At 43.3% G+C, this 72,089-nt stretch overlaps 1 protein-coding gene and 1 non-coding gene across 2 annotated transcripts; one reads left to right on the plus strand and one right to left on the minus strand.

The window, feature by feature from the left end:
• Positions 1 to 5,706: 5,706 nt before the first annotated feature.
• LOC124784243 (phospholipid hydroperoxide glutathione peroxidase-like) lies at positions 5,707 to 50,610 on the minus strand. The gene is made up of 4 exons (XM_047254086.1): positions 50,486 to 50,610; positions 40,497 to 40,680; positions 23,542 to 23,700; positions 5,707 to 7,887 (listed from the first exon to the last, which is right to left on the minus strand). The coding sequence occupies exons 2-4, from the start codon at positions 40,653 to 40,655 to the stop codon at positions 7,696 to 7,698; spliced, it is 510 nt and encodes a 169-aa protein (XP_047110042.1). The 5' UTR covers positions 40,656 to 40,680; positions 50,486 to 50,610; the 3' UTR covers positions 5,707 to 7,695.
• Positions 50,611 to 70,861: 20,251 nt separating this feature from the next.
• Trnap-cgg lies at positions 70,862 to 70,936 on the plus strand. The gene has a single exon. It is a non-coding gene; the product is annotated as a tRNA-Pro (tRNA).
• The last annotated feature ends 1,153 nt before the right edge of the window (positions 70,937 to 72,089 follow it).

Here is a 72,089-nt window from a genome sequence, read left to right on the forward strand (position 1 = left end):
ACAAGTTCGTTATTTTTATTGTTTTCTTTGGTTTTTAATTAATTTTTTTCCTTATGTAGTTTTAAAGTGGTGCTCAGCTTATGAACCAAGAAGACTCATTTTAGAGTGAGAATTTGTTGCGCTCTCTCACTCAGATTTTCCTCTTACAGGATCAACTAGCACATTCTGTGCAACTGAACAAGTGAGCCTCTTCAGTAAAGCCTGCTCCCTGTGGGAAACTTTGTAACTGCATTTGTATCCCGCCACCTGGGGAATCAAGCCTCCCTTTTTTGGGGAGCGAGCTGGTAACCTGGAGATAAAGATGGACTAATATATGACTTTCCGATAACAGTGATTTCTGTTAATGTTATTTTTCGGTGACTGGTATTTTTAGTTGTGGTTTGTCATAGTTTTAAATCACATTTTACGAATTCAAAATCTGTACTCTTCCGCAGTCCACCAACATTAAAATTTTAGTTGTTTTTTATCGCCGTAGCTATTATCACAAATAACAAATGACAGGCACTTGTAAGCTGATCTGCCAACTGGAATATCTGTCAACGCAACGGAAGTTATATGCTCTTTACTGTAAAGGCGATTACTTGTCAGGATCACCTTCCTGTATAGGTTGTATATCGATAGCGTGGAACACAAGTTACGTAAAACCAAGCACAAAGATGATTAACAGATGGCATACGGTGTTGAATATTATGATGCTACTTCTAGATGTTACTTGTGACTTACAGTGCTCTTGAGACCAGTCGAAATAACAATGAATTCCATCCTAGAATAGACGCCGTAAAATAGAAAGCGCACAGTCTAATTATGGCTAAAATCACACTCAGATACTAATAACTTGTTATTGTGAAAAAGTCTCAGTCTCTTGTGATATGTGACGGTTTCGTGATTCATCGCGCACTCCTACTTGGATAAGCCGCAGCGAGCAGCGCAACCAAGTTCTGCAATTATTGAAACTTATTCATTGTCTACGTTGGATACAAATAAGAGGAGGAGAATGAGTCTTCACATCCGTGTACGAAAACAGTAATTAGAGTCCTGTAAAATGAACAGTTTACGTAGAAAATATGCGATGTCGAGTTAAAATGAAGAAACGCCCCAAACTGCGTGACAAGAATGTCCTTAATGAGGCTTTTCTGTGTTTATTTACTTATGACGTCTTAGCGTTAGGTTCCGTTATAATCCGGCCTTCCCGTCGCGCCATGGTGTACCAGATGGGAAGCCGTACGGAATGGGCCTGTTACATCAATAGACAGTGTGCGATCAACCGGTGACCAGTAGCAATGCGTACCTAAAGCCGTATGGACGGATGCGCTCCACCGCAGGGCATATGGCAGTTAGCGCTGCGCATTCCAGGGAATTCAGTCCGTTTGTGCAATTACTATTGTCTGTCACGGATTACTCAAGCTAGCCGCTCGCCAGCCTGGCCGGTATTTCGCGCTACAGGCGACAGAGAGCCCGAGGCGACACGACTGAATTCGCTCGCATTCCTACCCCTCCCTCCTCCTCCTCACCCCACCCCCCAGCCCCGCCACAATATCTCCTGCAACAGGCTTCGCCTGTGGCTGCCAGATAGTCTAAAAAGATGACTACAGACAATTTCAGCCTTAAATCTGGTCCAGTGACGATGCCAGCTGTCGACGTCTAGTATGCCGGAGCTGATTCCCTGTCCAATACAATAAATTGATCATTTTCTCCACTTGATGTGTAATGACCAAGGTAGAAGAATAAAAACTTTTTTTTTTTTTTTTTTTTTTTTTTTTTTTTTTTTTTTTTTTTTTTTACACAGGGACAATCGTTTTTCCAGAACATGTAAGTAGGCTGTTTAGGTTTTTATGTTGGTAACGTCACGTAGCGCTCTGTATGAAAATCGCTGACTGTGCTGTGTGCAGTCTGTGGCTGGTTGGCATTGTTGGAATAGTCGCTATTGTAGTGTTGGGCAGCTGGATGTGAATTGGAGGTGAGCCGCGAGCAGTGGTGGATGTGGGGCGAGAGATGGCGGAATTTTGAGAGAGGGTGATCTGGACGTGTGTCCATCAGAAAGAGTAAATTTATAAGACTGGATGTCATGAACTGATATATATATATATACACTCCTGGAAATTGAAATAAGAACACCGTGAATTCATTGTCCCAGGAAGGGGAAACTTTATTGACACATTCCTGGGGTCAGATACATCACATGATCACACTGACAGAACCACAGGCACATAGACACAGGCAACAGAGCATGCACAATGTCGGCACTAGTACAGTGTATATCCACCTTTCGCAGCAATGCAGGCTGCTATTCTCCCATGGAGACGATCGTAGAGATGCTGGATGTAGTCCTGTGGAACGGCTTGCCATGCCATTTCCACCTGGCGCCTCAGTTGGACCAGCGTTCGTGCTGGACGTGCAGACCGCGTGAGACGACGCTTCATCCAGTCCCAAACATGCTCAATGGGGGACAGATCCGGAGATCTTGCTGGCCAGGGTAGTTGACTTACACCTTCTAGAGCACGTTGGGTGGCACGGGATACATGCGGACGTGCATTGTCCTGTTGGAACAGCAAGTTCCCTTGCCGGTCTAGGAATGGTAGAACGATGGGTTCGATGACGGTTTGGATGTACCGTGCACTATTCAGTGTCCCCTCGACGATCACCAGTGGTGTACGGCCAGTGTAGGAGATCGCTCCCCACACCATGATGCCGGGTGTTGGCCCTGTGTGCCTCGGTCGTATGCAGTCCTGACTGTGGCGCTCACCTGCACGGCGCCAAACACGCATACGACCATCATTGGCACCAAGGCAGAAGCAACTCTCATCGCTGAAGACGACACGTCTCCATTCGTCCCTCCATTCACGCCTGTCGCGACACCACTGGAGGCGGGCTGCACGATGTTGGGGCGTGAGCGGAAGACGGCCTAACGGTGTGCGGGACCGTAGCCCAGCTTCATGGAGACGGTTGCGAATGGTCCTCGCCGATACCCCAGGAGCAACAGTGTCCCTAATTTGCTGGGAAGTGGCGGTGCGGTCCCCTACGGCACTGCGTAGGATCCTACGGTCTTGGCGTGCATCCGTGCGTCGCTGCGGTCCGGTCCCAGGTCGACGGGCACGTGCACCTTCCGCCGACCACTGGCGACAACATCGATGTACTGTGGAGACCTCACGCCCCACGTGTTGAGCAATTCGGCGGTACGTCCACCCGGCCTCCCGCATGCCCACTATACGCCCTCGCTCAAAGTCCGTCAACTGCACATACGGTTCACGTCCACGCTGTCGCGGCATGCTACCAGTGTTAAAGACTGCGATGGAGCTCCGTATGCCACGGCAAACTGGCTGACACTGACGGCGGCTGTGCACAAATGCTGCGCAGCTAGCGCCATTCGACGGCCAACACGGCGGTTCCTGGTGTGTCCGCTGTGCCGTGCGTGTGATCATTGTTTGTACAGCCCTCTCGCAGTGTCCGGAGCAAGTATGGTGGGTCTGACACACCGGTGTCAATGTGTTCTTTTTTCCATTTCCAGGAGTGTATATATATATATATATATATATATATATATATATATATATATATACATATATATAATGATTTTTGAACACCATTAAGGTAAATACATTGTTTGTTCTCTATCAAAATCTTTCATTTGCTAAGTATGCCTGTCAGTAGTTAGTGCCTTCAGTAGTTAGAATCTTTTATTTAGCTGGCAGTATTGGCCCTCGCTATATTGCAGTAGTTCGAGTAACGAAGATTTTTGTGAGATAAGTGATTCATGAAAGGTATAGGTTATCGTTAGTCAGGGCCATTCTTTTGTAGGGATTATTGAAAGTCAGATTGTGTTGCGTTAAAAATATTGTCTGTCAGTTTAGTGATGGTCAGAATAAGTAAAGAGAGAAATGTGCGAGTACGTTCAGTTTTGCTCAGCTGTTTGAAAAATCAAATAACGTAAGGGGTTTACCAGCTGAGTAATTCATTCATTTTTCTAAGGGGAGTTTGTTTCAAACATAATTTCAATAGAGTTACCATGTACCATTTGCTTTTATGAATGTACTCCACTTTTTTCTATATCAACAATGTTTGTTTATAATAGTGGCTACTTTAGATGAATTATTCATGCTCAGAGCTCTATATTTTCAAAAGTATTACAAGTACTAATGTGACTGATGCGTGAATAGAACCGGAAACTCACCAAGTTTGCAATGTGCACACTAAAAATTTTCTTTAAGTCCGTACTGTACCCTCTCCACCGGCCACCCACAAAGTGTTGGGTTAGGTGACCTGCGGGGCCAAGGAAACATAGCCACATCATCTTCACCGTTGCATCCAATCCAGCACTGCGGAAGTTCGTAGTTTAGGTAGCGTCGAACATCGGTGCTCCATCGAGGAGGTGGCCCGTCTTGTTGCAAGATGAAATACTCGGAATGAGCAGTTATTTGTGGAAACAATCACAACATATCAATGTACGAGTTACCCGTCGCAGTATTCTCGCAGGAGTGAAACAACCTATACAGCTTCGTCTGTGACAAAGCAGAGAAAACATTTACCTTCGGCGAATCTCATTCTTGCGCCGCAGTTTTTTGATGATATTCTACTCCACACTCTCACATCGCGGCGATTAATCTTTTCAGATAAATGGAAGGTTGCTTCGTCGCCGAATATCAGCTTGGAGGCGAAAATGCTCATCCTCAAGTGCTTCCTAAATTATCTTGCAAAACTGAAGGCGCTGGCCATAATCTTCTAACTATAATGTCCGCAGCTCGTGGTCTAGTGGCTAGCGCTGCTGCCTCTGGATCACGGGGTCCTGGGTTCCATTCCCGGCCGGCATGGGGATTTTCTCTGCCCGGGGAATGGGTGTTTGTGTTGTCCTCATCATTTCATCATCATCATCGTTCGTGACAGGGAATAGATTGGACTGTGTACAAAAACTGGACTGTGAAAAAATTGGGACTTTGTACGGGAGCCGATAATCGCGCAGTTGAGCGCCCTACAAACCAAACATCATCATCATCATCATCATCCGACATCCGACTATAATTGTGGCACGAGCTGCAGACGGTGCGGCTTAAGTGTAAGCTCCCTCGCAATATCCTTTACACAGTTTTCTGCGGTATTCAAAGTTCGTGGCTTCTTCGAACGCCTGACGGAACTTCCCTCACCGTCTCCACTTTTGCATCTAGCACAACTGGTCGAGAGGCATTTTTCTGTTTTTTTTCTGTTTACAGGACAACCACCGTCCCTGTTAATACCAACGTACTATTCACAGTTCTCTAGTTACATGGCGGCTATTTTCCATAATTCCTTCTGAACACAACCGATAAACACCTCGTGTATTACAACACACAAAAGTCTTCACTTGCTTTGTCGCCATCTTGTCGGGGCACTACACTCGTAACGCCAATTAATGGGCACATTGCAAAGACGGTGACTTTACGTTTCTGTTCATGCATTGATCATATTTCCACATTTATCACTTTGGAAAGGCATCAATCATTTATAGCAGTTCTGTAAAATAAATGATCATTGTTTGGATTACATTGTGAGTGTATTTGCAGTCACCGTAGATATCGCTGACGATGTTACAGCATTACAGGCGGCTGAAGTCCAGCGGCGCCACTGCCCAGAATACTTTCAAAATAGAAAACTTCTGGACTTGTTGACGTAAATCTAATTAATACATGAGGGCTGTTCGGGAAGTAAAGTCCGATTGGTGTGAAATGGAAAACACAGTGAAAATCAGATATGTTTTATTTGTGACAATTAGCTACACCGTGCGGCTAGTTCTCTACATAGTCGCCGCACCGACTTGACATTTGTCGTTGGGTTGTACCATCTTTCCAATACCCTGGTCATAGTGGCAAAATGTTGTCTTCATAGCCAGCGGTTCATGAGAGCAAAGATGAAATTGTGGGGAAGCCAATTACGGACTGTATTGTGGCTGATCAAACACTTCCCATTGAAAACGCTGCAGCATCATCTTCATTACCCCTGCAGAGTGCAGCTGACAACTGCCGTGAATAAGGAAACTCATGACAGTTATGTGGGTTGCACTACATCGGGTGACATCTCTCACTGCGCTCTGAAATGAGTGACGCGACGCGATCGACGGCCGAACTGTGCAAAGCTTCATCGAATTTTCACTGCAATTTCCATTTTGCGCCGATTGGACCTACCATCCGAGTAGCTCTCGTAGCAATCAAGTTCTATGATAAAAGATTTTATTCTGAAATATTTTTCACTGTCTTTAACTTACATACATGGCAGGTAATATTGAAGTAGTCATGTTACATAATTAATGTTATAAGTCTTCACATTTAAAAGTAACAGTTGTATGTAGGAAATACTTTAAGCAAGCTTTGTCACGATAAAAAGTCATATACTCAAGCCACACATATGTTTGTGTAGACGAATTCATTAAAGTATTTCTACGTCTCAGAATCTCGTATAGTGATTTTCTTTCTTAATAAATTTCTTTTGTACTTGGTTGGAGGCTTGGAGAATTTGGTTAAAATAGATTTCACACGAAGATACATTAGCAATGCAGCATTTTCGGAAACTAACACACTCATTCAGTCTTTCTTTGCCAGAGACTATTTCAGTCTCGTAACACTACAGTTCTCCTGCACATATTATGTCCATTGCTCAAAATGTCCTGTATCTTCTATAGATAAACTGATCACGTATATAGGTAAATAGCCATACATTAATGTGTGCCACGAAGAATATTAACACAAGCGAATATCTTTCGATTCATTAACTCTCTCAACTATGCTAGTATCATGTGGTTACCAGTAGCGTTTACTCATCGCAGATATGAAGTGGTTTGTTACATCGGAGCTAACTTGTAACAGGCATTGCGACAAAGGAATTCTCATGCAGCCACCGGCATAGCTAGCCGTATGCAACAGAGAATTGCTTACAAGACGGACAACGAAGAAATTTTCGAGACCTTATCACGTCATTAGAAGTTTCACGTCATGCTTAAGGTGCCAAATCCCGCATCAGCCAATGGGTGCAAAGGATCTACCCTGAATTTAAAAAAAAAAGAATGAAAATAGACTGAGTATTGATTACAGGGATTATTAGTGGACAGCAGTATGATACCAGACACTCGAGCAGAGTTACATCAGGAAGCATATCCTAGCTTATGGACTTACGCAAATTACGGAGCGTGCACAGACATCTGGCTTTGCGTTTATGTGCTATGAATAGCGAATCCTGTATTTTTTCTGATGGTACCCGGAGAAAACTGTACCTCAAAGATTTTGGCTCCAATGAGTAGAACAGATGGTAAAAACTGAAAGCCTCCCCCGTTCTCTATGATTTTCTACTAAATGTTAAGCATTATACATACATACATGACTAATACCCGCTAAACTGATCCCATAATTCCGAGAAAGAGCTCTTCCTTCTACCTTCGGACTTTCTACCAATACCCCTGTCATGATAAGACGGAATCTCTCCCTCTCACCTTCCCCTAACATACGACTGCGAGGTACAAACTCCTTCCCTTCCACTACACGAAGGGCCAAGAGAGGTAAAACATTGCTTATTCGGGTGAGTACAGGCATAACGCCTCTGGGGTACGAACCAGTACGAAACTGAATACGATGAAGTTAGTAAATGAAATGCAACACGTTTACTTAAATACTATAACAATACTGGTTCTGAATAATGAAAAAGAAGTTTCTTTTCAGCAGTGCAGGAGGGATTCCCGCCTTAGAAGTATTTTTTCAGTGTGGATTCCATCTTCTTGGGCTCAGTGGTAGGAGCGAATCTTTCCACGGGTATCCCGTTCCGATCCACGACGAACTTGGTGTAATTCCATTTTATAGCGTTGCCCAGTGTTCCAGGTTGTTTCTTCTTCAGGAACTTCCACAGGGGGTGCGCATCATCGCCATTGACGTCAACCTTTATAACAGAAAACACAAGTGAGCACCAATATTATTCCCCAGCAGACACTACCTACCACTAATCCCCCTCCAAGTTATTGCTCTAAACTCATTCCTTTCCAGCTGACGTAGCCGCAGAGGTAAATACGAGTGTTTGTAATATGAACTCGAAAACTATTTGATGCGGTTTATTAGACGGGTCAGCACAATAATACAGCTATAAAAGCAGCGAATGCAAAATTTACGACTGTTAAACACTCTTGCAAATAACGCGGTTTTCAGTTGTTCGATAATGTACAAGAGCTAGAGAACATTTCGTTTCCAAGTTGTACAGCTCACCAAATAATTGTGAAAGTAACGTCTGCGTAATGCAAACTTCGTTTAAAACCACTGACGAAGCCTAAACAAAATGTGGCAAATCATACTTAGTTTTATCATACTTAGTTTTACAACGAACTGAATAATTACAGTCGTTGCTCATAACGAATGTTCTCTTTAGGCTGACCAGAAAAGTATACTGACATCTCTTTAATACCTGATTCAGATAAATTGACTAGTAATGTAATTTAACTAACCGGCAAAGTGAATGTCTTTCATCGACTGTTATGGACATAAGAATTCTTCTCGAGGAAATGTAAACAGTAATTTATTTTATGCAGAAATGCAGAAACGTTTTAATTTCTAATTTTTTAATTTTCAACGTGACGATGCATATTTACACAAATAATAAGAATCACTCATGAGAAAGCTGGAAGCAAAACATACGGAAACGTAACTTCCGAAGGAAAAACAAAATTATTGCTTGACGTCCCGTTGACGAATAGCTTATTAGAGGCAGAGCACAAGTTCGTACAGGCGATGGTTATCGACAACGTCCTTTACAAGGGAATGTTGTAGTCATTCATCTTCATCGCTTTAAGAACACCACGCAAAATTTAAATCTCAGTAGCTGTACAGGGATTTGAACTCCGCAGCTTTCTATTAATAGTTCAGTGTGTTGCTGAATTCATCATCTGTCAAAGGCCATGCCGAGGGGATACACCGGTTCTGTCAGAGAGTAAACGCTATTGCATTATTTGTGTTAGCTTCGGTTCTCCCTGGAACGTTTTTTCAAAAACTAAACTCCGCCAGAACAGGCGATGAAGGCCCAAAGGTACCGACTGGCCGCCGTGTCATCCTCATATCACAGGCGTCACCGGATACGGATATGGAGGGGCGTGTGGGCAGCACACCGTCCTCCCGGCCGTGTGTCAGTTTACGAGACCACAGCCGCTACTTCTTAGTCAAACAGCTCCGCAGTTTGCCTCACAAGGGGTTGAGGCCAGTTGGGTTTTTTTACGGGAGTAAAATATCGCATTTGAGCGACTAAATGTTTTTGAAGAAAATTTTGTTATATTTTTCTACTTGCATCTTCTTTTTTAGTAGCAAATCTCGCGGCTGGCAAAATAGGTGGGCTCCATGGATTGTGAGATGGCTGTTCCAGTACGTCTGGTTTCTAAAATTACACAACTGATCACGAAGGGCACTGCAGGCGACGGCCAAGCATCGGCGGAACAAAATCTGATCAGCTATTCCTTATCTGACAACTCGATTTATTTTGTTTATTTAATGATTTGGCGTACCAGTAAATGACAGACCTTCATACTTGTAGTAAGAATGGTGTAGTCAATGTGAATTGCTTTAGAGATATTCTTTTGAAAGGTTGTTGGATTATTATATACTTTCATCTGAGAAAATAATACCATATCCACGTGGAATCATAAATCCGTTTAATTAAAGTTGCTGCAAAAGAACCAGAGACATAAATATTGTAGACGATATCATTAATTCTTCAAGTAACTAATGCAATCTTTTTAAACCAAAATTCAAGTGGATTCTTATGACAAAATCAATTGAGTTTAAGTTTTGCGTTTGACAAAAAAAAAAGGCAGGAGCAGTGTTCAAGTTAGCATTCAAAACTTGATCTCAATATGCAGTCGGGCATCTCGAAATGCAACTACTCACAAGCCGTGATTCAGCACAAGTGCTCTTGGAAACTGAGAGTAAATAGCTGCTGCCAGAGATGTATTATGAAAGTATTTCAAGTTTGCACGTTAACTGCCGCTACTTCCTTGAAGTACTAATTTCACTAATTATGCCATTAACCTTAGGATGCCTTGCAGCATTGAAACGAATAAAAGCAAAGATGTCCAGGCTCAAGAGGCAAGGGGAAAGGCATCCATATCTTAAATACATAGCCAACTTCGTACATACAGTTCAATGCCGCATTATAATGTGAAAAATGACATCAGCTTGCGTACATTAACACAGTTCTGTAAATTCTAAAAGTCTTCGAAAGAGGTAAGTTATTTTCGAACCTCTTCTACAGTGTCACTCGCTGACTTATCAGTATTCTACAGTAATAATGGTCATCTGATACGCCTTTCTTTCACGTGCCGATGCTTGGAGGAGGGTTTCTGTAGGACTTTTTTATTCTCTGTAGCCATTTGTGATGAGCAGCCGCCTGCCGCATCCCGTACTAAATCCTGGATTGGTAGCTTGCATTAAATGGGAACATGACAGTGGACTAGGTAGCCAGTAGACGTTTCCTTTCTTCTCCGTGAGAGACCAGGGAGATATCGTTCGGCTTTCCTTACTTGGCTGGGCCACATCTTAAACCCGATCCACACGAGCAGAAGTACGTGTGCATTTCGTGCCTGCTTGTAAATCAGCAACCGACCACGACGCGAGTGTTTCTATGGCGTCCACGGTCTTAAGACTGTGTTGAGTCTGGAGTTCTAAACTTCCGAGCAAGCTGCACCCTGGGCATATGCAGAAACAGGGGTCCGTGGCAGCGCCAGCTGACATCAGAAGCGAACCAGTTCTGGCCCAGTTAACTCCTACTACTGAAATGGATTTTGTGCATTCGTGTCTTCGTAATCTTTATTGTATTCTGTCCTTTGTTTTCGTGCAACATTGAAAAGATGCACAATGTCCTGGTATTTTTTCCTACTGGTGTTCGCCTACAAGGGAGACGTAATACCTAGAAGCAAGAAGGTATTTACGTTATACAAAGAAAAGATATACACTATGCATAAATAAAAATGTAAACAGATAACCATGTTTTAATGAAAATTATTTAACAATGAAAAAATCGGAACTATTTGACGAGAAAAATAATTTTCGATGCTACTTGGCATTTAGGAAGAAAACAGTACACAAAGGATAAAGCAAAAATGCGCCGTTTATTGCGTTCCAGAAGTTGTTCGACGAGTTTGCAAGTATATGTTTTCTCTGCCAAATAAATATATATGTCTTGAAATACTTGGATAACACCTGTCCTCTTCTTTCAGTTTCCATGAGTGTAAATAGTTTACCACAGGACCTTCGACAAGAATTTCCAGTATGAATTCTGCTCTGATCATTAACAAACTATATTATGATTACTTGTTACTAAGTTTTGTTCCCCCCCCCCCCCCCCCCCCCATGAACCATGGACCTTACCGTTGGTGGGGAGGCTTCCGTGCCTCAGCGATACAGATAGCCGTACCGTAGGTGCAACCACAACGGAGGGGTATCTGTTGAGAGGCCAGACAAACGTGTGGTTCCTGAAGAGGGGCAGCAGCCTTTTCAGTAGTTGCATGGGCAACAGTCTGGATGATTGACTGATCTGGCCTTGTAACAATAACCAAAACGGCCTTGCTGTGCTGGTACTGCGAACGGCTGAAAGCAAGGGGAAACTACAGCCGTAATTTTTCCCGAGGGCATGCAGCTTTACTGTATGATTACATGATGATGGCGTCCTCTTGGGTAAAATATTCCGGAGGTAAAATAGTCCCCCATTCGGATCTCCGGGCGGGGACTACTCAAGACGATGTCGTTATCAGGAGAAAGAAAACTGGCGTTCTACGGATCGGAGCGTGGAATGTCAGATCCCTTAATCGGGCAGGTAGGTTAGAAAATTTAAAAAGGGAAATGGATAGGTTGAAGTTAGATATAGTGGGAATTAGTGAAGTTCGGTGGCAGGAGGAACAAGACTTCTGGTCAGGTGACTACAGGGTTATAAACACAAAATCAAATAGGTGTAATGCAGGAGTAGGTTTAATAATGAATAGGAAAATAGGAATGCGGGTAAGCTACTACAAACAGCATAGTGAACGCATTATTGCGGCCAAGATAGATACGAATCCCACACCTACTACAGTAGTACAAGTTTATATGCCAACTAGCTCTGCAGATGACGAAGAAATTGAAGAAATGTATGATGAAATAAAAGAAATTATTCAGATTGTGAAGGTTGACGAAAATTTAATAGTCATGGGTGACTGGAATTCGAGTGTAGGAAAAGGGAGAGAAGGAAACATAGTAGGTAAATATGGATTGGGGGACAGAAATGAAAGAGGAAGCCGCCTGGTAGAATTTTGCACAGAGCACAACATAATCATAACTAACATTTGGTTTAAGAATCATGAAAGAAGGTTGTATACATGGAAGAACCCTGGAGACACTAAAAGGTATCAGATAGATTATATAATGGTAAGACAGAGATTTAGGAACCAGGTTTTAAATTGTAAGACATTTCCAGGGGCAGATGTGGACTCTGACCACAATCTATTGGTTATGAACTGTAGATTAAAACTGAAGACACTGCAAAAAGGTGGGAATTTAAGGAGATGGGACCTGGATAAACTAAAAGAACCAGAGGTTGTACAGAGATTCAGGGAGAGCGTAAGGGAGCAATTGACAGGAATGGGGGAAATAAATACAGTAGAAGAAGACTGGGTAGCTTTGAGGGATGAAGTAGTGAAGGCAGCAGAGGATCAAGTAGGTAAAAAGACGAGGGCTAGTAGAAATCCTTGGGTAACAGAAGAAATATTGAATTTAATTGATGAATGAGAAAATATAAAAATGCAGTAAGTGAAACAGGCAAAAAGGAATACAAACGTCTCAAAAATGAGATCGACAGGAAGTGCAAAATGGCTAAGCAGGGATGGCTAGAGGACAAATGTAAGGATGTAGAGGCTATCTCACTAGGGGTAAGATAGATACCGCCTACAGGAAAATTAAAGAGACCTTTGGAGATAAGAGAACGACTTGTATGAATATCAAGAGCTCAGATGGAAACCCAGTTCTAAGCAAAGAAGGGAAAGCAGAAAGGTGGAAGGAGTATATAGAGGGTCTATACAAGGGCGATGTACTTGAGGACAATATTATGGAAATGGAAGAGGATGTAAATGAAGATGAAATGGGAGATAAGATACTGCGTGAAGAGTTTGACAGAACACTGAAAGACCTAAGTCGAAACAAGGCCCCCGGAGTAGACAATATTCCATTGGAACTACTGACGGCGGTGGGAGAGCCAGTCCTGACAAAACTCTACCGTCTGGTGAGGAAGATGTATGAAACAGGCGAAATAGCCTCAGACTTCAAGAAGAATATAATAATTCCAATCCCAAAGAAAGCAGGTGTTGACAGATGTGAAAATTACCGAACTATCAGCTTAATAAGTCACAGCTGCAAAATACTAACACGAATTCTTTACAGACGAATGGAAAAACTAGTAGAAGCCAACCAAGGGGAAGATCAGTTTGGATTCCGTAGAAACACTGGAACACGTGAGGCAATACTGACCTTACGACTTATCTTAGAAGAAAGATTAAGGAAAGGCAAACCTACGTTTCTAGCATTTGTAGACTTAGAGAAAGCTTTTGACAATGTTGACTGGAATACTCTCTTTCAAATTCTGAAGATGGCAGGGGTAAAATACAGGGAGCGAAAGGCTATTTACAATTTGTACAGAAACCAGATGGCAGTTATAAGAGTCGAGGGACATGAAAGGGAAGCAGTGGTTGGGAAGTGGGTAAGACAGGGTTGTAGCCTCTCCCCGATGTTGTTCAATCTGTATATTGAGCAAGCAGTAAAGGAAACAAAAGAAAAATTCGGAGTAGGTATTAAAATTCATGGAGAAGGAATAAAAACTTTGAGGTTCAGAGACAGCAAAGGGCTTGGAAGAGCAGTTGAATGGAATGGACAGTGTCTTGAAAGGAGGATATAAGATGAACATCAACAAAAGCAAAACAAGGATAATGGAATGTAGTCTAATTAAGTCGGGTGATGCTGAGGGAATTAGATTAGGAAATGAGGCACTTAAAGTAGTAAAGGAGTTTTGCTATTTGGGGAGCAAAATAACTGATGATGGTCGAAGTAGACTGGATATAAAATGTAGGCTGGCAATGGCAAGGAAAGCGTTTCTGAAGACGAGAAATTTGTTAACATCCAGTATTGATTTAAGTGTCAGGAAGTCATTTCTGAAAGTATTCGTATTGAGTGTAGCCATGTATGGAAGTGAAACATGGACGATAAATAGTTTGGACAAGAAGAGAATAGAAGCTTTCGAAATGTGGTGCTACAGAAGAATGCTGAAGATTAGATGGGTAGATCACATAACTAATGAGGAAGTATTGAATAGGATTGGGGAGAAGAGAAGTTTGTGGCACAACTTGACCAGAAGAAGGGATCGGTTGGTAGGACATGTTCTGAGGCATCAAGGGATCACCAATTTAGTATTGGAGGGCAGCGTGGAGGGAAAAAATCGTAGGGGGAGACCAAGAGATGAATACACTAAGCAGATTCAGAAGGATGTAGGTTGCAGTAGGTACTGGGAGATGAAAAAGCTTGCACAGGATAGAGTAACATGGAGAGCTGCATCAAACCAGTCTCAGGACTGAAGACCACAACAACAACAAGTTTTGTTCCTTACATTTCGATCTTTTCATAAAAACGTATGACTCCTCATTACCTTACTTTCACCACTTAACATGCCACAGCTCTCAGAACACACTCAGTTATGGCGTTCACGTGTAAACGAAAATAATCACTCAAATCAGATTATTTTCAGTACAAGAATGAAAGGACAACTGCTCTGCAGTAGACTCACTTCTCTTGAGTAGTTAATTGAGACAGGAAAGTCGATCGTATAAAAGGGTTTTAACGACAGTAACGAATTTTTCCACAGTTCTTAATATCGTGCCTTTTGACTGATACGGTGGACTGCCTGGTATTCGACAAAGAATCTGCTCTTAGTGCATCACGTTTTTTTGGTGGATGTAGGACAGGGGCGGCCGGGTGTGACGATCGCGTGCAGGCAGTGGCTCGGCCTCCCTCAGCTCTGCACGGACCTTCTCGGAAGTACCCTTTACAGCGCCACATTTCATTTAATATTGCGGAGTGGCGTTTTTCGGCCGGCACAACTCTCTTCTGCTCGGCAGAATCGTAGTGCCAGGGCTGTTTAGCCTTTGCTATTAGTCAGTGGCATGAAGGACGTTCAAACGTCAAGTGGCTGTCTGTACAAGCCTTTAAAACTGAGTGGGAATTACAGAAGAGAGGAATAAGAATTCTCAATATCTATCACGCAGTTACATATTCGATGGGTACTGCAAATTTGCTATAAAGGCAGAAGAATTTAAACGCTTATTTGACAATGAAAAAAAAACAAAATATTACAACGATCAACAGACAGGATTCTTTGTTTTTACTTCAAGCAGCAGTTTGCTATGAATTTGCACGCATGGAGCCCGTGAAGAAATTGGCGGTAAGAACAGCACTGTCAGTTGCAAGTGTTGAAGACTTTATATATTACTGAAAAGTTCACTGATTAGGTCAAGGAGCATGCTGCAACTATTTTTCGACCTAAAACCTCCTATTGTTGAATTTATTAAGGAAACAAGAGTGCAGGGACGAACATTAGAACATCCGGAATGGATTGCAGATCTCTCATTTTAAGTGGACTTGAGTGTATACTGCACAAAGTAAGATATGGTGAGGTAACAAACAACTTATTTCTTAATTGATAGGGATGCATTTAAGAAAAACGACTCTACTATAGAAGGGACAAATTCTGACAAACACCGACCAGTTGCGTAAGCTCACTGGCATCAAAGAAAACGTGAGGTCTGAAGAATTTATTCTGCCTTCAAAGAATTAAAAGAATAGTTTTGTAACGCATTGAGGACACTGCCAGTCTTATACCATCGTGCTCTTTGCGCGACCGTTTGCCGTTTCAGTTAAAAGCGCCCCAGTTCAGGTGTAACTGACTGATCTGCACTGTAATTCCAGTTTTAAAGACAAATCATATTACTTTAAACTGTTCAAGACGTCTACACTGCTTTCGTCATGTAGATTTCCCATGTCTCGTAATGAGGCTGCAGAAGTGCTACAATATTTCGACCAACACATGTGAGTGAAATACTTTTTCCCACTATGAAATTAAGTAAGACGATTACGTGACAACCTGAGCCCGAAAATCTGCGACACTGCCTGCGCCTGTCTGTATGGCGACAGTTTGTACCAGATTAAAATTATATTGCGTCTTCAGTGCGCCAAAAATATTGAAATAATACTGGAAACTACTTTTGTTTGTGATCTGTGTCCTTGAGAAATGTGAACTATAAAACGAAGTCATATGGAGTGCGGCTGCATTGCCCTTCAGATACGACGCTTTCGCAGCTTCCCCCTCTTCCGCCTCCTCGCGTTCAAACAGCGTGCCGTATCGGTGGGTGGAATGTGCAGCCATGCTAGAGGCTACTGATATTTCCCAACATAGAAATGTGAATTTATTAAGTGCACTGTAATCACCGAGTTCAAAAACTCTACACATACACATAGACGACGAAGAAGAATGCAATAAGCAACAACAACAAAACCTGACCACTGAAGATGCTTTTAAATAACGCAAAACGCGTCTGCTCTTCATAAGACTTTTATCACAGTTGCGAAAGACAGAAATTAACCTATACAACTTGTAACAATTTACAGTCTAATGGCGGAAATTTCTTTCAAAACGGTTACCTATGTAGCGGGAATGCTGTGAGTCTCCAGTTATATTTGCGAACTCTTGTGCTACCTTTCCTTTCTGAGCGAGTCCCCTGCAACACATTCAGGTGGCGAGTGCGCTGCGGTGGAGACTCACGAGTGGAATCTATGCGCCCACGAGACGGGGAGTTCGCGTACTACGCCACAGGACTCGCTGGCGGTGCCAACGAGATATACGACACTGTAACGAACTTGTGACGTCACACTAGTAGGTTCCGGGCCCACCAGAAAGACAGGACATGGAACGTACGTCACAGCACGCGACACTGCAGGTTTTACGAGCGCCTGCAGCAGTCTCCAGCAGATATTTCAGACGAATTTAAAATTCTTGATTGCGCATTTAAATGCATGCACACACGTTTTCCATAGCACACGACAAAATAAAGACCACTTGTCGGTACCTCTTCAGTTATGTATGGCTTTCTTGTGGGCCCTCCACAGAGCCGAATGTTACCGAAGTGCGGCAGACAAGCCTACTATTGTGACGTCACAAGTTCGTTTCAGGGCCCGTACATCTCGTCGACGTCAAGTAGGCTTGCCCGCCACACTTCGCAAACTTTCGGCTCCTTACAGAGCACATGGGAAATCAACATTTAGTTGAAAATCTTCCAATTTTGTCGTGTGCTGTCGAGAACTTACATCCATTTAAAAGCACAGTTATTAAACCCCTCTGAAATAGGAGGCAGGTGCTGGCACTTGTAAGACCTGCAGTGTCACGTACTGGGACGCATGCTCCACAGCCTTTCTCGCAGGCCTCGACTCGAGGGCAAGTTTTAAGTGAATATGCGGAGCTACTAGTCTGCGCTCCGTTGACGTCACCGCCTAACCTCGAGCTCCTATGTAGGCTGAGTTGTCCGCCATGTTTTCCCCAGCTCTGAGCAGTGAGCAATGTTTACCTAGTGGGTGGTTAACCTATTCACCCAACTTTTTAGAATATTTCTTACAAAATATTTGATATTTCATGCATGAGGAGTACCGAACAGTTGTGAACTGCACTAAAATGGTTTTTGCGTGTTTAAATTTTCAAGTGACCCCGAACGAAGAAAAAGATGGGACATAAATTGCCGCAGAGACAACTGGCAACCAGGATCTGGCGCTCGATTGTGTACTGAAAGTACACTGAAGTGACGAAAGACATGGGGTACTTCGGAGTATCGTGTCGGACCTTCTTTTGCTGAGCATAGTGCAGCACCTCGACATGGTGCGCTTTGGGCCACGGCCTAATGTTGTAATGCATATGTGCATTCCCTTCACGTGTTTAAGCCAAGTATTAGGCATATTTGTGCGATCGGGAATGCTCAGTAGCAGTCAGGCTACATGTACATTTAACAATTAAGAGCCAGCAAGGAGCATTAGAGATGAAATCATAGGAGGCAATGTTGTGCAACCTTACTAGGGACAAGATCCGACTATTCGGAAGTAATGATCTTACAATCTGAGACAGTGTTCCGAGACAAACTACCGTCACAATGTCCGCAAACGTGATGTCAGGTCCGCCTAGCAACAGCGATCTGAACGCCCATTGGCTGAAAGTTTGGATATGAGAAGTGTCCTTATTGGCTGAGAGAGAAAGGTGGGGTGGTCTCTCTTGTCCTTCGGGAAGACAGGGCGAGTTAGTCGCGAGGGGCCACTCAAAACGCACGGTCGAGTAACCGAGGCGGCTCTAAAAGAACGGTCACGAGTACGTATTTCAGCTGTTAAACAAGATATAAAGCGAAGTTGTTAGTTATCAGAACGCCACGGGTCGTGGGCAGTGTCTATCAATATGTAAAGTCAGAAAACGGTGGTAATGTGTGTAAAGGGTCGAATATAACGGCGTAGTCCGGAGCCGCCATATTGCAAATGCTGATTCTGGGACGTGTGTGACAAAACAATTTCTGTATTAAAACAGGTATAGTACAAACGTTGTTGACAATTAAAACTGGCATCCCTAAACACTCCAATTCAGCAGGATCACCACCTACATGGAACCTGGAGATTGAGCGCTACTGCTGTGCTACGAGGGACTCACCGAAGCAGCAAGACACCAGGTTAGTGATACCGCCCAGAGAAGTACTTCCTTCTCGCTACTATGCCATTCAGGGCGTTCTAATGTCAATAAAACAAAATTCACCAATAACGAAACTACTGTGTCTCGAGTCTAATTTTGAACCGTACTGCCATACTTCACTTAGAAGTTTACGAAAAGCTGGTGTTCAGACAAGCCCGAAAATGACCTATTCGTAGCTAAAACCACATGGATGAGGAAGATGCGTTGAAAATGTTATTTGAAAATGGAACTGGACATTACATAGTTAAAATGATTTCATTCAATAATAAAAACGGTTCAAATGGCTCTGAGCACTATGAGACTTAACATCTGTGATCATCAGTCCCCTAGAACTTAGAACTACTTAAACCTAACTAACCTAAGGACATCACGCACATCCATGCCCGAGGCAGGATTCGAACCTGCGACCGTAGCAGTCGAGCGGTTCCGGACTGCGCGCCTAGAACCGCTAGACCACCGCGGCCGGCTCATTCAATAATACAACTCTCAGTCTTCCTAAACGCTTTCAGCACCGTGAACTAAAAAAAAAAAAAAAAAAAAAGTCTGACGCTACGTCTGTTATTGACGACGCCGCATTCTCTTTCTTAACTCATGTCGATATGAGAGTAGTACTCGGATGTCTCAGCTGGTGAGAAAGTTGCCCGAGGAAAGCAAAGACACTGGTGTCAGAATTTTCACAAATCTGTTACTACTACCTCACATCGATATCAGCTGTAGCGTGCGTCTTGCTAGTCGCTCGGACACAAAAACTGGTCAAAGTTAATGCCAATAAAACAATTACACACTTTATAATATAAAATGTGTCTTTTCACTTTAGGTGGATCGAGAAGCCTCTGCTGCCCCAGACTTAGGGAGATAGCTTAGATCCCACCTTTTACAATATAATATTCCACGAGTCCCAAAAACTTATCCAAACCCATGATGTGAGACGTGTCTGTAAAGGCCGCTGCTGACATTCAGTAAGTAGCTTTCGCCCTGCCGGAGGAGCGTCTGACTTCAGCACATCACGGTCAACTCTCCTCCCTCCCTTCACGTATATGGCAGACAGAACACGAATCTCAATGAAACGCCACACCCTGCTACTATTTAAATTGTTTGTGGTCCTCTACGAAGTATTCTGTGTTAAATGTATGCTATTGTATTAAGAGGTATGCGCATAAAGCATAATTATTACATCCAATGGCTAAAGTTTTGGTCCACTTACACTGGCTCAAGAGCTAATGATCATGTCCTTTTGAATGTCAGAGAAATAGCTCCTTTTCCGTATTACGACAATGACTGCACTATTTATCGCGTCCTCCCTCTTGGCCCCTTCCTCCACCCCACCCCACCCACCCACCACCACCGCCCAATCACGACACGTTTTATACAGGGTGGTCCATTTATTGTTACCGGGCCAATTATCTCACGAAATAAGCGTCAAACGAAAAAACTACAAAGAACGAAACTTGTGTAGCTTGAAGGCGGAAACCAGATGGCGCTATGGTTGACCCGCTAGATGGCGCTGTCATAGGTCAAACGGATATCAACTGCGTTTTTATAAATAGGAACCACCATTTTTTATTACATATTCGTGTAGTACGAAAAGAAATATGAATGTTTTAGTTCTACCACTTTTTTCGCTTTGTGATGGATGGCGCTGTAACAGTCACAAACGTATAAGTACGTGGTATCACGTAAAATTCCGCCAGAGCGGACGGTATTTGCTTCGTGATGCATTACTAATGTTAAAATGTACCGTTTAACAATTGCGGAAAAGGTCGATATCGTGTTGATGTATGGCTATTGTGATCAAAATGCCCAACGGACGTGTGCTATGTATGCTGCTCGGTTTCCTGGACGACATCATCCAAGTCTCCGGACCGTTCGCCGGATAGGTAAGTTATTTAAGGAAACACGAAGTGTTCAGCCACATGTGAAACGTCAACCACGACCTGCAACAAATGATGCTGCCCAAGTAGGTGTTTTAGCTGCTGTCGCGGCTAATCCGCACACCAATAGCAGACAAATTGCGGGAGAATCTGGAATCTCGAAAACGTCGGTGTTGAGAATGCTACATCAACGTCGATTGCACCCGTACCATATTTATATGCACCAGGCATTGCATGGCGACGACTTTGAACGTCGTGTACAGTTCTGCCACTGGGCACGAGAGAAATTACGGGACGATGACAGAGATTTTGCACGCGTTCTATTTAGCGACGAAGCTTCATTCACCAACAGAGGTAACGTAAACCGGCATAATATGCAGTATTGGGCAACGGAAAATCCACGATGGCTGCTACAAGTGGAACATCAGCGACCTTGGCGAGTTAATGTATGGTGCGGCATTATGGGAGGAAGGATAATTGGCCCCGATTTTATCGATAGCAATCTAAATGGTGCAATGTATGGTGATTTCCTATGTAATGTTCTACCGATGTTACTACAAGATGTTTCACTACATGGCAGAATGGTGATATTCTTCCAACATGATGGATGTCCGGCACATAGCTCACGTGCGGTTGAAGTGGTATTGAATAAAATTTTCATGAAAGGTGGATTGGTCATCGAAGCACCATACCACGGCACGCACGTTCACCGGAGCTGACGTCCCCGGATTTCTTTCTGTGGAGAAAGTTGAAGGATATTTGCTATCGTGATCCACCGAAAACGCCTGACCACATGCGTCAGAGCATTGTTAATGCATGTGCGAACATTATGGAAGGTGAACTACTCGCTGTTGAGAGGAATGTCGGTACACGTATTGCCAAATGCATTGAGGTTGACGGACATCATTTTGGGCATTTATTGCATTAATGTGGTATTTACGGGTAATCACGCTGTATCAGCATGCATTCTCAGAAATGATAAGGTCACAAAGGTACATGTATCACATTGGAACAACCGAAATAAAATGTTCAAACGTACCTACGTTCTGTATTTTAATTTAAAAAACCCACCTGTTACCAACTGTTCGTCTAAAATTGTAAGCCATATTTTTGTGACTATTACAGCGCCATCTATCACAAAGCGAAAAAAGTGGTCCAACTAAAACATTCATATTTCTTTGCGTACTACACGAATATGTAATAAAAAATGGGGGTTCCTATTTTTAAAAATAACGCAGTTGATATCCGTTTGACCTATGGCAGCGCCATCTAGCGGTCCAACCATAGCGCCATCTGGTTTCCCCCTTCAAGCTAGACGAGTTCCGTTCTTTGTAGTTTTTTTTCGTTTGATTCGTATTTCGTGAGATATTTGGCCCGATCACTATCAATGGACCACCCTGTATACTACCCTCATTACCAGTGCTGCGGCCTGCCATCTGTGTGTGGTTACTGCACGTTGACGTCAAACATAGGCAGTGGTCACATCAATGTGACTCTATCTTGCGTGTTCTTGTGTAAAATTTTGCGTGAATACTCACTTTTCAGAACTATCTGAAACATTTGTCTTGATATTTTGAGTGTTAATATTAGCCGTCAGCATTCAGTTATCGTCTTTTCTGTATCGTTGTGTTTTGATATTACGTGTATCCTGAGACTGTTTTTTAGTGTCTTAACATAATGTGCATTAAAGATTACAGCCCCACGTTTCGATATCAGTTATAAGGTTAAAGATTAACTGTCTTGCAGCCAAATTTAATAAATATATTTCGAGATCTAAATGTTGGGATCAACCAGCGTCAGTCCGCTGTTCAATGATGTGTAATGTTCAGTTTTTGTTTTTATTAATAAATGATAAAGTTGAATTTTCCAATAAAACCACCAGCACCATCCACTCCCCCAGTCCCACGCTACCTGCCGTTTCAACGCTAACGCTAAGCATGGTGGCGACCTGGGGAGAGGTCTTATTCTTCAAAGGTTTTGGAGAGGCAGCGGTGTTACTCTTTGGTTGTGACTGAGGAAACTCTGACGGCTCAACAGTATGTCGGGGCATCCTGCCTCTCATATGGCAGTATAGTGGTGCCATTTTTCAATGGCGAAATGCTCGTTCACATATGACACTGACCTCTACGACCTGTCTGCTTGAAGTTGAGTTACTCCCGTGACCAGCAAAATCCCCTAACCAGTCGCTGACAGAACATGTGTGGGATCAGTGTACCAGTGTACCAGTACCAGTATCCAGGATGTCAAGAACCAGTTAAAACAGTCGCGGGCCAACTTATTTGAGGACAGGATATAACGGCCTTATGTCTACCTTCCCAACCGCATCAGTGAATGCATCGGGGTCAAAAGATCTACAACATCATTGTGATAAGTGGCTTCATAATAGCAAGCTCTTTGCTAATAACTTCGGCGTTGAGCGTCCGTAAGCACCAATAACCTACCAACAAGCTCTTCATAAATTTGACTTAATTCCCCTAAAGCAACACGACCTAACTTTTTTTTGTCAGGCATATATACATTAAGTGATTATGTCGATACCACGGTCCGTTAATTGGCGCGATTTTTCGTTATCTGTGTTGGTAATGCGTTATGACTTTCTGCGTTGGTATCAGAATTTTCAGCTGAGTGTGTTCTTCGCACCAACCACTGTATCGTATTTCTGTGGTTGTTGCGATGATTTTGTGGTTATTATTTTAAATTTCAGTTTTTCCCCGCTCAGAACCCCAATTTCCTGTGTCATGGTCATCATCTTGAAATCATGTATTTGTTGCATTTCGGGGTTTGTTTAAACGTCATTTGTGAAAGTTGATGGCCGTTCTCAATGGCTCTGGTTTAGATGACTACTGTCGTTGCATAGCTGTAGTTATTACTGTTGAATAAACTACCTTGACACAGAACATACCTTCTCGAAGAGGTCAAAAGTGGCACCCATGGTCCTGAGGGCGAAGCAGGCTATTTGCTCGCTGTCTCCCGGCTCCTGGCCGTTGAACTGGTTGCACGGGAACGCCAGGATGCGCAGGCCCTGACTCTCCCCATAGGCCTTCTTCAGATCCTCCAATTCCTGCACAGAAAGGTGATTAAATCATTAGGAGCCACTCGGTTAAATCATTTAGCCTGGGATACACAAAGATAATTTCAGACAGTCTGTACTTCGTATCTTATAAAACGATGGCTATTTCTTTTCAACCTCCAGTCGGTCGCGAAATTGAAACCACAGAGAAAATCCGGTGAAGCTTTGCACAGATCTATGTCACAGTGTTTATGGTATGCCCGTCTATTGCGTTACGTCACCCTTTTCAATTCTGAGCGCACAGTGAGGCCATAAAGATGCTTAGAACAATTGTGTCTCCCGTCAAGAGCGCCGTGCGTGCTTTTATACAGCCCACATAAAGTGACTGTCATATGTTTCCTTCTTCATGACGAACCTCGGCCGCACACTGCAGGTGCAATGGGACACTTCTGCAGCGTTTGCAATGGGAAATGTTTGATCACCCACAATACTCTGATTTTCATCTCTTCTATCACATGAACCGCTGGATATAACGATAGAATTTTAGCACAGATAACGAGCTGCAGACCGGCTTAGGGAACTTCTGGAAGTCACAGACGGCTGCCTTCTGTGACTATGGTACTGGACAGTTGGTACCACACTACGACAAAAACCTAGGAGCGCCGACTATGTACAGAAGTGTTGCAAATAATTCATTTCTGATTTTCACTGTGGTTTCCATTTCGCGAACGATCAGAGGTTGGAAAAAAGATAGCACTTTTAGGAATATATTCACCCCGTCGAAATAAATTGAACTGTTAGTGCGGATTTCAATCATCGGCTTTACATGATGTGGTTTGCTGAGCGAAGTGTCTGTGAGAACGAACGCAAGGCTCTTAATCTGATGGGATACGGGTCTTCTTCCGGTGAGCTTTCATTCTCCGTTTTGTTCAATGCTCCATTTATTTGAATTAAAATATAATACGGGGTGTTATGTAGATTGTAGTATAACGAGTCGGCTTTGATCACTTCATGCTACGAATTCGGTGCAGTTGGTATTAAGTCAGTGAAAGTAATGCGCTATAGGACATTTCATCAACTAACGTCAAAATATAATTTTGTTTACAAAACGTAGCTCACGTGATGCACTGTTAACGAAAGAAAACTGAAATATTAAGAATATTGAAACAGTGCTAAAGTAATTGATAGTTTAGTAAATACATCATCTGAAGTCCTCATACATCGAAAAAGTATTTGTAAGTAATTTATTGTCAGTGTTGTCTTGGAAGTTTGTTAGTGTTCGTGGAATTGTTTTATTCCTGTTTTGGCGATTTATATCGCAGTTTTTGTTATCTTCTTTCTTGTTACGTTTTCATGGCCAACCTTGATGTGCCTTATGAGACGTTTCATGGACATCATTAAGAATCTGTGGATTTTTTTTAGTGGCATTTGGAGTTGTTTCTGTCAGTTTTGTTTATTTTTGTTTCTGTAGTATAATTTTTGTAAAGTACGCTTATTACATACAACTGTTATTCTTATAGCTACAGAGACGCTGAGGTATATATTCCGTCTTTGGTAAGAGCTGGTGTGAGGTGAACCATGAAGTATTTTTAGTTACATAGCTGTGCTTTACTTGATAATACTCGCTTTGATTTATTAAATGAATATAAGCAAGGTTTCTTTCTGATATACGAATTTTTGCGTAATCAAAAATGTCTGTCGTTTTTTCTCATTTTGTATTAATCTGTAATTTATTGTTGAATTTTAAAACTCTCAATGAAGGTCATTTTAATTTAATAATAGCGGCTAAAGCAGCTCAGTTTTAACGAACTATTATTGAGTGTGGTGCCGATCTTCAGTGGTACGGTATGAATAAAAAACTCTTATTGCTTGAGAATCATTACCCATACGTCTTATATTGCATAAAAAAAATTTGCTGAATGTGCTCAGTCACAAAGATAGTCAAGACCGGGTAAGGAAACTCATAATACAAAAACTTTATTGAACATGTTACTGAGCACCTGATGCGAGGAAAGGAACACAGGACATTAGAAGGTTGACTTGAATGAGGATAGCCATGAGCCGTAGAGACACTGGCCACAATGTTTAATCTCAAGACTTGCAGAACGGATCCGAAACACAGGAAATGTTCGTCGTGGGCCAGTGCATAGTCGACAAGAAGTAAACTCTCCTTACCTGGACTGGATCTAACCTTAACTACGTGACGAAACACAATGATATCTACAAGTCGGCTATCAACAGTGCGTAGAGGTACTGAACACTCAGCAGTTTGTGACATTGACAATATGTGTGTCCCTTTCACGGTAATGGCGTAGCGCCCACTATTTCTTATTTCGTTGTTGTGGAAAGGATCTTCCGATTTCAGGAGTTCTTTGTAAGACATATCTTCATACCGTTTCTAAATACACATCCTGGAAACCGCAATAAATTAAACGAAGTGTGATTAAGCTTTAGCTTGTTTTGTAGCTCTCCCATCTTCATGCAGCGGAAACGTAGGAAGATGGTTCAGCTCCACGTCCGCCCGTTCTGATTCAGGTTTCCCGAAAAAGCATAAGGCAAATGTCTGAATGGTTATTTCGAAATGGCACCCCCGATTTCCTTCCCTAGCGCGAATTTTCTCTAATAACGTCGTTGTTAATGGGACGTTAAAACCTAATCTTCTACCTTTTCATGTAGCGAAAATATGCTCTCCTTTCTTGAATGTGCTTAACTGTAGGACAGTATCGTAAGAGAGAGACAGATTATTTTCCTGCAGTAAGAACGAATAAAACCGATTGAAGATTACATATCTACATACGGGAGTGGGATTTTGACAGTGTACAATTATTCCCCTAACCTAACCTCCTCATGCGTTCCCTAATCGTAGAGACTTCAAACTTAACTGCATGCTTACGCCTCTGAACGCAATAAGACAGCAGGAACAGTTCAGTCTCTACAATAACCAATACTACAAGACGATCATCAGATACGAATGAAACTTCCTCCATATACGTTCTACGTTGATAAGAAAAGGGAAAACTGCACGTAGCTATAATATTACATCCACGAAATGAGTATTCTGTGAAGACATCAGTCGCTACGTTGATTAACGTTCAATTGCTGTTAAAGGTTTAGTGCATGAGAACATTCTACTTGCAGCAATAGCTGTGCGAAACTGAAAATTTTGCCACACAGCCTGCAACCGCACTTGCCTCACTGTGGTGGACACACTGCAATATCAACATAAACATCATTTGTGTGCAAGATTGCTACCATAATTCATTACTTATCAGCCATCCTTCTAATAGAACACTGTACACAGTTAATAAATCTTCAGTAACTAATAACTTGTCTTAGTCCCTCCCTCCCCCCCCCCCCCCTCTCCCGGCCTTGCCCGTTGTATGTGAGTAATTATCTCCACTGCAAAGCACACAGATATTGGTTCCATTTCTCAGGAGGGACGTACACACCTGCGATCAGAGTGGCTACTGAGGTGTTCGGTGCGGGTCACTGCAGTTGGTTTTCCCAGCCAACGTCAGGGGAATCGGCACTGCTGCGTCCTTGTACTTTTCTACGCTCTTGCGACCAATGTGTCTCACAAAAAGATCGGCGTTTGTGAGAACTAACTTTATCATGTGATTAGAAACAATCAAGTTTCGGTTCCGAGTAGTAGTTCCTGACACTGCGAGGACGGAAAGTGACCGCTAGTAATGTGTTCGTGCGTAGCCACTTTAAAAGACGTTGAGAGGGCGAAAGGAGTGACAGAACTAATGGAAAAGGCGACGGAACGTGCAGGCGGACGAAACTTTGTACGTTGATTGTATGAAGGACACCATGCCGAGAGGCGTAGGATTCAAGTATGTACTCCAAAGCAGAAGAACAAAAAAAGAAGCATAAGGAATAAAGCATCCGCTTGAGTTATGGATAAAAGTGTTTTTCTTTTTCCTGGTCTTATCCCATGAAATCTGCATCTGCCTCTGTTAGAGACACAGGGAAGCCGGATCCCCTTCCAGTTGCCACGGCGTACCTCCAAGCACGAAATTTGTGCACCCCATCTGTCTGCGTCTAGTGTTATCTACATCGACATACATTACTCCGCAAGCCACTGTATGGAGGATGGCGGAGGGTACGTTACACCGCTACTAGTCATTTCCCTACCTCTTTCACTCGCAAATAGAGTTAGGGAAAAACGACCATGTGCCTCAATATGAACCCTAATTTCTCTTATCTTACGCGAAATGCACGTTGGCGCGCGGCGGTAGAATCTTTCTGCAGTCGGCTTCAGATGCCGATTCTCTAAATTTTCTCTGTAGTGTTTCGCGAAAAGAAAGTCGTCTTCCCTCCAGGAATTCCCGCTTGAGTTCAGGAAGCATGTCCGCAATACTCACGTGTTTATCGAATCTACCGGCAACAGAATGAGCAGTCCGTCTCTAAATTGCATCATCGTCTTTCTTTAATCCACGTGCCGAGGATTCCAAACACTTGAGCAGTACTCAAGACTTGGTCGTACCACACAGCGATGTTATCCTCAAAGCCTTTCTCAGGAGAGCTGTAGATGCGTATGAATGCCTCTGTTCCTTATATCTGAGGTGTTCGACTCTTTGATCATATACACAGCTATCCTGGCTGCGTGCAGACAGGTGTAGAGATTTTCATATCCTCTGTCTTCCCTACTGTCTTATCAACGTACACTGTCCCTCACATGTCTCCTCGACCTTTCTGTACAACTCCATCGTTCTGTCATATTCCTGAAGCCCTTCTTAGTAACAGGAACAGAGTCTGGAATACCTCCCGCATTAAGTTACATAACTGAATGTCCAGCTTCAGAAGACAGTTAATGACATACGTACTAAAGTAACAATAATGATTACCATTGTCCCTGTACGTACTCATTACCCTTGCACATTCTTCTTTGCAGCCAGAGCTTCCTCATTTCCCAGTATTCTTAGGTGCTGTAGTCTCCTTAATTTCTCTTCCCCAGCACTCGCCACAGCAGAAAACATCTGTCTTGTATACCAATAAAATTCTTTATAAATCAGCCATTATTATTATTATTATTATTATTATTCTTGTCATCTTTGTTATTATTATTACTATTATTGTCACTGATAGTGGCATCAGCTGTAGTATTATAAGTACTTTATTCGTACACAGTATTATTTACTCACGTTGTCACTTCAGAACTTCATATCAGTTTGATACTATTCCTCATATTGAAACTGACGTCTAGATTAGCAAGGAAATTTCACAGTTCGTATTGCATAGAACAGGAGGTCAAGTTTAATGACGAATACTAATATTTAGTGGTGTCGTGTTACGTCGATATAATCGTCCTCACTGGGGTCTTCCGTACTAATTTTAATAAGTCTACAGATGCACTCGATCTGGGAGCGAAATTCTGAGTGTAGCTGCTTAAGGATCAGCTCCTCGAAGTGTGTCCGCCTTTTGTGCCTGCCTGTGAATTACCCTGCAGCAGAGTCACTTTCTGAGAAGTCGACTTAGACCAGAAAGTCGATCGTGTAAAAGGGGCTTTAAAAGACGAGCCTTCCAGTCAGAGTCGCAAGCAGCGGCGTCATATGAATCTGGCGTCATCTGATGGCGAGCATACGAGGCGCCAACCAAAGGAGAACAGCGAGCGATGAAAGAGCGGCGTACTCATGGGAGATGTAAAGTGCCGTCTCTCACGCAGCTGTGAGCGGTTTGTGACGCACCAGGGCGGTCGAAGGAGATGCCATCGATACTGCAGTTACCAAGAAAGCTGAGAAAAATTGTTCTGTCTTCAGAATTTGGTTTTAAGAGGTGTCAGAAATAGCGAGTCAACATTCAGCTTTCGTGAAAAAATGAATCAACAAAAATAAGCGGCCGGTGGTTTGTTCAGTCGAAACGTGAATTCGCGGACGTTATCCTGTGAACAAATATTTTCGGAATGAAATTGTATGAGGGATACTGTCCAAAAAATGTGATGACCCCTGTTTAATTGGTGCCTATACAGGTCACTGGTATATGAACGTGTAGCGTGTAGCAGTGTTCCACTTGTGAGAGTGAGCGTATGCTGTTGCTGCTTCCCTTCCCTGTTTCTTAGGTGCAAACATGCCGGTGCTGCCGCTCAGTTCAGGTCTTCAGTTTGCTTTGCTGGTTAATACTGCAAACACAAAATGTGTGAGGTATACCTTACACCTTCCGCTTCGCTCCTTGTGATAAAGTGGAATTTGCTCGCTTTGCGTCGACTGATATGGACTAGACATGGGCACATGGGCACCTCCGGCGCATGGGCATCCATTTGGCAAGAAAAACTAAAACCTTCAGTGCTCCTGTTCGGTCCATTGTATATACATCTAACACGAATATGCTGAAAGATCAGTTCCACCCATGTTCGTACTTTGGCTCTATAATCCCCTTTTTGACAGTCCATGGTCTCCTCGATGGCTGACACCGTTTGTGGGTTTTCTTCAAACCGTTGCCATTTCCACAAACGGTGACGTGCCTGTGAATGGACGCTACATCTAGTCAAAGAACCGTTTGACAAATAAATTGGTCTTGTTGTTTTAAATATACTAACAGATTTTGTGTATCGTAGTATGGTAACATACACCGTGCATTGCAGAATGGCATACAAAAGAGAGAGAGAGAGAGAGAGAGAGAGAGAGAAAGAGCACTACAGAAGAAGCTATACGACGCTACTCAGACTATATATGGTGAGCAGTGATCGTAGTGCTGCACTTTTGTTCTGGAGGCCAGTGATTCAAATCTTCAACTCCTTCTGGCAGTCCAGCAATAGGAGTTTGTATTAGAATGTCACTACTTCGGTTAAGAACAGTATGACAGTACTGACAAAAAAGACAGCTATACTTAATGCAATTTTTGCTCTTCGATCCCACCCGAGATAATCGAAAGCTTTGTTTTAACTTCCTCCTTTCAGGATTTTATTAAATTCAAACTGCAACTTGTAACGACTCACTTACCTTCTTCATAATATCCCAAATTTATTTTTCGTTCTTTACATGCATAATCAGCGAGTTAGTTTATCACAAGACAGAAACTACTAAGTGTCAGTTTCAGAGTCGAGAATGTTCACAGCATCTAGGGACAGACTAACTAAGCCGGGAAGCACCCGAGGCGGAGCCCTTCTGAGCCGTTGCCATCTGAAGGCGATTACTGTAATTACTTAATTGCAATTTCTATTCTGTGTGTAAATGATGAAATTAATTTTATTTCATACTGACCATTATACTTAAAATCATGTTTATTAACTGCGGGAGGATTTGGTACTTAATTAGTAGTATGTGTCGTAGAAACAAACAAATGTTGCTAGAGGTACAACTTAATGTTCACTGAAGCGCCAAAGAAACTGGTATATGCATGCGTATTCAAATACAGAGAAATGTAAATAGAAAGAATACGGCGCTGCGGTCGCCAACGCTTATATAAGACAACAAATGTGTGTCGCAGTTGTTAGAATGGTTACTGCCGCATGGTGTTGTAGTCGGCGCATGAACAATGGGATACAGCATCTCCTAGGTAGCGACGAAGGGGAGATTTTCCCGTACGACCATTTCACGAGAGTACCGTGATTATCAGGAATTCGGTAACACATCAAATCTCCGACATCGCTGCGACCGGAAAAAGATCCTACAAGAACGGAACTAACGATAACTGGAGAGAACCTTTCGACGTGACAGAAATGCAACCCTTCCGCAAATTGCTGCAGATGTCAATGCTGGGCCATCAATAAGTGTCAGCATGCGACCCGTTCAACGAAACATCATCGATATGAGCTTTTGGAGCCGAAGGCTCACTCGTATACCCAATCATGACTGCACGACACTGAGTTTATGCCTCGCCTGGGCCAGTCGACACCGACAACGGACTGTTGGCGACTGGAAACGTGTTGCCTGGTCGGAAGAGTCTCGTTTCAAATTGTATATAGTGGCTTCACGAGTAGGGGTATGGAGACAACCTCATGAATCCGTGGACCCTGCATGTCAGCAGCTGGTGGAGGCTTTGTAATGGTGTGGGGCGAGTGCAGCTGGAGCGATATGGGACCCCTGATACGTCTAGATACGACTCAGACAGGTCACACGTACGTAAGCATGCTGTCTGATCACTTGTTTTCATTTATGCCCATTGTGTGTTTCGACAATTCCACCAGCACAATGCGACATACCACACGTCCAGAATTTCTACAGAGTAGCTTCAGGAACATACTTCTGAGTTTAAACATTTCCGCTGCTCACCAAACTCCCCAGACATGAACATTAGTTAGCATATCTGGGATGCCTTGCAACGTGCTGTTCAGAAGACATCTCCACCCCATCGTACTCTTACGGATTTATGGACAGTGCTGCAGGATTCTTGGTGTCAATTCCCTCCAACATTACGTCAGACATTAGTCGAGTCCATGCCACGTTGTGTTGCGTCACCTCTGCGCGCTCGCTGGGGCCTACACAATGTTAGGCAGGTGAACCAATTTCTTTGCCTCTTCAGTGTATATTAGATAGAGAGAGAGCAACACTGATACCTGGTTGGGGACAGTATGTAGACCATAGATGTGCAACAGTTACAAGGGTCCCTAAAGACAAGACGTGTCTCGCTAGCTCGTCTTTGAGAGTCGGTGGTGAGCAGTCACGGACATAGCTTGTGGAGGGAAGCTCTAATAAACAGTCACCGGAAAACGCTAGTTTGGTACAGGCAAAAGTGCTGCAGAATTATTCCATCGCTACGTGTAACGGTAGCCAAGTTGTCCTACACTTATTTGATAGCCAGCTTTCACAATGCTGTAATGGGTATCATAGGTTGGCTTTGTATGGTGAATGTTTAACAGCGCCACGAAATCAATGACTTGTCTGGAATCACACCTATTGGACAGTAATACGTGTTTAAGCTGTTGCAACAGTCGGATGATTTAAGTAGCAATGACTGTAAAGGCGTGAGACTACATGATAGCGAGATAATTGGACTCGAGTGTTTTTGTAACTAGTGTAGTTCTGGTCGGTGGAAGCGTTCACTCGATGGTACTACGCACAATTAAGTACTTTTGATTCGTAAAGCCAAACTCTCCCTCACACGTGGACTGCTGATACCAATAATCATTTACATAAAAAGTGGAACTGCCGTTCCATGTTCTTATTCTCCAACCTGTGAATGAAACCCGCTCCTCTATCTGTTCTATTTTCTAGAATCTGTTCGCATTTCACAGACCAGCATGCTAACGCCGGCAGAAGGTAAATTGTAATATTCAATGTCAGATAACAGGTGTTGATCAAATACGTCCAAAATCAGCTGGCTGTCAATGCGTGTACAACGTGCAGTTGAATAATATAGTAACTCCTATTATTACAGGTCACTGTGCACATTAGTAAATACTCAAAGTATACACAGTAAGGAAGCTAATTACAGCCAAGATATACATGTTAGGTACATGAGTTGAAGTTGAACCATCTAGTGCTCAGATCTTACATTTCAGTTAATCATATTATTTCACTTCTGCTTTCTACAATATATACAGGGTGGAGAAAATTATGTCACGATATTTTAACCCTGGATACCTGATGCCAGTAGAAACCAAAAGTACCAATGTTGTATAGGTCGACAACGCACAATTTTTAAATTATGGAAACTTGGCGCCACGAGCTCCGATTGGCCGTGGGATTGCCCTGTTGCCGGATGCTCTGGACAGTGCATGACCCCGCATGCTTTGCCTGCCGGAGATCGCGACGTATCCAAGGCGGCTCGCACGCTTCAGCCTTCCAGTCTGGGGGGCCTGGGGGCGGCGAATCCGTCAGGGTCCCGACACATCCATTGTAGTTTCATGATAAGACGAACTACGAAGAAATCCGTCAACAGCTGTTAGTTCGCGTACAGAAAGTGTTTTACAAATTGTGTCGGCCCTAAAAAAGGGCTTTTTTTTGCAGCTGGGACATTGTTTACTTAAAGCAGGTACTCGAACTGGCCAACCTCTCACGTGACGCAAGCTTGGTAACGTCGAACGGTGTTTTGCCGAACTCTTAATGCGGTTCATTAATTCATCTTCGTTTCTAGGTGGATCGCGTCCTAGTGGGTGAATTAGAACCGTGAAGAATCCCCACGGGAAAAATTCCAGTGGCGTGAGGTCTGGTGATCGCGGGGGCCATATTCTACGAGCACCACTGCCAGTTACCTGGCCGTCGAAAGGTTCATTTAAATATCCGCGTACAGTACGACTGTTATGTGCGGGCGCCCCATCATGCTGCAACCACATGCGTGGCTGTATGTCCAGGATAATATCTTCCAGCAGGTCCGGTAGAGTTTTTTGCAGAAAGTGAAGGTAATTTGCCCCAGTAAGGCGAGGAGATAGACGGACCGGCGCAATCAGATGGTCACCCACAATACATGACAAAATGTTGAGCGAAAGTCGTTCCTGGTGTCCGTGGACGTACGTGACGTGAGGATCTCCCCTTGCCCATTAATGAACGTTTCGAATGTTGTAAAGGCCATCCCGGTGGTAAGTGCACTCATCGGTAAACAACACTGTGGCGGGGAAGTCGGGATCTCCTGCAACACGTCGCAGAAATCACCGGCAAAAACCTAGCTTGTGTTCATAGTCCGCCACAGGATTTAGGTCTTGGACAGGGTGGAAACTAAATGGACGTTGGCAGTCATCCCTCAAAACCTTCCACACTAACCGATGAGTGACCACCATGTCGTTTCCAACCGCTCCAGTACTTGTCGTAGGTGCTGTAAGTAGGCTGTTTAGGTTGTTATGTTGGTAACGCCACGTAGCGCTCTATATGAAAATCACTGACTGTGCTGTGTGAAGGCCGTCATTGGTTTGCATTGTTGGAGTATATGCTATTGTACTGTTGGGCAGTTGGCTGTTAACAGCGCGTAGCGTTGCGCAGTTGATGGTGAGCCGCCAGCAGTGGTGGATGTGGCGAGAGAAATGGCGGAGTTTTGAGAGCGGATCATATGGACGTGTGTCCATCAGAGACAGTAAATTAGTAAGACTGGATGTCATGAACTGCTATATATATTATGACTTTTGAACACTATTAATGTAAATACATTGTTTGTTCTCTATCAAAATCTTTCATTTGCTAACTATGCCTATCAGTAGTTAGTGCCTTCAGTAGTTTGAATCTTTTATTTAGCTGGCAATAGTGGCGCTCGCTGTATTGCAGTAGTTCGAGTAATTAAGATTTTTGTGAGGTAAGTGATTTGTGAAGGGTATAGGTTAATGATAGTCAGGGCCATTCTTTTGTATGGATTATTGAAAGTCAGATTGCGTTGCGCTAAAAATATTATCTGTCAGTTTAGTGATGGTCAGAATAAGTAACGAGAGAAATGCCTGAGTACGTTCAGTTTTGCTCAGCTGTTTGAAAATCAAATAACGTAAGGGGTTTACCAGCACAGTAATTCATTAGTATTTCTAAGGGGACGTTTCAGTGCTTCCCCGAATCGCTCGAGAACAGTCTGTTCAAATGCAGCATCCCGTCGTGTTCGAGGTCTTCCAGCATCACCATGATATCCCGCTAACGAGCCTGTTTCGCCAACTCGCCGGTGAATTTTCTGTAAACGTTTGTGGGTGTGTGTGGCATCTTGCTGGGTACTGTTCCTCATACAACAGCCGAGCGTCATGCGCATTACCGTCGACTGGTCCGTAAACGAAAACCATATCTCGTCATTCTTCAAACGAATACCGTGCCGCCACGCTTATTGTATGGCTAAATCGCAGGTGACGTGTGTGCGCTCCGAAGCGAAGCTTACGTGCGAATGCCTCTGACGTGAGGTGGAGACAAACAGCAAACAAGACCTAGTCGACACGTGTGTGCATAACTTTGTTGAAGAGACGTGGCGAAGGACGTTTGTATGGATGAACCGACAACCATAGCGCTGCCCGTCAACCGACGAACGGCAACAGGGCAACCCCACGGCCAATCGGAGCGCGTGGCGCCAAGTTTCCGTAGTTTAAAAATTGAGCGTAGTCGACCTACACAACATTAGTAATTTTAGTTCCTACAGGCATCAGCTATCCAGGGTTAAAATTTCGTGACACAATTTTTCTCCACCCTGTATATGGACAATGCTAAAACTGAATACATTATTTACGATTCCAAATGTTGTTTACTCTATTAAACTAATAACCAACCATCACAAAATACACTGTACCTTTTGTAAAACGTATATTATTGAAGTCATAGGTAAACTTACTGTGTTTCATTTTGCGTTATTTCTATTTTATGGTGCGTGATGTGTATGCCGATATGGTGTGTGTCTAGCAGCGGGCAGCATTATCAAAAGCAGTGTCTCCTCCATATAGTATTCAACCCACCCCCAACCACTTCGTCATTGAAGAGAAGGTTATAGTGCAAGTACTGACTTGTTTCTCCTGTCTCCCTCCCAATCCCATTGTTTTTCGATATAAATTTCACAAGTGTAGTGACTTCAATACACTGTATTAGCGTAAGATACGTGTTATATTATGGAATTTTAAGTAACTAATACACGTGAATGCTGTCGCGTCTCTCCGATGCATCGCGGCCGCGTCAATGTCATTTCTAAATGGGATTGGATAGCATAAGTAAAAAAAAAGTGAAACTTCCTGGCAGATTAAAACTGTGTGCCCGACCAAGACTCGAACTCGGGACCTTTGCCTTTCGCGGACAAGAGCTCTACCATCTCAGCTACCGAAGCACGACTCACGCCCGGTCCTCACAGCTCTACTTCTGCCAGTATCTCGTCTCCTACCTTCCAAACTTTACAGAAGCTCTTCTGCGAACCTTGCAGAACTAGCACTCCTGAAAGAAAGGACACTGCGGAGACATGGTAGAGCACTTGCCGCGAAAGGCAAAGGTCCCGAGTTCGAGTCTCGGTCGGGCACACAGTTTTAATCTGCCAGGAAGTTTCATATCAGCGCACACTCCGCTGCAGAGTGAAAATCTCATTCTGGAAACATCCCCCAGGCTGTGGCTAAGCCATGTCTCCGCAGTATCCTTTCTTTCAGGAGTGCTAGTTCTGCAAGGTCCGCAGAAGAGCTTCTGTAAAGTTTGGAAGGTAGGAGACGAGATACTGGCAGAAGTAGAGCTGTGAGGATCGGGCGTGAGTCGTGCTTCGGTAGCTCAGATGGTTTACGCCGGCACAGTAGCTCAGCGTGTTCGGTCAGAGAGCTGGTTGGCTTCTGTAATAAAAAGCTGAGTGGAAGGACCAAGAAATGAACTATAATGGGTGTCATGTGACGTCCGCAACGACCAAACACTACGATCAACAACGAACAAAATGAAAAAAAAGGATGGTAGAGCACTTGCCCGCGAAAGGCAAAGGTCCCGAGTTCGAGTCTCGGTCGGGCACACAGTTTTAATCTGCCAGGAAGTTTCATATCAGCGCTCACTCCGCTGCAGAGTGAAAATCTCATTCTGGAAAAAAAAAAGTGATGGCAACGCACATACTAACTGTGGGTAACGGGACATTAAATACGTATTAGTGTCGCGAATCAAGCAAAAAAATTTGGGTTTATTTTGGATGACGAAAATAATGACTGCTGAACGGTCGCTACCAGATTAGGGGCCAAACGTCGACTTGGCGTATGAGAATGCAAACGTTACCAGTGAAGAAGGTAATCTATTAGGTAAGAGAAATGTAGGATACATAACAGTAAGTGACATATTCCGAACAGGAAGATTCTGAAGAAACAATTGCTCGTCTGACAGAGCTGAGGTAAAAATTGATTCAGAAATGAATTAAAGTTGCCGTTAAGTGCATTCATGAACATGATGCAGGCATTGATAGCACAGGTCACTCAACGAAATAATTAGATAAGTGAAAAATCGATTCAATAGAATGTTCGCTGAATAGATCATTGGGCGACAAAATCAATTCGGTGAACAGTAACATTGAAAAGACAATGAAAGACAGCGTAGAAGAAATTCACGGAAGAACAGATTAATTTAAAGGGGCATAATAAAGTAAAAGATAAACTTGAGTCGCTTTCGCAGTATCAAGAAGCATTCTATCAAAATGTCAATGAGGAAGTACATCGTAAAACCGAAATTGTAAATGGCAAACAACGCCCTGTAACTAACGAGGGCCGAACAAAACTGAAGCAGTCTGAGATTACGTTAAATGATCAGATTGATCACGTTTAGACAGACACTAAAGCGAGGTTGAAAAGACTTCGAAAATGCAACGATGACAAATTTGTCAGTACTGCATCGGCAGCGAAAGGCAACGTCCAAGGCGAAAACAAAACTTTTAGAGACATAGGTCAACAAACCACGGAAATTAAAATCATGAGAGTCAAGGAATTAAAATCAGTAACTTACAAACGCATTGCAGTCCACTGTTTTGCCATTAGGAAGGCCATACCACAGTCAAGTGGCTGAAGAAAATGTAACATACATTTTGTAAATTTTATGAAAGCATACTGTTATTTTCTGTAGAATTACCTGAAAGAGAGAAACTGTTGGTAGCAGAAGTGAAGCTTAGTGGCGATCCACGAAACTGGGCAGTTAGAACTAGAGAATGTTATGACATTTAAGGGGAGTTTTTGCACTGGTGTGAAAAGAAACCTGATCGAGAAACAGTGAAAGCAAGATATGTCAAGAATTCCTGAACGCACCTACATATCGAACAGGTAGAGAATATCATGCGATCCTACTGTGATGAACTGTGTTGGAAAGTAGAACATTTAAAATGGATCGTGACTGAACTGTACTTATTACAATTATTGCCTTGCAAACTACCGTGGAATGTACAGAGTTACGTTGGTTTGGGAGACTGCAGTAGACCCGCATGAATTCAGTTTGTGGTAATTTGTTAATGTAAGTAGTCTTTAGTAGTTTTTAACAGATTTTTTCCCTAACGATGAGCCCCAGGTGCTCGAAACGCAGCATAATAGACTAATATAGACAGTGCCATACAAACATCGTGATCTGTTGCGGTATTTGCTTATATTAAGGATTAAATATGGCGCTGTCGTTGAAAACCAATACAGCCAATATGCAAGTCATTGTTTACTTGTCTCTTGTCGACCTGAAATTGAGCTTTCATACCGCTCCTTCTCCTTTCAGTTTTATAGTACTCTTTCATTTGTCATTTACGTTTGAATGAATCCTAATATTGCACAAAGTTATCCCTTTGTTTCCATGTAGCTCGAGCCTCGCTATCGCTCACGGCGCGAGTTCCAAACTCTCGCCACGTCATCCAGTCGGGTTGTTTTGATGACAGAATATTAGGATCACCTATGGAAGTACTGAAGAGTATATCAACCATTGTTTCAGAAGTATTCTTAGATATTGTTGCCATTATACGCGTGTAAGTACATTCCTATTTTTTTAGGAGAAAGGCACAAAATGTTAGACTGAAATACTTTACGAGCAGTTCTAAAGTTCTACAATACGAGTCGCGTAATCCTTCGTTATTTTTAGCTTCCATGGTAACTACAAATTAGATCGCTAATTTTTCAATAAATATTAAAGAGAATATCAATGAGTAACTTCAGTCTAAGATTACAGAGACTACAGATGAAATCATCTGTGCCTTCTTTCCTTTGTCTCCCTCTCTCCGAAGAATGACACGATGAACACATTGTTCAGTTCTAGTACGCCATCAATGTACATCAGATATATTCGGCTTTTATTTGTCATAAGTCGTAATCAGATGTATATAAGCTTTAATTCGCCATCTGCAGGTGCCGCTGTAATGCAGCAATAATACATGATGGAGAAATTATTGTTCGGGTTCGCACACCAGTGAATTGGTGCAATAAAAAGAATATCTCACTCACTCAAGGACAAAAACACACATACACACACACACACACACATATATATATATATATATATATATATATATATATATATATATATATTACAAAAAGGTACCGCCAAACTTTCAGGAAACATTCCTCACACACAAAGAAAGAAAATATGTTATGTGGACATGTGTCCGGAAACGCTTACTTTCCATGTTAGAGCTCATTTTATTACTTCTCTTCAAATCACATTAATCATGGAATGGAAACACACAGCACCAGAACGTACCAATGTGACTTCAAACACTTTTTGTTACAGGAAATGTTCAAAATGTCCTCCGTTAGCGAGGATACATGCATCCACCCTCCGTCGCATGGCATCCCTGATGCGCTGATGCAGCCCTGGAGAATGGCGTATTGTATCACAGCCGTCCACAATACGAGCACGAAGAGTCTCTACGTTTGGTACAGGTGTTGCGTAGACAAGAGCTTTCAAATGCCCCCATAAATGAAAGTCAAGAGGGTTGAGGTCAGGAGAGCGTGGAGTCCATAGAATTTGTCCGCCTCTACCAATCCATCGGTCACCGAATCCGTTGTTGAGAAGCGTACGAACACTTCGACTGAAATGTGCAGGAGCTCCATCGCGCATAAACCACATGTTGTGTCGTGCTCGTAAAGGAGCACGTTCTAGCAGCACAGGTAGAGTATCCCGTATGAAATCATGATAACGTGCTCCATTGAGCGTAGGTGGAAGAAACTGAAATGAGCTCTAACGTGGAAATCAAGCGTTTACGGACACATGTCCACATAACATCTTTTCTTTATTTGTGTGTGAGGAATGTTTCCTGAAAGTTTGGCGGTACCTTTTTGTAATATATATATATATATATATATATATATATATATATATATATATATATATATATATATACAACTTTTACTTCAACCAATCTGAGAATGATGGCATCTGACGAACTTACGTTGGTGCTAACATCAAGATCTAAAAATGTCTGTAGTTGAATTCAATGACAAGAAAAATTTGGGACTGGAATCAGTAGTCCTGTGGCAAGATTTAACGATCCACCGAAATATCAAAATCAGAGTCAGCAACCAACCGCGCTTAACAGGGCGAGATGTGACATACTTTGTAGTTGGTGGCAGTGAGGCCACACTTGGAGGCGACATTGACGATGATGCAGACGTGTCCTCGGTACTTCTCCAGAGACACCTCCTCGCCCTTGATGTCTCTCGCCGTGAAGTCGTAGATGGTGGAGGCTGACTTCCAATCCGCATTCCCAGACATATCGACGGATCACTCAGGTACTTATCTGAAAATAATTATGTCATTATTGAACTGTCATAAGTACAAGCTGTGTATCTGTGCACTATTAACTTTTACGACAAGCAACAGCTTTGTAAATTACAAGTACCTTCACCGATCTTACAAAACATTATGAGCACATGGTTAAAGGTGTGTCGGTCCTTCTTCGAAAAGCCACACACGAGCGATTCTTTGTGGGTTCGATTCGGCAAGTCCTTGGTATGTTTCCGGAGGTATGTGGCACCGGATGCCACGCAATTCCCGTAAATCATGGACCACTAGTTTGTGATCTCGGAGTTGGCATCCTGTGTATAGTCGGGGAAGGCCCGATCAGCAATAATGTTCACGTAGTTACAGCTGTCATGGTGCCCAAGTAAATATTGCAAAAAAGCATAATGTGGCATCCACTGGCCTGCGTTCGTGGCGCGCTGCATGTTTCGAGCAGCTGTTTGCCCTGCGCCGACGTACCCGAACACGTCTATAGACCTGCTGTAACAAGAAACTTCATTCTGACGACAAGGTGATATGTTTCCATTGATCAATCAGTTTTTACTGCACTAGGTCAGAACATATCTGTGGAGTTTTATAAGGGCAGACATACACTGATTAGCCAGAATAGTATGACCACCGATCTGCTGTCGATATAAACCCGTCCAGGCGACAGCAGCGTCACCTGGCGGGGAATGACTGCTGGTCAGACTCACGCACGGTGTATGCAGTATCAGTGCCGACAATGCGTAGAAGGGAATGCGTGCGATATGACTGCGTTTGACCTAGGACAGATTGTGATGGCCCGGAGGCTCGGCACGAGCATTTTGCAAACTGCACAAATTGTCGAGTGTTCGAGGAGAGCTGTGGTGAGTGTCCCTAACATGTGCCCATGTCTAGACATCGTGGGGTTAGGTGGCCACCCACCAATTACACATGTCGGACGTCGTAGGTTGGGCTGACTTGTAAGACAGGCCAGGCGCGCGAACTGTGGAAAAACTAACAGACTTTAACGCTGGGCAGAACGCAAGAGTGTCTGAAAACACAGTGCACCTAACACTCCTAACGATGGGCCTCCAAAGCCGACGACCCACGCATGTGCCAATGTTAACATCACGACGGCGGTAATTAAGACTGAAATGAGCACATGACCAGCGGCACTAGACGTTGGCGCAGTTGCAGAGCGTTGCATGGTCTGACGAATCCCGATACCTTCTTCACCATGCCAATGGAAGGGCACAAATTCGTCGTTTTCCAGGGGAAGAGCTACTTTACACCTTTTACTGTGGGACAGAAAGAAGATGGCGGCGGCTTCATTATGCTCTACGGAACATTCAAGTGGGTATCCATGGGTGTAGCGGAGCTCGTGCAAGGCACCATCACGGTCAAAGGAGTATCGTACACTGGTTGCAGGCCACGTGCACCCTTCATGACGATGATGTTTCTCGACGGCAGCGGCATTTTTCAACAAGATAATGCGCCGGTCACTAGGCCAGGAGTGTTATGGAGTGGTTCGAGGAATACAGTGGCGAGTCCCAATTGATGTGCTAGCTCGCCAGATCTGAGCCCGATCGAACACATCTGGGATGTGACTGAACGTGGTGTCAGAGCTCATCGCCCCTCCCCAGATTTTAAGGGAATGAGGTGACTTGTGTGTGGGGATGTGATGCCATCTTCCTCCAGCGACCTACCAAGGCCTTACTGCTTCGTTCTCGCTTCCCGCGCCTGGGTTCCCGGGTTCGATTCCCGGCGGGGTCAGGGATTTTCTCTGCCTCGTGATGACTGGGTGTTGTGTGATGTCCTTAGGTTAGTTAGGTTTAAGTAGTTCTAAGTTCTAGGGGACTGATGACCATAGATGTTAAGTCCCATAGTGCCCACAGCCATTTGAACCATTTGAACTGCTTCCATGTCACGGCGCGCTGCCACTGTTATCCGTTCCAAAGGTGGACCATACCGGGTGTTTAGTGGGTAATCATAACAATTGGCTGATCAGTGTATGGTCTCTGACGAGTGCATCAGCTGTTAAAGAGTCAAAACGTAACATATATGTTAGTCATGTACAAGTTCGTAGGCTTCCACGGCCAATGTCAATTTGAATAACATCCTTCTGGTATAAACTGCTGATACGTTGTTGTCTGGCAGTCATCCGCTAGAATAGCACAGGCGGATATCCCTCCGTAGGCACCCTTACTTCAAACTGTCCGACGGCATAGCAGAATATGACGTCGGTAGTCACCTGTCACACAAAATAAGACGGTCTATATACAGGGTGAATCATACATAGAGAGCAGCAGTTTAACTGCTCTGAATAGGACGGCTACAAAGACGGTCCAAACGTCGGTTGCGTAGTTTCGTTAGTGTTTTATAATGTCGCGGCCTAACAGCCGAAAGGATTTTTATTCAGATATGTCGGTCTTAGTTACGAAATGAGTTTTGTGCGCTAGGGCCATCTTCGGATCCATAAAAATAAAACATAAAAATTAAAAATAAACTAAAATAGCAAGGTTCCCTACTTGTTAGTTGTGAGACATTTCGCTTAACCTGTGAAAAGAATCATTTCTCTTAAAGGAATGTATTTGATATTTTAGTTGTGTGTATTTAATTTTGTTTCGAATATCTAGTGTTTTTTATATTTTTATGTCTTATTTTACTAGATCCTTGAGTACCACTAGGGTGTTTGGGATCCCGAACAGGTCTGCTTAAAGGAGAGGACATTGTAGCAATTCAGATCTGTTAGTCGTAGGTTCGATCAACACCCGAATGCTACAAAAACGCACATGGAACTGAAATAACCCGCCTGGATACCTGTGCGTGTTAAAGCGCCGCTTTCAGGACGGAGGAGTTCATATAGAACATACCCGGTGGATTGACGATGGGGATCGATGTGCCGGCCAGTCTGGTTTTGATTATTAGGCTGTTTCCACCAATCCTGAAGGTGAATACTGGGCTGATACCCAGGTCACTCCTCAGATACACACTTCGCATTTCACACAAATCGCACTACACGCAGACAGTTGGGGTACACCTATCCCATCCCGGGAGGTAAAGGAATGGTGGCAGGAAGGCCATCCGGCCATCACTTAAAACCGTGACAAATCCGTTAGTAATAACGCCGACCCTGCTCCGATGAGGAACATAGGCCCAAGAAGAAGAAGCACTATGAACCGTATAGGGAACCCCTACCGAGCGAGGTGGCGCAGTGGTTAGCACAATGGACTCGCATTCGGGAGGATGACGGTTCAATCCCGCGTCCGGCCATCCTGATTTAGGTTTTCCGTGATTTCCCTAAATCGCTTCAGGCAAATGCTGCGATGGTTCCTTAGAAAGGGCACGGCCGATTTCCTTCCCCATCCTTCCCTAATCCGAGCTTGTGCTCCGTTTCTAATGACCTTGTTGTCGACGGGACGTTAAACAGTAATCTCCTCCTCCTCCTGGGAACCCCTGTAGAGGAAGTTCAGGGAACCAGCATTTGAGACAGACCGCAGAACGATCCCGCTGCCATCAACTTAGAAGTCACCTAAGGGCCGCGAAGACATGAGAAATCAGGGCTCGTACAGAAGCATGTAGGCGGTCGTTTCTCCCTAGCTCTATTTGGGAGAGGAACAGGAATGGGAATGACTAGCAATTGCATAAGGTGCCATGTGCCTTTTTCTGTATGGTTAATTGTGGATTAGTTATGTAGATGTATAACTCTGTTCAAAATTCCTTTTCGATTGACACTCAGGCAGGAACACATGGAGGCGTACAGCAGAGTTGGCATGCTCCGCATGCGTAATCTCACATCTGCTTCAACTCGGTGAAACTTACTGTCCGAAAATGTATTTCGTAAGTGTCTTATAAAAGAGATGTCTTATGTTTTCATTTTAAATTTATGTAGCAACAAATTTGTAAATCGATATAAGGAAAGTTTCAGAATTCTCTATGTACGGGAAAACTATTGATTTTTAGACTTAGGTGAACAGATTATATCAAAACTTCATCAATTTTTTCATCTACACCAAACCGGAAATCTGTGGGAGATAATTTGAGTTAAATGTGACGCATGACGTTGTGCTCGCACCTTAAAACCTCGGCGGTCACCTGTTTTGTTGAGCTGAAAAAACTTGATATTACATTTTCTGATGAAACTTTCTACTGATCTTCAACATTACAAGAAATCATACCTGTTAATTATAGTGAGGAAAATTATCTTTTTGTTTTGTAAGAAAGAGGAATAGTGATAACAAAACGCACTATCTCATTATCGCAACAATTACAACGCACACAGCGAAGTGGATTTATTTTGTGCGAATAAGACTGAGTTCCTGGGATAAACTTCATTCGGACTCAGTTGCTCATAAAAGCCTCCTTATTAATAATCAAAACTAGAGAAAATATAATTTCGCTCTGCAGATACTTAAGACTGCACACACTACACATTCAGCTGAACCCTCTGTGCGTCTTCCTTGTGTGAGCAATAGAAAAACTCGAATGAAATTACTCTTATCGCTATCCAGATTCTTGAATTGATACTGCCACTGACGTTATTTCATGACGCGTCATTTCCTGTAACGAATATTTTTAATATCTTTGTGTGGACTGCTTTTACAATGGTGCACTGCATGTTTCTGGTGGCTTTCTTGTAATCTTCGGGGGTGGTTTCTCCAACAGCTTCTTCGCTTAGTGCCTCGTCAGTAGACACCCTTCCTTTTATTAGTATTGGTAACGTAATCTCTAATTTGGTCAAGATCATTCCTATTGGGTTGAAAAGGCGACAGCCTAATAACTGCACGCTCATATGTTTATACAGCTCATCGATTTCATATATGGAGAACTGTCATGATGGATCGATATTACATCCATAATCTCCATCATTTCTCTTTTTTTTAAATTCAGCTCTTACTTTGACGTTTTGTCGTTAAAGCCAATCATCTTCTCCTTTCGCTTTGTCATATAGGCGTCTTCTCAACAACAGCAGAATGGCTGTCATACTATCAAGAACACTTGCTGTATATGTAGGCATTTAAGGCGCAAACCATTTCCCTCGACTGATCTTGTATATCAGACGCGTAGGCAAAAGAGAGAGATGTAGAACGTGTGCAGGAAACAATATTCGACGAACTTGCATCTGACATCATTCAGTATAACACAATAAACAACAGAAAATTGTAACGAAGAAAACAAACTAAAACTCGGTGAGGAACGAATGCTTCCACAGGACGGCAAGCTGCCTGAAACATTGTGCAAGCAGCAAGTCTCGCAGAGAGTCGGGTGAAGATCTGGCAACCTCAGGTGGTTGGTGTAGCTACAGGTCTCTTTGGATTGGCTGAATGCTTACCCTGCTTCCTTGTGAGCCTCAACCCACTGCCCCCTTCTTAGCTGTCAACCCTATAGCAATTTTAAAAGGGCCGTAGGCGTAGATACAAGGGCCCCAATCGGGCGAAACAATTTATGACCTCTTGAATTATTTTGTAACTGCAACTGAAATAAATCGCGATACATGAGTATTTTTCATCTGAAAACAAAGTTAAACTTCGATGCAGAGTCGTCTTATAGCATACGGGGTAGTCGACCACTGGTTCAAAGGCAACGCTGGATGGTGATACGAGTCTGCCCCGCCCAACGGTTATTTGGGCAGTGAGCTACTCTACTCTACACTCCGGTTCGCTTTCATACGTATCATCATCACAGCCGTCGTCGTCATCTTCGAAGTGTATGTGACACATCCACAACAGATTTCCCTCATAAATACGTCAATAGTTCACTCCCTCCCTCCCCCACCAATTGGCCAAAATAGTGATGATATCCGAGTCTGCAAGCAAGGTTAAGCCCCTTTTTTACCCATGAGTCTAGTGAGCGAAATTCTTAGACAACCTGTTGACTCCCCTTACTTCACAACAGCTCAACATATGACATTCAACAGGCACTGCGGAGTGGGTCATACACTGAAGGAAAAAAAAATTGCCACACCAAAAAATAATCAATGCAAAGTAATGAAATTTCGGGAATACATTTCTCTACGTAACATACTCGTATTTAAGTGATTAACACTGCAAGATCACGGGTTAATGTAAGCGTTAGGCAAGCCATTACAAATGTCGAATGCTGGTACATTAATAACCGTTGTAATCGTCAGAATGTTGAATGCAATCATGCAGACGTGCACAAATGTCTGTTACACTAGGTTGGTCAGTACAGTTATGGTTAACGCTGTTTGTGGATGACGCTCGAGTAGTCGTCCGATGCTGTCGCGTATGTGCTCGATTGGAGACAGATGCGGTGATCGATCAGGCCAAGGCAACATGTTGGCACTCTGTAGAGCATGTTGAGTTACAACAGCTGTACGTCGGCGAGCGGCGTCCCGTTGAAAAAATTCCCCACAGTGCTGTTCATGAACGAAAGCACAACAGGCCAAATCACCAGACTGGTTTCCAATTTTGAAGTCAAGATGCTTGGCATAACCACAAGAGTGCTCCTGCTGTAATACGAAATCGCATCCCAGAGCATAACTCCAGATGAAAGTCCAGTGTGTCCAACACGCAGATAGGTCGGTTGCAGGCCGTCAACTGGCCTTCTCCTCCTAATAAAACACACGGCCATCACTGGCACAGAGGCAGAACCAGCTTGCATTAGAAAGAACAACAGACCTCAACCCTGCCCTCTAATGAGCTTCTGCTTGACACCAATGAAGCCGCAAATGACGCTAGTTTGGAGTCAGTGGAATGCACACTACAGGGTGTCTGGTTTGGAGATGTCTTTGATGTAACCGATTTGTAGCAGTTCGTTTTGTCTGTGGTGCCAACTGCTGCTCAGATTGCTGCTGCAGGTGCAGTATGATACGCTAGAATCATACATCAGGTAGGATGGCTTTCCATCTCGTTGGACCTCGTGGCCGGTCTTCTTGCGGCCCTACATTCTCGTGAGAACCGCTGTCAGCTATCGTGTAGGGTTGTTACATTCCTCTCAAGTCTTTCTGCATTCAGCTTCTCGTAGCTCTATTATAAGACCTCGTCCAAACTCAGTGAGCTGTTGATAATGGCGCCTTTATCCCTTGCAACACATTCTCAACTAACGTCAACTCACCACATCCACTCTCAAAGGTAACTATCGCTCACGACCGTTGCAGCATTTGTTTAAAGTAAACGTAATTTGCATCCTAATGGTGGTGCTAGTAGTGCCACTCTTACGCGAATTGTGCGAAATCTGAATAAACGTCGTCTTTCGGATGTAGAAACACATCTACCAACTTTCGTTTATGTCACACAGCTGCTTTTCGTATTGCGATTTTTTTCCTCAATTGCAGTTATTTAAGTGTTGTGTGGCTTTCACTGTTGCGATTTTTTTTCTTCAGTGCAGTTAATTAAATGTGTGATTTTCACACGGGTATAAGCGTTACGATTAGACGTCAACTCCGCAGGTTGGCTGTAGTAGGTTTAGTTGCCCATTTAATCACGTAGCTTCTCATTTTGTCTCATAAGGTTGCATGGACCCTGATAATTTGAGACGCTCACCGGGAACTGAACGCTGAATCTCAGTGTTACTAGCAAGAAAATCTCGTCCTCTGCCGGTCCCTACTGACTCTCGCCATTTTAAGCCTTCATCAGCTTAATTTCATTTTCACTCATATTGAAATTTCCTCACGCGATTATTTCCTAGAACCATGTCAGCAACATTTTAGATATATCTTCTAGACTAGAAAATGCGACGGTCTTTGGAAGTGACAGTAGAGAGAGCTGTTGTGTTGTTTTTGTTGTTCTTGTTGTTGTCGTCGTCATCGTCGTCTTCAGTGATAACACTGTTTTGATGAAGCAGTTCACGCTAGTCTATCTTGAGCAAGGCTATTCGTCTCTCCATAACTGTTGCTACCTACAGCCGTTTGAACCTGCTTACAGTATTTTTTTTCTTTTTTTGTTAATGGAGAAACCGTGCAACAGTTACTGAATCAACAATCCTTTCTTTTTCGCACACGACCACGACCAGTTCCTGAACACTTAAAATTCCATCATCTGGTGTAAACTGAAATAATGAAAATAACATACTACAAGACTGTGGGAGGGGATCCTCAAGTTTAAAAAATTTCAGTTAATGAACTATACAGCTAAAATTTCTAAAATGAAATCAAATACATTAAAAAGACAACCGGATATTGCTTATAAACGAAATCACTTAACCATCTGAGGTCATCCTCACCCTATTGTCATGGAACGAAGGTTCCGTCTCAAAAGAATAAAATGAAGGACCTAGAAAAATCCGAAAAACCGACATCACGACCGGACACCGGATATTATCAGAATCATGAGATATGTAAAATGTGGTAAAGACGGAAAGAGACACCACATACTGTGAGGGATTACTTACATAAACTTCTTAACAACGGTTTCCCCATGCCGCCCGACCACGGTAACGTAAATTGGAAAACTAAATAATAGTAATTACCTGCAAGCCGTGAGTACTGAGGCAGCACATAACCCATAACACAGGCGCGGTATGAAACAGGTATGAGATTGGTGCTCAAGCCTTGGCCTCCCTATCCATATTTTACTACCCACCTTCCAAACCAATACCATATTGAAGAGATATTGATGCCTTAGGTTGTGTGCTATCAATCGACTTCTTCTTTTGGTCAAGCTGTGCGACAGATTTCTTTTATTCCTCTACTGTACTCAATAACTCTTCATTAGTTACTCGATCTACCCACCCGATCTTCGTGATTCTTCTATAGCACATTTCGAAAGTTTCTATGGTCTTTTTGTCTGACATTTCACTTCCGCACAAGGCTACACGCCATACAAATACCTCCGGAAAATACTTCCTAGTACTCAAATTTATATTCGGTATAAACAAATTTCTTTTTTCAGAAATTTTTTTCTTGCAATTTCCATGCTCCATTTTATATCCTCTCTACTTCGGTCATCGTCAGTTACTTTGCTGCTCAAACAGCAAATCTCGTCTAACACGTTTAGTGTGTCCTTTCCTAATCAAATTTTATCAGCATCACTTGATTTAATTTGACTACATTCCATTACACTTGGTTTACTTCTGGTAAGTTTCATCGTATAACCTGTTTTCAAGACACTGTCTAATCCGTTCAGTTTAGATTCTAGATCCTTTGCCATCTCTGACAAGTAGCGAATTAAATCCTCATATTCAGAGTTTTTTCACACCTGCCGCTTAGAGAAGAGGTAAGTCGTTCTCTCGAAGAGAATTCGACGCGAAGAAAAATTAAAAGTTTCTTGACTAAGGATGCGGACAACGACCATCTCCTCTTGAAAACAATGAACTACTGCTGTAAACCGTGCAAACCAAAACAATGCGGTTTAAGTGTGCAGCACTACTTGTATACGAAAGTGTGAGAAACGAAATATTTGTAATTACTTTTAAGTTGGTGAGAAAGTGTAATACACTGCTTCTGACACAAGATCTCTATGGTTCTCTGCGTTAGAAGGTACCTAATCCCTGTCCTGATGACTTGGCAGAAAATTATTCCGGTGATTGTTTCATTAACAATAAGAAAGTTATCAACAAGACACAGGAAATCGTCGTTTCGTGGGCCCACGGAGGAGGTCTGGTGGCCATATTCAGGTACCTTCAACACCGTAAAATTTTAATTTTCAAATGAACACACGCTCGCCATGAAGAATTAGTGGAAGTAGAACCCGTGAAGAAGTATGACGCTGTTTTCATATGCCACACACAATTTGGTGGTAATCGGACTAGTATAAATAGAACCTGCATGAAAGCTAGTACACAGCGGCGCTACATTTACGAAACGGCCTGCTCCAGCATATTTTTGCGACGCCTCTAAACACGAAATAGATCAGTTTAACTCGGAAATACGCACTAACCTGGAAATGATGATATTCGGTGCGACTGCTCCGGGCGTGCGTTACCCACTGACAGCTTGGACGCAGCGAGACGGCAGATAAAAACGCTGCCGTCTCACGTGAGCCAACAGGATGCGATAGTCAGGCTGACACGCAGGACCGGTTGACGCTGGAGGGGGGGGGAAGGGGGGGGGGAGATCAAAGTCCACGTTACGTAACAACTGGCAACGCTCTGTCATTTCTACTTCTCCCGTTTTTCTCTTTCATAGCATATTCCGCTACGTAGCTTGTTATGATTTTGACAGTGTTGGAATCTCCACATTTTTGCTACTAACCATACAGAGACTGTCAAAAATTGCTTTGGTTGGTTTGTAAAAAATCGCGTGAAATCGGTGGAAGGAGTCACTCGTGACTTGCAAAGTGCTCCCAGAAGTCCAGCTAGAGCAACGACTGTGTACAGACCGGGGTGCAATGGTCGGGCAGCTGCTCATAAGCCACACATTTCTGCAGTCGGTGATACGTGACGTTTAAGGTGCTGTAAAGAGCAACGCCACTGGACAGGGGACGCATGTAAACGAGTGATTTGGAGCGATGGAAGAATTAGTGGAGATACATCCTGTGGCAGTCCGACGGAAGTGTTTCGATTTGTGAATTCCTGGAGGACGTTACCTGCCATCAACTGTAATACCAAAGTGAAACACAGAGGAGCTAATATTACGGTGAGGGAGTATTTTTTCGTGATTAGCGTGTAGTCCCCTTATTGCTGTATATAAAACGCAAAATTCGGAAGGATGTGAGCATCTCTTACAGCCTTGTCCACTGCTTATAGTGGAGGAGCAGGTCGGTGACGATGGTTGTACACTACTGGCCATTAAAATTGCTAAAACACGAAAATGACGTGCTACAGACGCGAAATTTAACCAACAGGAAGAAGATGCTGTGATATGCAAATGATTAGCTTTCCAGAGCATTCACACAAGGGTGGCGCCGTTGGCGACACCTACAACGTGCTGACATGAGGAAAAGTTTCCAACCGATTTCTCATTCACAAACAGCAGTTGCCTGGTGAAACGTTGCTGTGATGCCTCGTGTAAGGAGGAGAAATGCGTACCATCACGTTTCCGACTTTGATAAAGGTCTTATTGTAGTCTATCGCGGGTGCGGTTTATCGTATCGCGACATTGCTGCACGCATTGGTTGAGATCCAATGACTGTTAGCAGAGTATGGAATCGGTGGGTCCAGGAGGGTAATACGGAACGCCGTGCTGGATCCCAACGGCCTCGTATCACTAGCAGTCGAGATGACAGGCATCTTATCCGCATGGCTGTAACGTATCGTGCAGCCACATCTCGATCCCTTAGTCAACAGATGGGGACGCTTGCAAGATAACAACCATCTGCACGAACAGTTCGACGATATTTGCAGCAGCACGGACTATCAGCTCGGAGACCATGGCTGCGGTTACCCTTGACGCTGCATCACAGACAGGAGCGCCTGCGATGATGTACTCAACGACGAACCTGGGTGCACGAATGGCAAAACGTCATTTTTTCGGATGAATCCAGGTTCTGTTTACAGCATCATGATGGTCGCATCTGCGTTTGGCGACATCGCGGTGAATGCACATTGGAAGCGTGATGGTATAGGGGGCCATTGGTTACACGTCTCGGTCACTTCTTGTTCGCACTGACGGCACTTTGAGCAGTGGTCGTTACATTTCAGATGTGTTACGACCCGTGGCTCTACCCTTCATTCGATCACTGCGAAACCCTACATTTCAGCAGAATAATGGACGAATGCATGTTGCAGGTCCTGTTCGGACCTTTCAGGATACAGAAAATGTTCGACTACTGCCCTGGCCAGCACATTCTCTAGATCTCTCACCTATTGAAAATGACTGGTCAACGGTGCCCGAGCAACTGGCTCGTCACAATACGCCACCACTCTTGATGAACTATGGTATAGTGTTGAAGCTGCATGTGTAGCTGTACTTGAACACCCCATCCAAGCTCTGTTTGACTCAATGTCCAGGTGTATCAAGGCCGCTATTACGGCCAGAGGTGGTTGTTCTGGGTACTGATTTCTCAGGATCTATGCACCCAAATTGCGTGAAAATGTAATCACGTGTCAGTTCTAATATAATATATTTGTCCAATGAATACCCGTTTATCACTTGCATTTCTTCTTGGTGTAGCAATTTTAGTGGCCAGTAGTGTATTTTCATGACAGTGAACGCTGTCATAAAGCAGCATCTGTGAGCCAATGGTACGTGTGCAGTAACATTCCTGAAATGACTGGGCTGGCCGGAGACCGTGCGTGAACTCAAAGGTAAACCACTCCGATGAATTAGAACATCGACTTCTCTCCAGTTGCCAGTATCCAAAATCACCAACTTCTTTGGTTTATGCTTGTGAGGACTTGAGGAAGAATAGGCTACCGTTCTTCTTCACTTATTCAGCACCTCATTGAAAGTGTGCCCAGTACAGTTCTGGTCGTCATAAAGGCGAAGTATGGATTTCAATCTTCTGGCTGGTTTGATGCGGCCCGCCACGAATTCCTCTCCTGTGCTAACATCTTCATCTCAGAGTAGCACTTGCAACGTACGCCCTCCAATATTTCAGGGATGTATTCCAATCTCTGTCTTCGTCTACAGTTTTTGCCCTCTACAGCTCCCTCTAGTACCATGGAAGTCATTTCCTCATGTCTTAACAGATGTCCTATCATCCTGTCTCTTCTCTTTATTAGTGTTTTCCACATGTTCCTTTCGTCTTCGGCTCTGCGCAGAACCTCCACATTCCTTACCTTATCAGTCCACCTAATTTTCACATTCGTCTGGATCACCACATCTCAAATGCTTCGATTCTCTTCTGTTCCGGTTTTCCCACAGTACATGTTTCACTACCATACAATATACATTCTCAGAAATTTCTTCCTCAAATTAAGGCCGACATTTGATGTTAGTAGACTTCTCTTGGCCAGGAATGCCCTTTTTGCCATTGCTAGGCTGCTTTTGATGCCCTCCTTGCTCCGTCCGTCATTGGTTCTTTTACTGCCTAGGTAGCAGAATTCCTTAACGTCATCTACTTCGTGACCATCAATCCTGATGTTAAGTTTCTCGCTGTCCTCATTTCTACTACTTCTCATTACTTTAGTCTTTCTTCGATTTACTCTCAATCCATACCCTGCACTCATTAGACCGTTCATTCCATTCAGTAGATCATGTAATTCTTCTTCACTTTCACTCAAGATAGCAATGTCATCAGCGAATCGTATCATAGATGGCCTTTCACCTTGAATTTTAATTCCATTCCTGAACCATTCTTTAATTTTCATCATTGCTTCCACGATGTGCAGAATGAACAGTAGGGGCGAAAGGCTACATCCTTGTCTTACTCTTTTTTCATACGAGCACTTCGTTCTTGGTCGACCATTCTAATTATTCCCTCTTGGCTGTTGTACATACTGTACATGTCCCGTCTCTCCCTATGTGCCTTGATTTTTCTTTAGTTTTGCTTCCATTATTAACCGCAACATTAGAATTGCCTCTCTCATGCCTTTACCTTTCCTAAAGCCAAACTGATCGTCATCTAGCGTACCCTCATTTTTTTCCATTCTTCTTTGTATTATCCTTGTAAGCAACTTGGATGCATGGGCCGCTGATCCGATTGTACGATAATTCTCGCACTTGTCAGCTCTTGCTGTCTTCGGAATTGTGTACATGGTGCTTTTCCGAAAGTCAGTTGGTAATCGCCAGACTCATACATTCTACAGATCAACGTGAATAGCCGTTTTGTTGCCACTTCCCCCAATGATTTTAGAAATTCTGATAGAATGTTATCTATCCCTTCTACCTTATTTGATCTTAAGCTCTTTTAAATTCTGATTCTAATACTGAATCCCCTATCTCTTCTAAATCAGCTCCTGTTTCTTCTTCTATCACATCAGACAAATCTTCCCCCTCATAGAGGCTTTCAATGTATTCTTTCCACCTATCCGCTCTCTCGTCTGCACTTAACAGTGGAATCCCCAGTGCATTTTTAATGTTATCACCCTTGCTTTTAATGTCACCGAAGGCTGTTGTGACTTTCCTGTATGCTGAGTCTGTCCTTCCGACAGTCATTTCTTCCTCGATGTATTTATATTTTTCCTGCAGCCATTTCGGATTAGCTTCCCTGCATTTCCCATTTATTTCATTCATCAGCTACTTGTGTTTCTGTATTCCTCAGTTTCCGGGAACATTTTTGTAATTCCTCCTTTCATCAATCAACTGAAGTATTTTTTCTGTTACCCATGGTTTCTTCGCCGTTACCTTCTTTGTACCTATGTTTTCCTTCCCAACTTCTATGATGGCCCTCCGTAGAGAAGTCCATTCCTCTTCAACTGTACTGCATACTGGGTTATTCCTTATTGCTGTATCAATAGCCTTAGAGACCTTCAACCGTATCTCGTCATTCCTTAGTACTTCCGTATCCCACTTCTTTCCGCATTGCTTCTATCTGACTAATGTCTTAAACTTCAGCCTACTCTTCATCACTACTATATTGTGATCTGAGTCTATGTCTGCTCCTAGGTACGTCTTACAGTCCAGTATCTGATTTTGGAATCTCTGTCTGACCATGATGTAATCTACCGGAAATATTCCCGTATCACCCGGCCTTTTCCAATTATACCTCCTCCTCTTGTGGTTCTTGAACAGAGTATTCGCTATTACTAGCTGAAACTTGTTAAAGAACTCAATTAGTCTTTCTCCTCTCTCATTCCTTGTCCCATGCCCGTACTGCCCTGTAACCGTTTCTTCTCCTCCATCCCTACAACTGCATACGAGTCCCCCATGAAAGCTTTCATCCCCCTTTACATACTGTATTACAATATCCTCATACACTTTCTCTATCGCCGGCCGCGGTGGCCTAGCGGTTCTAGGCGCTCAGTCCGGAACCTCGCGACTGCTACGGTCGCAGGTTCGAATCCTGCCTCGGACATGGATGTGTGTGATGTCCTTAGGTTAGTTAGGTTTAAGTAGTTCTAAGTTCTAGGGGACTGATGGCCACAGATGATAAGTCCCATAGTGCTCAGAGCCATTTGAACGATTTGAACTTCCTCTATCTCTTCAGCTTGCGACGTCGGCATGTTGGTTTGCTGTCGATTCTGGTAAGAACAACCCTATCACTGAACTGATCACAGTAACACACTCTCTGCCCTATCTTCCTATTCATAACGAATCCTTCTCCCGTTATACCATTTTCTGCTGCTGTTGATATTACCCTATACTCATCTGCCCAGAAATTCTTGTCTTCTTTCCACTTCACATCACTGACCCCTACTATATCTATAATGAGCCTTTGCATTTCCCTTTTCAGATTTTCTAGTTTCCCTACCACGTTCAAGCTTCTGACATATTACTCCCCGACTCGTAGAACGTTATCCTTCCGTTCATTATTCAATCTTTTTCTCATGGTAACCACCCCGTGGGCAGTCCCCTCCCGGAGATCCGAATGGTAGATTGTTTCGGAATCTTTTGCCAATGGAGAGATCATCATGACACTTCTTCAATTACACATTACGCGTCTTTAATGCAGTGGTTTCCATTGCTTTCTGCATTCACATGCCGTTGATCATTGCATGTTCTTCCGCCTTTAGAGGCAGTTTCTCACCGCTAGGACAAGAGAATGCCCTGAACCTCTGTCCGCTCCTCCGCCATCTTTGACAAGGCCATTGGCAGAATGAAGGTTACTTCTTATGCCGGAAGTCTTCGGCCACCAATGCTGATTATTAATAAAAATTTAAGCAGCGGCGGGATTCGAACCCGCGACAGAAGACGTTTTTATTATGAATCAAAGACGCTACCCCTTTTTTTCTCATTTGGTTCCATATTGTTCGTTGCATTTGTTCAGTGTGGATGTCACACGACACCCGTTCAAGTTCAGTGTTAAGCCGTTGAGTCAGTTTTTTATTACAGAGGGCAGCTAACCCTTTGACCAAACACGCTGATCCTAGACCACAGGTGGACACGTATATCTAATAACAGGTGTCCAGTTACTTTTGATCAGATAGTGTTTTGCGAAATGCGTATGTGTGGTTCCCAAGTGATTTTTGTATTTTGTTGCAAACCTCTGAGCACAGAATGGAGAACGCAATATCTGAAGTAATATGGGAGTAATATGTAAGCACGGAAGAAGATTTGAAAGGATAATGGGATATCTACATCTACGTGATTACTCTGCTATTCACAATAAAGTGCCTGGCAGAGGGTTCAATGAACCACCTTCAAGCTGTCTCTCTACCGTTCCACTCTCGAACGGCGCTCGGGAAAAACGAACACTTAAATTTTTCTGTGCGAGCCCTGATTTCTCTTATTTTATCGTGATGATCATTTCTCCCTACGTAGGTGGGTGCCAACAGAATGTTTTCGCAATCGGAGGAGAAAACCGGTGATTGAAATTTCATGAGAAGATCCCGTCGCAACGAAAAACACGTTTGTTTTAGTTATTACCACTCCAACTCACGTATCATGTCTGTGGCACCATCTCCCCTATTTCGCGATAGTACAAAATGTAATCAAGGGCTGCGGAATAGTCATCTGAAATCGGACAATGAGGACCTCTTAGGTCATCACCAGGAGAAATCTCTCACAGGTCACCAATGGTACACGGAATGTGCACACACTAAGAAAGCAGGTAACTTGGGAGAAATAAAATAAGAGATGAGAAACAACCAAGCAGATGTCCTAGGGCAATGTCAAACAAGGTGGGGAGATTGGATAAATTCGTAGCAGAGCCTGGTAGAATGAAAGGAATGAAAGCGGCAACATAAAAAGACATAAACGAGCGAAAATATGGGGTACTTATCACATCAATGAGTGGCTTGTGGTAGTGAAGATGCTACACCTACTAACACGATAATTATTCGGTCGCACCGCCATGCTTCAACTCATGATGATGATGATGATGATGATGACGATGATGATGAAATAGAATCAATATATGAATATATTTAAGAACTGATGAAATGAATTACCGTGTGCATTCAACTCCTTACCTAGCATTCCAGATGATGAAGATGAAACACTGTTCAGAATTTCAATCAGACAGTGGAAATTCTTTGCACCTTCCAGTATTGTCTTCTAAATGCTTCTACCAATCTTATTTCTGTTTTCTTCTATGCCATACACAAAGTAAATAACGATGTTATTTTACTTTATTCATCAGACCCACTATGTTCTGGTTTAATCCCCCACAATAATTCTGTATGTAGATGTCGTACATATGGAGACAGCAGCTAGTCTCCCAAACGTTTACACTTTTTCTAGATTCAAGTCTGCCTGACTATGGTGACATGAGAGGAATCAGCAAGCAAAATAGATCTGCAGAAACAGTCTGAAAATCTGTAAGAATGTTGCAGAGTACATTAAGCTGGGAAAAAAGTGTTAAGAAAGAAATTCGATATGTTTCCCCGTTTCCGAGTTAATTAGCGTTAAAGTTAGCCTATCAGGCCGTAAAAAAAGGCCCACCAGAGACAGTGTCCTCACAAGTGTTCTTCGTTTGCTTTCCTAAACCCGAACAAGAGAGCGATACAGCAGTACGGATCAAATCCAAGTCAAAGGCTGCACAGTATCGTGTGCTGTCATCTACGCTAAGAGAACAACTGGCACTAATTGTATCTGGCGGGCCGCTCGATTTGCCTTATTGGCAAAGGCCTTACTGGTTGAGTTCAATGCTTATTAACTCGGTAACGGTGCAACGTTTCGAATTTTTTTCTTAACAATTATTCCTCAGCACAATTTCCCCTGGAACACCCTTGCAAGCTCTTCAGGTTGATCCTGATCACTCTATATTGCTATATGGCTAACCCAGTTGATGGTGCACAATGCTACTTGCGGGTTGCCTGTGTGGCAGCTTCCAGGGGAAACGAAAATTTGATTTTCAGTACTTCGTAGAATTATTAACCAAATTTAAAAATTTGAAATTGTGCCAGAAACTGTTTCTTAAGAGATATAATTTTACGTTAAAGATTTAACACCATAAGACAAGCGTTACAGTTAGGACCTGTGTGTGTGTCTCGAGGCGGCGCAACTCACGGCGTGAAAGTACCCAGGTAATTTCATTTAGTATAGGAGAATAAGAGGACTTACCAACTTCCAACAAATTTTACACATATTTCAAATCTTTACGAAACTCTTTCTCATTGACAAACCCTACGAAATTGTGGAAGGAGAAAAGAGTTTATGGCTTGCTACATTTTTGCTGTCTGTGCCGTAAAACTTCACCATCAGGCATAAAGTTTTAATTTGTTACTTCTTTACTACAAACTCTATTGGCAACACATCCTGCATACAGTATCCACACGTACCACTGACAGTGTCTGCAAAAGGTGCACTCATGTTCAGAAGAAGACGGAACACCTTGAACGACTAGAGATAGGACATTCATATTCACAGGACATGTACATCAGTATGTTCTGCAGAAATGATTAGCATTTCAGTCACCTCGGTTCAGCATTTGTCCTGCTGCCTAGTAGGCACAAGGTCCGCTATGATTCCTGATAATTTGTTCCATGCGTGATGGCATCGACGCGTATAAGGTGCGCCCTGTGGTATAACCAACCATGCTGCTTTCTGCTGCTTCCAAAGTTCACATGCGGTGGTTGGCATTGGATCACAGCACTGCACTAGTCGTTTCACCACATCTAACACATTTTCGATTGGTGACAAGTCTGCTGATCTGTCCAGCCAGGGCAAAAAGCTGACATCAAAAAATGGTTCCTATGGCTCTGAGCACTATGGGACTTAACTTCTGAGGTCATCAGTCCCCTAGAACTTAGAACTACTTAAACCTAACTAACCTAAGGACATCACACACATCCGTGCCCGAGGCAGGATTCGAATCTGCGACCGTAGCGGTCGCGCGGTTCCAGACTGTAGCGCCTAGAACCGCTCGGCCACTCCGGCCGGCAAAAAACTGACATCCTGTGACACCAAGAAGGAACGTGTTCACACAGCAACACATAGTCGTGCATTGTCTTGCTGAAAAATGGCGTCTGGGGTGTTTGCAGAAAGGATATACCTACAGGTCGCAGGATGTCATTCACTTAGGTCGCATTGGCGGCAGTGCCCTGGACACGCACCAGCTGTGAATTGTGGTTGTATCCAATAGCACATCATACCATAAGGCCTTGAGTGGGCGCTGTATGTCTTGTGCGAATGCGTTCACTGCAATGCCGCTCCCCTTGGCTGTGGCGAACCAAAATGGGGCCATGATTTTCAAAAAAACAGAAGATGAATTCGTCCGCAAACAGTATCTGATGCCATATCTGTCCCCAGTCACGTCGGTCCATACTTCACTGCCGTCTAGCACGTTTCTGCATATTCGTCAATGGTCGGCGGAGAAGCGGACGACGCGCACGTAATCCACGCCGTAATAAACGGCGACAAATTGTCAGTCCTGATAGTGTACAACGTGTTAGACGGTTCCATGTTGCGCCAGAGTCAAGAAGGACGCAGACCTATCGTGCAGTGCCATTCGGATGAAGTGTCGGTTTTCCCGCAAGAGGTCTCGGTAGTGCGACCTGGCCCATCTCGGCCTTCCGTAAACCATTCTGCACACACCCGTTGCACTGCCGAAACGCTTCGTCCCATACGAGCAGCAGTTTCCCAGCTGAATGCCTCACATTCACTCATGCCTATAATGCACCCTCTTTCAAACTAATTGATTTGACGGTGTGGTTCGCGTATACGTCTGAGAGGCATCAGTACATTTGCTCAAGTCACACTAATCCATTACTTTCGTTTTATAGCGACAACGAGAGATGCAGGCACATCGTACCGGTAGGTGGTGCTGCGCCGAGATATCGATGTTGACATTGAACCGGCCGGCCGACATGGTCCAAATGTTAATCATTTCTGCAGAACATATTAATCTAGATGTCCTGTGAATAGGAAAGCGTATATCGAGTCGTTCAACGTGTTCTGCTTTTTTCTGAACAAGAGGGTGTTTCGTTGATCACGAGATATGATATCATCAACACTGGGATGCATGAGAAACCAACTTTTGCTTTGCTTGAAACGGAGCGGCAATTACTAATTCAGTGTTTGATAACGAGAACACTCAGTGAGTTCCAAATCTTTTCTAAACTTTTTCTAGGTTACAGGCTTAGCGGCAAATATTTAGCGCCGGCCGTGGTGGTCTAGCGGTTCTAGGCGCTCAGTCTGGAGCCGCACGACCGCTACGGTCGCAGGTTCGAATCCTGCCTCGGGCATGGATGTGTGTGATGTCCTTAGGTTAGTAAGGTTTAAGTAGTTCTAAGTTCTGGGGGACTGATGACCACAGATGTTAAGTCCCATAGTGCTCAGAGCCATTTGAACCATTTGAAAATATTTAGCACAACAAACTCATTTGTAAAGTGATCACGCGTTTCAAGCTGTCTTATACGAGGGTCATCTCAAAAGTCGTAGCAACTTTGGTATATGGTCCGAAAATGCAGCACCGCCGTAATCACAGTAAATACACCCGACAGCCAATGACAAACAGTACCTGAATCAACAGACAGATTGTGACTGCACGAGAGGATGGCTCACTACCAGCGATGAAGCACTCAGTGAAAACTTGGCCGTCGTACAGCATCGATATAAGCAGATTGGAACAGTGAGTATATGTGAAAATTGCCATTCTGGCTAGCACAAATGCTACTCAGCGTCATACGGAACTGCGAGCATCGGTGTGTGATAGGGCACAAACAACGAAGATCATGTTCATTCTGGCGTTTGACAGCCACGGTGCCGGCCGGTGTGGCCGTGCGGTTCTAGGCGCTTCAGTCTGGAAGCGCGTGACCGCTACGGTCGCAGGTTCGAATCCTGCCTGGGGTAAGGATGTGTGTGATGTCCTTAGGTTAGTTAGGTTTAAGTAGTTCTGAGTTCTAGGGGACTGATGACCTCAGATGTTAAGTCCCATAGTGCTCAGAGCCATTTGAGCCATTTTGAACAGCCACGGTAATCTGGAGTGTCACCTGTTACGGGCGGCCAAAATGTCAATGCTCAGCACTACTGCAACTTTCTGCTGTGCCATCTGAGATGTACACTTCGGCGAAAACGCCCGTCACCGTTGAATAATGCAGTCTTACTCCACGATAACGCTACAACCCACACTACAGGCGTCATCAAGAATTGTCTACAGCGTTGGGGGGGGGGGGGGGGGGGGGAGGAATCCTCTCCCATCCATCCTAATCATCAGACCTCAGTCCATGCGATTTCGATGTCGTTCCACAACTGAGAAACCATTTCGTGAGAAGCTCTTTGCAAACAGGGTGGAAATCCTCACTGCATTCCGGCGACAGGTGGCACATATTGATGGCAATTTGAGGGGAGGGGGGGGTAAGACTTTGAAGGACAGTAGTTGATTGTAATTCATTTTTATTCCATTTGTACTAGTACACAATAAATTCACACTGAGTTCCAATGCGTGTGCTTCATCTCAACCTTTGCCGTAAGCTTCTGTACTGAAAACCTATTTTATGTTGGCGTTCAGATACACTGCATTACCGCTTCAATTGACATCGTGGAATTCCCATGTTGTCTCTTTAACGTAAGATGTACCACAGTTGCCATGAGTTATGGAATGACCCTCGTACATGAGAGTTCGATTCTTTAAAGAATTATCGTTGGGGGCCTGTCTACTAGTTGTTTCTAAGCGGTTACTTCTGTAGTTCCTGGTGATATTGGAAAACGGTTTTATCATCTTTCAAGCACCCTCCCGCCTTTCTCTTAAGCGGTCTTTCTGTCTGGATCCCAGTTAACTAACAGCTTTGGCAGTTAAGGTGTCCCAGCTTTTCATGAACGCGTTTCGTCTAGCCACTTTCTTTGCTCAGACAATTAAATAACTAGGATAACCAGTATTAGTTGTAAACGGTCTTGGTTGCAATTTTAGTTTTTTTTATTTATCAACTACGCGTTTCACCTTATTTAGGCATCCTCAGGCTGATCTTAATTTGGTATTTCTTAGGACGATCCTTTAGCCAGTGAAGCTAAAGGGCATCGTCGAGTACATCAGGAAAACATCGCCTTCGTTAACCTCAGTAAATACTTTCTAGAGGTTAACTAAGGCGATGTTGGCCTGATGTACTCGACGATGCCCTTTAGCTACACTGTCTAAAGGATACCAAATTAAGATCAGCCTGAAGATGCCTAAATAATGTGAAACGCGAAGTTGATAAATAAAAAAACTAAAACTGCAACCAGCACTGTTTTCAACTAATACTACCAAACACTGGTTTGCTAATACATGCCACATATGGATTGGAAGAATTTCTACTAGGATAACCACATTGTTCATGAATGTCTGTGTACTTTCTCAAGTGAACAAGCGATGTTGCTGTGACTTCTGGGAGCAAACTTGCAGACTTAATTTGAAAAGTAATTTGTCTCTCTTACCTCGCGTTTATCCGTAGTATGGGACCTGCTGGCTTCATGAGTTGGCAAATCTATTTCAGATTAACTTTGTGGTCGGACACTGTTCTTGTCTTTACTGTCGTCAGTTAACCGAAGACAGAGAGGTTGTGTCCGCCCTCTGTCTAATTGCATAAATATTGTGCGTGTTAATCGTACTTAGCTGCTTCTCTATCGTATTTTCGGAGATGGGGGCTTAGGAACAGCCCAGTATTTGCCCAAACAAGTGTGGAAAACAGCATAGAAACACTCAGACTGACCGGCGTCACAGACCAAGGAGCGTTAATCTGCCCCATCCCCACCAGCCACACGGACCCTATCTGGGTCTGGCTCAGCCCACTCGATCTATGGCGCTGCGCGTTGAGCTATACGAGCACATCATACACGGCACTCGACCAGTACACCCGCGATATTACTGTACATGTAATGTACAAACGAGAGTGTGCAAGATATGCAGGCAAGAAGAACAACCGCATTTGCATCTGTATACTGGAGTGTCCCTAAATCGAGGTACCTGTGGAACTAGCTTGGCACGGTCCGGTGCCTGCATGGCCTCGAAATCTAGTATCCAATGCGAAGGGCATAGCCACGATCAAATGAACTGACAGCGCCCATCTTGTCCACGCGTCTGCAAATGTAAGCTGCGATCAGCACAAATCTGACATCCCTTGCGTGAGGCAGACCTTTCCATTTGCCGTGGCAAAAGAAGAGCTCTCTCTCTCTTGCTCACTCTCTCTTTTTCTGTCTGTGTGTGTGTGTGTGTGTGTGTGTGTGTGTGTGCTCGCGCGCGCGCGCGCATCTTTCTCTTTCGAATCATTCGAATATTACAGGTTTCTGTAATCTACCTGGTCTGTGTAATTTTCTTTATACAGGGTGTTTCAAAAAGGTACGGCCAAACTTTCAGGAAACATTCCTCACACACAAAGAAAGAAAATATGTTATGTGGACATGTGTCCGGAAACGCTTACTTTCCATGTTAGAGCTCATTTTATTACTTCTCTTCAAATCACATTAATCATGGAATGGAAACACACAGCAACAGAACGTAGCAGCGTGACTTCAAACACTTTGTTACAGGAAATGTTGAAAATGTCCTCCGTTAGCAAGACTACATGCATCCACACTCCGTCGCATGGAATCCCTGATGCGCTGATGCAGCCCTGGAGAGTGGCGTATTGTATCACAGCCGTCCACAATACGAGCACGAAGAGTCTCTATATTTGGTACAGGTGTTGCGTAGACCAGAGCTTTCAAATGCCCCCATAAATGAAAGTCAAGAGGGTTGAGGTCAGGAGAGCGTGGAGGCCATGGAATTGGTCCGCCTCTACCAATCCATCGGTCACCGAATCTGTTGTTGAGAAGCGTACGAACACTTCGACTGAAATGTGCAGGAGCTCCATCGTGCATGAACCGCATGTTGTGTCGTATTTGTAAAGGCACATGTTCTAACAGCGCAGGTAGAGTATCCCGTATGAAATCATGATAACGTGCTCCATTGAGCGTAGGTGGACGAAACTAAAATGAGGTCTAACATGTCCACATAACATCTATTCTTTATTTGTGTGTGAGGAATGTTTCCTGAAAGGTTGGCCGTACCTTTTTGTAACACCCTGTATAATTCTGTATTAGTGTTTTATTAACAAAGAACTTGATAATTTTACTCGTTTCATTTTTTCATTTAATGGTGTATTACACAAGTGTTGTCTCTGCAAAAACAGTTTGTTTAAATTAACCTCCGTGGATCCAGTACAGATCGATAATTTCAGACAAAAGAGACTCTTGTGAAACACAGTTTTATACACTGAGGTGCCAAAAGTCGTGAATATCTCCCAATACTGCTCGGCATAGTGCAGCAACTCGACGTGGTATGGACTCAACAAGTCGTTGGAAGTCCTGTGCAGAAATAATTAGCCATGCTACCTCCTCAGCAATTCACAACTGCCAATGTGCTGCCGATGCAGGACTTTGTGCACGAACTGACCTCTCGATTATGTTCCATACATGTTCGATGGGATTCATGTCGGGCGATCTGGGAGGCCAGATTATTCGCTCGAACTGTCCAGAATGTCCTTCAACCCAATCGCAGCAAGTGGGCCTGGTGACGTCGTGCATTGTCATTCATAAAATCCCATCCTTGTTTGGGAACATGAAGTCCATTAATGGCTGAAAATGGTCTCCAACTAGCCGAACATAACAATTTCCAGTCAATGATCGGTTCAGATTGGCCAGAGGAGCCATTGCATTCCATGTAAACACAGCCCACAACCGTTACGGAACTACCACGAGCTTGCACATTGCCTTGTTGACAAAATGGTTCAAATGGCTCTGAGCACTATGGGACTTAACTTTTGAGGTCATCAGTCCCCTAGAACTTAGAACTACTTAAACCTAACTAACCTAAGGACATCACACACATCCAAGCCCGAAGCAGGATTCGAACCTGCGACCGTAGCGCCTAGAACCGCTCGGCCACTCCGGCCGGCTCCTTGTTGACAACTTGGGTCCACACCTTCGTGGGATCTGCGAGACATTCGAACTCTACCACCAGCTCTTACCAACTAATACCGGGAATCATCGATCAGGCTAAGGTTTTCCAGTCGTCTAGTGTCCAACCGATGTGGTCGCGAACCCAGAAGAGTCGCTGTAAGCGATGTCGTGCTGTTAGCAAGTCGGACATCCGCTGTCATAGCCCATTAATTCCAAATTTCCCGCAATGTCCTAATAGAGACGTTCGTCGCACATCTCACATTCATTTCTGGGGTTATTTCAAGTATTTTTGTCTCTTAGCACTAACAATTCTACGAAAACACCACTGCTCTCGGTCGTTAAGTGAAGGCCGTCGACCGCTGCCTTGTCGCTGGTGAGAGGTAATGCCTGAAATGTGGTATTCTAGGCACTCTTGACACTGTGGATCTTGTAATATTGAATTCTCTAACGATTTCTGAAATGGAGTGTCCCAAGCGTCTAGCTCCAGGTACCATTCCGCGCTCAAAGTACGTTAATTTCCGTCATGAGGCCATAATCACGTCGGAATCCCTTTCACATGTACAAATGACAGCTCCGCTAATGTACTGCCGTTTTATAGCTCGTATACGCGATAGGCCTACTATCGCCATCTGTTTACGTGCATATCGCCATGCCTACCCAAGCACGACTTACGACCCGTCCTCTCAGTTTTAATTCCGCCAGTGTCTCGTCTCCTACCTCCCAAACTTCAGGGAAGCTCTCCTGCAGACCTTGCCGAACTCTCGTGAGTCGTGCTTGGATAGCTCAGGTGGCAGAGCATTTGCCCGCGAAAGGCAAAGTTCCCAAGTTCGAGTCTCGGTCCGGCACACAGTATTAATCTGCCAGTAAGTTTCACTGTGAGGTATGCATCTTATTTTGGTCAATCTGTAAATTTAATATTATAATTGTAAATACCGGTATGCATAGCTCAGACTGAACAAATCATGTAGCTGAGTACTCTTCGACTATTGCTAAAGTATCTTTGTGTTGCTACACCGCCTCTGCCTGAGAGCGCTATCAATGCTACATGTGTTCCAAGTTAAGCAGTGTTGAGTAGCAGGTGATACTTTGAAGAATGATCTGGAAATTTTCTTTATAAGTGTGATTGAAAGAATTGAAGTATAAATATTTTTGACTCAGTTATGGAGAGCAGTAACAAAGCTCAGATATTAGGATTGTTATTTGGACTCCTCTGATAGGAAGATGAGATTCTCCTTGCTTAAACTTACTTCTTAAAGTCATGCTATTGTGAACATTCAGTTGAGTTTTAAAGCCTTACCTTTGAAAATAGAGTTTCATCGGAAGTCATTTCTTGCGTTTAAATTGCCACCTTCATTGAGTTTATTACGTACGTATACACATTTCACTTTGTGATACGGAATTTTCAGTCGCAGTTCTTAGTTTTGCTTTTCTGCTGTATGCTGTGTGCTGCATTCAAAATATCTGTAAAAAGTGTTTGTGAAGGCACGAGTTATCTGAAAATATAATTTACCTAGAGACAGGAATTTCTTTGAAAGTTTAGTTGCGCATTTATTTCAGAAGTCAGGTCACATTTCGGGTAGCGTTACATTTTGATAGAAACAGTTAGCTGCAATTTACAGGCAGTGTTGAGCAAATCATATTAAGTTCTTGTATAATTCAGTATAGTCAGGGATTTGCACACTACACGAGTTTAAGTTAGGAATTAGTTTACTTGGTAACCTCCTTTGAGAAACTTTGGTAGACAGTTTTAGGAAGATTGCTTCAGAGAGAAAGAAGCAAACAAGCGGTTAAGTTACACCATTACTTGTTTAGTAATTCATTAACGATACCTGTTTCTCTTTAAGTATCAATGTTTTGCTTATTGTTGACTGCCGTGAAATCTTGGTTGCAGCTATATTTTTGCAGAGGCTACTATTGTCAATGTGAAAGATCCTGGTTCTAATGTATGACTATCTTAACAGTAACATTTTTCTTTGTACGTCGTACATTCTACCTACCTCCTCAGACTCTCAATTAATCATTTCAAATCCCCTTGCAAGAAGGAACAAATTCGATTGTCTTACGCAGTCAAAAGCGAGATCAGAAAATGGAATCAATTTTCCCTCTGGAGAGGTAGAAGATGGAGACACTAACCTTCCCTCACTTAAACGGAATGACGCTGCACCAGGTAAAAAGCTAGCAACAGTTACGTGCGACGACTCACGCACTTGCCTGACACTGAGAAAATGCATACGTCTATCTTTTTGGATTCATTTTGAAGCTAGTGCTCGTCGGCACGTTGTCGTTGCTTCTAATACTGTCTCAAAGGTTAAGCACAATATTTCCAGTGGCGACCGCAATCTGCCACAGTGAGAGAGCTGCTTACCTGACCATGACAATGCACTTCTTTCCAGCTTTCTGTGTTAGTGATTAAATTAGCTGCCAAAAATATAACAACTTATCAGCTCTCGAAGATATCGCACCAGTGAGAAAGATCCAATCCAAACTGATGAACCGTTACGTCATGCAATTCGGAGCAGCGCTGATAGTTCTTGCGATCTTTCTAGGTAAGTAATAGCCACAGAACAAAGTTAGTGACATAACTTATACTGACTAGTTTTTATTTTTACATTTGTTAATTATAATTTAATTTTTACTTGAGTCCAGCATTCGCATAACAAATAAAGGGACTGCTAGATCCAGCCACAAGAATGTTAACTAGAGTGTCACAAACATTTATTTCGACAAAATAAGTATTTAACCCACGGATATAAAAACTTTACAAATCATTATTACAAAATACTTCAAGAATTTCCTTCACTGTCAATGAAATGTGGCCATTAACAGTCAAGAGAGTCTGGGGGCCGTTACCAGGGTTTTAATCCTGGTTACTAAGAGACAAGTGGAGCAGGTAGACAGACTTTGATAGGAGTGTTGCACTGCAGATCATTCACTGGGTGATAATGTTACCTAGTAACGAATAATGATAGCAACGAAATATATAAAGGATCTCTTTAATTCTAAATATAGGTAACTATGTACCGCAAAGCACTTAAGATTTCTTGACTTTTCTTCTCTTCTCCTCTCAGAACCTCTTCATTCTTTCGCTTCTTTTTTCTTGGGTCCTCCTTTGTTTGCCTTCTTATCCAGTCCGTTTAGTTGGATCATTCTACCAGATATTTAAATTTCTTTTTCCTCTTGATGCTCCCATGATTTACTTCCATGCATCTCTCACTTCGGTGCCTGTGCTCCACATATTCTTTCATTTCGTAGGATGTTTAATATTTCTGTGATTTCATGAAAACTGTTAAGCATCTCTAGAGCGTCTTCAAGGGTGTTGGCTAACAGACCAAGCTCGTCCGCAAAGGTTCTGTCTTCCCCTCCCCAAGGCGCATTCCTCTTATTCCTTCCAAATTCCGAGCCTCTTCCCAGGTTTTCACCATTTTCTCCTGTACGACGTTGAAGAGGATCCAGCACCTTTTCTGATGCCTGTCTTAATTTCAGGCGGGTCAGAAATTTCTCCGAAGAACTTTACTTTCGAGATGGTATCTCTCCTAGTTTTTATTTAGTGATTTCTCTCGTTTTTTTTTTTGGTCAATTCCAAACTCTTCCAGGTTATTAAATAACGTTTGTCTGTCTTTAGAGGCGTATGCTTTCTATAATAGACAAAGATCACCAAAGTGTTCTAGCTCCTTAGAGATCTTGTTCGCAGAATGCTTTTTACATTAAATACCTGTTCGGCGCATCATCTTGCTTTCCTGGAGCAAGCTTGGCATTTTCCAGTGTGATCAGCCTGTTCTGCACCTCTGCTCAACAGAGCTCTAGAAAGTATCTAATAATTTGTTTAGATTAATCCTTAGTAGTACTTCGCCTTAGCACAGCTTACGGCAATAATAATTTACTTGACATAAAATCGAAGTTTGCGCTCATTATTATCAGTAGCATTTCACTCAGCACTACGACTGTGAACACGGATGCACAGACTACGGCTATGGTAGAATGAAAAAGGGAGGAATGTCGTTCCTTTCAGTTGTTTCCGCCTAATGTCAGGAAACTCGGCGTTTCTATTTTTTCCATTTTGGAGTTGTTTCCATTTATGTCATGCATTACTCCCGTTACTGTGGTTTGCCGGTTCTACGTGCTGACTCAAGAACCGTGACAGATTTGTCATTGGAAGCAGATACGGTCAACGGGGACCTTGTGAATGGACGCCTTTTCCTGGCTGTCACGCAGTCAGTAACCTGTCAGCTCGCTTGTGACTTTCTACAAGTCCTTCTCATTTTCGGATTGTTTTCATGCTACTGAATGACTATCTGTTTTGTTTACATTATGCAGAACTGGATTCGACAGAAGAAACTACGTGGGGCGACCAGGGCGGCGTATTAAGCCGAAGAATAATTTACAGGAAGAAATGCGATGGACAACCGCTAGCACTTTGCAAGTACGTCAAGCTTAATGGAGATTGCCAACGGCCTAAGTATACATCCTTCTCCTGCTCATAGATTCAGTCAATAGGAATTTGCGATACTATTTATTCGCTTTCACCAGTGACGTAACAGTATTTAGTGCTGAAAACTTCCTGGTGCGTATTTTGAATTGTGTTTCTAAACAGTAAAGATCGATTATTATGAACAATGAATTATGGACTAAAGATCGATTTCATATTTTCGCTGATTTCGAAAAAAATTCTTATCTGTATGTCGTACACTCTATTTGATTTATTAATATAAGTTTATTTTACGATACGATCTCCAATTATATTAGAACAATTTTTTTTAGATTATACTCAGTATAGTGTTCGCCACCATGTAGAGCTTTTTACATATTAGATGCGTTCCCTCTCCGGTAAGTATAGTTAAATTTCTTTTTGCAGTAACCTTTTAAATTTACTTCTTATACACGCATATGTTCGTAAATGTACGTCATTCAGTTAATTTTACGATACTAGTTTCGATTATTTTGCGACAAATTTTTTTCGAACCTTGTACTCTTGAAACTTCCTGGCAGATTAAAACTGTGTGCCCGACCGCGACTCGAACTCGGGACCTTTGCCTTTCGCGGGCAAGTGCTCTACCAACTGAGCTACGGAAGCACGACTCACGGCCGGTACTCACAGCTTTACTTCTGCCAGTACCTCGTCTCCTACCTTCCAAACTTTACAGAAGCTCTCCTGCGAACCTTGCAGAACTAGCACTCCTGAAAGAAAGGATATTGCGGAGACATGGCTTAGCCACAGCCTGGGGGATGTTTCCAGAATGAGATTTTCACTCTGCAGCGGAGTGTGCGCTGATATGAAACTTCCTGGCAGATTAAAACTGCAGAGTGAAAATCTCATTCTGGAAACATCCCCCAGGCTGTGGCTAAGCCATGTCTCCGCAATATCCTTTCTTTCAGGAGTGCTAGTTCTGTAAGGTTCGCAGGAGAGCTTCTGTAAAGTTTGGAAGGTAGGAGACGAGGTACTGGCAGAAGTAAAGCTGTGAGTACCGGGCGTGAGTCGTGCTTCGGTAGCTCAGTTGGTAGAGCACTTGCCCGCGGAAGGCAAAGGTCCCGAGTTCGAGTCTCGGTCGGGCACACAGTTTTAATCTGCCAGGAAGTTTCATATCAGCGCACACTCCGCTACAGAGTGAAAATCTCATTCTTGTACTCTTATTTGTGCTGTTCACTGCAGGTATATATCTTTATCCACGATATTTAGTGGTCTCCCCTCTTATTACTTTGTGACTGAGTGTTGCAGTTGTTTTATCTTCTCCGAGGTACAAAATTTGGGTAATGAAATTTGCCTGTTTCATTTGTGGTTTAAATCATGCCATAGTCGCCAAGTTGATTACATAGCCTTGATCCTGGCATAACTTGACATGTAGTATCGGAATATCCACTTTATTCCCTATTTTGCGCCAATAATTACTGATCACTAATTTGTAATCGAGAAAGTGCAGCCGAGGATTATCAGGCACTACGACACTCGCCAATGGGCTATATACCTTGTTACGTATGCGAAGGTACACGAACCGTGATTCTTTCCTGACTGTTCTCCGCCCCTGTTTCACTCAATGGAAACGTCACATCCTCTTCTACTTCTGCCGCCACTGCTGACAATTTTTACTCAGAATTCAAGCAGAGACACACAAATCTTTAGTCAAGTAAGCTACCCACATATATGAGAGGCCAATAGTCTGTCTCAGAATGGAGCACTCGCCGAAGTCACAGCACTGCGTGTTTGTGGAGGACCACCCTTCTCGCATATGAATCTCGGTTTATATAGCAAAATGACAATACCTACATCTAAGTCTACATAGATTCTCCGCAATCCAGCATACGGCGCCTGGCGAAGGGTACTCCGTGCCATTAGTAATCATTTCATTTCCTGTTCCATTCGCAAAAGGAGCGAGGGAAACAACGGTCTACTTGCCTCCATATGAGCCTTAATTTCTTGTATTTTATCTTCGTGGTCCTTATGCACAATGTGTGTTGTCGATAGTAGAATCGTTCCGCAGTCAGCTTCAAATACCGATTCTCTAAATTCTCTCAATAGTGTTCCTCGAAAGCACTGTCGCCTTCCCTCTAGGGATTCCCATTTGAGTTCCCGAAGCCTGTCCGTGTATCTTGCGTGTTGGTCGGACCTACCAGCAACAAATCTAGCAGCCAGCCTCTGAACTGCTTCGGTGTCTTCGTTTAATCCGACCTGGTACTGAACCAAACAATCGAGCAGTACTCAAGAATAGGTT

This window comes from Schistocerca piceifrons, chromosome 1, assembly GCF_021461385.2.
Source record: "Schistocerca piceifrons isolate TAMUIC-IGC-003096 chromosome 1, iqSchPice1.1, whole genome shotgun sequence".
NCBI classification, from domain to species: Eukaryota; Metazoa; Arthropoda; class Insecta; order Orthoptera; family Acrididae; genus Schistocerca; species Schistocerca piceifrons.

Excerpts from the sequence above, each read along its gene's own strand:
- LOC124784243 (XM_047254086.1), bottom strand. The coding sequence starts at position 40,655 with ATGTCTGGGAATGCGGATTGGAAGTCAGCCTCCACCATCTACGACTTC. Across the intron at positions 23,701-40,496 it reads TCACTGCCACCAACTACAAA|GAATTGGAGGATCTGAAGAA; the intron begins GTATGTCACATC and ends CTTTCTGTGCAG. Across the intron at positions 7,888-23,541 it reads CTTTTGACCTCTTCGAGAAG|GTTGACGTCAATGGCGATGA; the intron begins GTATGTTCTGTG and ends TCTGTTATAAAG.